The 72,089-nt window shown below is 39.8% G+C and overlaps 2 protein-coding genes across 2 annotated transcripts; one reads left to right on the top strand and one right to left on the bottom strand.

Moving 5' to 3' along the window:
* The first annotated feature begins 46,647 nt into the window (after positions 1-46,647).
* Positions 46,648-52,277, top strand: LOC110612581 (pollen-specific leucine-rich repeat extensin-like protein 1). Its single transcript, XM_043956314.1, has 4 exons — positions 46,648-47,921; positions 47,970-48,083; positions 51,360-52,092; positions 52,201-52,277. The coding sequence occupies exons 1-4, from the start codon at positions 46,713-46,715 to the stop codon at positions 52,275-52,277; spliced, it is 2,133 nt and encodes a 710-aa protein (XP_043812249.1). The 5' UTR covers positions 46,648-46,712.
* A 9,458-nt stretch (positions 52,278-61,735) lies between these two features.
* On the bottom strand, positions 61,736-64,606 carry LOC110614088 (dnaJ protein homolog). The gene is made up of 6 exons (XM_021755563.2): positions 64,153-64,606; positions 63,510-63,675; positions 63,276-63,414; positions 62,890-63,166; positions 62,591-62,789; positions 61,736-62,200 (listed from the first exon to the last, which is right to left on the bottom strand). The coding sequence occupies exons 1-6, from the start codon at positions 64,300-64,302 to the stop codon at positions 61,878-61,880; spliced, it is 1,254 nt and encodes a 417-aa protein (XP_021611255.1). The 5' UTR covers positions 64,303-64,606; the 3' UTR covers positions 61,736-61,877.
* Positions 64,607-72,089: the final 7,483 nt, after the last annotated feature.

Genomic DNA, 72,089 nt, shown 5'->3' with positions numbered 1-72,089 from the left:
ATGGCTTTGATCTCTCTGTTGGACACTTCAGCTTGTCCATTAGTCTGAGGATGATAGGCTGTGGATGTTCTATGCACAACATTGTGCTTCTTGAGAAGGTTTCCAACTACCTTGTTGCAAAAGTGGGTGCCTCTGTCGCTGATGATCGCCTTGGGAACTCCATGCCTAGCAAAAATGTTAGTTTTCACAAAATCAACTACTGCCCTTGCATCATCTGTCTTAGTTGCTTTGGCCTCCACCCATTTGGACACATAATCCACTGCAAGAATGATGTAAGTGTATCCAAAAGAAGGTGGGAAGGGGCCCATGAAATCTATGCCCCATACATCAAATACCTCACAAACCATGATGGGGTTTTGTGGCATTTGGCTTTTGTTGCCAAGATTTCTTGTTTGTTGGCATCTACCACATGTCCTGCAAAACAAATTAGCATCTCGAAAAAGAGTAGGCCAAAAGAATCCACATTCAAGTATTTTATGGGCTGTCTTTCATGGTTCGAAATGGCCACCAAAACTGTATGAGTGACAAAATGTGAGTACTGAAGCGATTTCTTGATCTGGAATGCATCTCCTTATCATTTGATCAGAACAATGTCTCCACATGTATGGTTCATCCCAAACATAGTACTTCGCATCATTCTTTATTTTGTCTCTTGTGTGCTTGGGCATGTCAGAAGGTAGATTACCTGTAGCAAGGTAGTTTACAATATTTGCATACCACGGCTCATCATCCTGGGAGTAGCAGATCTGCTCATAGAGGTCATTCTTACTCTCTTCAGACTTCAAAATTTGCTGTGAAGAGGATTACGTTTGTTCATGGACTGTCTGCACTGGAGCTGGAAGCAAAAGGTGTTGCGGAAGTGGTTCAAGAGGCGCCGATTGAGGTGTTGAGGAGTTTGGCGGCCTAAAGTTGGTGGGGCTCGGCGGCCGAAGGATGGTGAAGTTCGGCGGCCTAAGGATGCCTCTTTGCGGAAGCTGAAAGGTCTTCTGCGATTGGTTCTGCAGTCCTTTCTGAAGTGGTACGATTTCCACCTGTTCTTCCTGCAGTGGTCTGCAGCTCAGCTGTTGAATGCTGTAGACGGTTTCTATCAATTCCGGCTCTTCATTTTTCAGATCAGATTCCCTGCAGAGATCATTGTTTAGCACATCATCATGATTCTCATTAAAAATCTCTTGACTCAAACAATCAATCATGTCTAAACCATAAACAGGGGACAAATCATGGGGGAATTTCATAGCATCATAGACATTAAATTTAATCACTTCCCCTTCAAATTCCATGGACAAGGTGCCATCATGCACATCTATTTTGGTCTTGGCAGTGCTCAAGAAAGGACGTCCAAGAAGGATGTCTGAAGAAGTGCTACAGCAGTCTTCCTTAGTATCAATCACGTAAAAGTCTGCTGGGAAGACAAGCTCATCTACTTGCACTAGAACATCTTCGAGCACTCCTTTTGGGTATACCACGGATCTGTCAGCTAGTTGAATCACAACTGTAGTGTCTTTCAGTGCACCTGCATTCAAAGAATTGTAAATGGAAAGGGGCATAACATTTATGGATGCACCAAGATCACACATAGCCTTCTTAATCCCAACATTCCCTATCTTACAAGAAATTGCAAACATGCCCTTGTCTTTGCACTTGGTTGGGAGTTCTCTTTTAATGACAGCAGTAACAACTTCACCTACACTTACCTTTTTCCTCTCTGCAAGCTTCCTTCTGTTGGTACATAGTTCTTTCAGAAACTTTGCGTACCTGGGAATCTGCTTAACAGCATCTAGCAGAGGTATGTTGATCTGCACCTTCCTGAAGGTGTCAAGGATTTCCCTTTCGTCTTTTTCTTTCTGTGCTTTTTTAAATCTCTTCGGGAAAGGGGGTGAAATCTAAAGACGTACCTGGTGGTCATCCTTTTGCGCAGATGGTGTTTCAATTTGCACAGAAGGATGGCTGGCTGGCTCAGATGGAGGTGGCGCAGGGATGGTTTCAGCTGAAACCTCCGGTTCTTGTGCATGAGTGGTTTCTAGCTCATCCATCTTGGCATCTTGGAGCTCTTTCCCACTTCTCAACTTAATAGCATTCACATTCTCTCTAGGATTGTCTTCTGTTTGAGAAGGTAACTTACCTTGAGTGCCAGATATGTTCATTGCAGATGTCAATTCCCCGATCTGCAGTTGCAGCACTTGTATCATCTTTGTCAACTCCCCAATGGCATGGTCTGAACTTGTAGGTGCTGGTTGGGCTTGATTCCTTTGGCCGATCTGATTGTTTGTCCTGGCGTAGCTGAAATTGGGATGGTCTCTCCAACCTGGGTTAGATGTGATAGAATAGGGATCACATCTTACCTGGTTATTGTATCCTCTAATTGCATTAACATGCTGGTCCTCTTCTTGAAGTGTAGGGCATTGATTAGTTGGGTGTCCCACATAGGCACATATACCACATGATAGAGGTTGCAGAGGCTGTTGAGCTTGCTGAACTCGTTGAGCTTGGCTAAGGGCAAGCTTTTCCACAAGACAAGTTAGTTTTGAAATTTTAGAATCAATGTCGGGTGTACTTATCTCATGGATCCCTCTTTGCATTTGCTTTTCTTCCCCATATTGCCTAGATGAGGCTGCAAGAGTGGAGATCAATTCCCTCATCTCTCTAGGCGTCTTGTCTTTAATGGATCCTCCACAGGCTACATCAATGAATCTCCTTTCTGATAATGACAATCCTCCGTAGAAGAATTGTATAAGGGACCTGTCTGACATATCATGTTGTGGACACCCTGTACAAAGTCTTTCAAACCTTTCCCAATAGTCATATAAATCTTCAGTTGGTTTCTGTCTTATGCTAGTGATTTCTCTTATTATGCCAATTGACTTAGATGTTGGGAAGTATTTGTTCAAAAAGGTTTGAACCATATCTTCCCAATAAGTTATAGATCCAGGTGGCAAATAAAATAACCAGTCTTTAGCATGGTCCTCAAGAGAGAAAGGAAAAGCTCTTAATCTAACATGATCTTCAGTAATTCCTTGAGGTCTCATGGATGAACAAATAATGGTAAATTCTTTGCTTGTGTGGGTTTTCATTTTCTAATCCTCTAAATTTAGGGAGAATATGAATCAAACCTGTTTTGAGCTCAAAAGGAACGGTCAGAGGTGGATAGTTGATGCACAGAGGTGCTTGATCACCTATTGGGGCTGCCCATTCTCCCATGGTTCTTCCTCTTTGCTCTGGGGCTCTTACAGCTGGATTTTCTTGAGGTATTTCCTCACGGACAGCATGTTCAGCATTGGCAGCAGGTGGTGCCACGTTTTCAGCCATTTCAGATGGTTCAGGATGCGTTGGAGTGGTTTCAGGAGGCGGATCTGCGATTTGAAGGTTGCTTTGCGCGGATCCGGATTCCGCAGTCCCCAAATGTGTACCTGTTTGCTTGCCTAGTCTCCTGATTGTTCGCTCAATTTCTGGATTGTAAGGTTAGATTTCCTCGCGTCCAGATCTGGTCATAAAAGAAAAATAAACAAGTTAGATCAAGTCCCCGGCAACGGCGCCAATTTTTGACAGAGCGGTTGTCAAGACTTGTCAAAAATAATCAATTCAGTTATCAACAATATTAAAATTGTAGACAGTGGTGAAAGGATCGTATCCACAGGGAATTGATACTTATTTACGTTCCTTGAGTAGACCAAATTAAAAAGATCAGAAAAGAAAAGAAAGTGCAAGTGCATGTAAAGTAAAAATGGGGGTTTTGAGATTGATTTGATTAAACTAATGAAAAGAGCAATTAAAAAGAAAGCAGATGGTAACTTAAGGGTAAAACAATGATGGTAAAAACTCTAGTTGAAGATTCAGATTCACTTTAGTTGATAGGATTTATCATTGACTCATATGTTCCTTTGTTGATTCAATAAAATGGCCATGGAGATTGAAGAAGCTTCTCACATCCATTGTCTCTCCTTAAGATTAAATCAATTAGGGAAAGTCCTCCAATTAATTACTAATTAACAATTGCCAAAGAACGTCTTTGAGCCTTAGGCCTTTTACAATAGTCAATCGCATAAAGAAATAGAGAGAACCAATTCTAGTCACCCACATGCATGGAGACAACACCAGATCATGCAATTTCCTTGGTTGTGCACCAAGTGTTCTTATGTTTAAACAATTCAAGCAATTACGGACCTAAAATCATTCAAACCAACAATATATCACTTTGCAACAAAAATCAATGGAGATCTTAAATAACAAAGCACTAATGTCCTTAAGCATGAAATCACAAGAATACTGAATAACAAAAGATAAACAATGTAGTCCAAGTCTCTCAATCCACAATACAACTAAAGCTTCACTTGTTCTTCAACTAGAATGAAAAGGTTTCATCCACTCATGGCTGAAACAAAAACCATAAAGAAAGGTAGAAGAAGAGAAGAAGAAGCCGAAGGTGGTGGAGGCGCGGCCTTGCTTGATCCGGATGGAGAAGGAGACGAAGAGTCTGAAAAGGTCTCTAAATTCGTGGCTGCCAAAGAGAGTACCTTTTTATAGAGATTAGGTGCTGCCCTAGGCCTTCCTTGCTTCCTAATTAGTGCAGAGGCTGCCCAAGATGCTGCCCATGCTCAACTTGCTGCCCAGGTTGTTGCAGAAGAGGAAAGAATCGGAGTGCATGCACTTCAGAAGGAAGGTGCGCGCAGATGGCTTTCAGAATAGGAAAGGAGCGTACCTTGTGCTTGAAAAGGAAGGAAGAGCAATCCAATGCTGCCAATAGAGGAAGGGGGCGTGCTCATATCTTTAGAAGGAAGGTTGCGCGCGGCTTGGTCTTGATCAGGAAGGAGAGGCGTGCGGATTTGAGCTGCAGAAGGAAGGTGATGCGCAAATTGTTTCTGAATAGGCAGTATGTGTTGTCCAAACTTTCTGTTTAGATGGTGCCTCTTTTGAATCTTGAATCTGGACTGAATAAAGGGCAAGTGCATTCAGATTTCCTTCCTGAATAGAGAGTGGTGTGCGGATCATGTTGCAGAAGGCAAGTAGTGCGCAGTCATTGAATGCAGAAGGGAAAGTGGATCTGCCAAGTCTTTCCTTTTTAGGTGGAGCCTTCGTTTGAATTTTAAACGCTGAACGCAGAAGAAGCAAGTGTGCCTTCATAAGATCTTGCTGCCTAAATTGGAAGATATGACTGCCGCAGTATGTGCACATCTTTGAACAAGGAAAGAAAGATCTGCGATTCGAATAAATAATCTTCTGGCTGAACTTTCCTTATTTGCTTTTGCTTCTGCACTTTCCTCATTTGAAGACTTTCCTTTTCTGAAGACTTGCCTTATTTGAAAATTTTCCTTATTTGGCACTTTCCATATATGAAAATTTTCCTTATTTTCTTTTGCTTCTGCACTTTCCTCATTTGAAGACTTTCCTTTTCTGAAGACTTGTCTTTTTTGAAAACTTTCCTTATTTGGCACTTTCCTTATTTGAAACTTTCCATATATGAAAACTTTGCTTTTCTGGAACTTTCCATATTTGGTACTTTTTGGCAGTTTTAAGAGCATTTTCTCCAGATTGTCTTTTCACACCTAGTTTCTGCAAAACATTATTAAAACCACAAAATTAGGCAAAAAAGGTGCAAATAAACATCATTAATATCATGATAAAGTGGGCTAAAATATGCTCTGTCACATATCATGGCATTCATGATGCATGGATCATGCTCGAAAGTTCATTTGCTTTAAAATAAAAGAGTTGTGTTCTACTCACCTCTGGCAGACGCTGACCAACTCTGCAACAACTAACAATGCTGGCCTCCTCGGTCCCTCGGGTCCGATCCTACATAGGTGGACTCGAATGAAGTGCCAAACACACTCTAAACAACTCATAAACAACTCCCCAAAAACCCCCTAAAACATCCTCAAAACATGCATAGAAAACACCCAAGAAATGGCTGGACAGGGCACTTTCGGCGGCACTTTCGGCGGCCGAAGGTCCCTTCCAGAGCTGAAAGCAATGCAGGTTCGGGGGCACTTTCGGCGGCCGAAAGTCCTTCCAGAGCCGAAAGTCTGGCACCTTCGGCGGCAGGTTCGGCGGCCGAAGCCTCTCACAGATCCGAAAGTCCTACCCTTTGGGGGCACGTTCGGCGGCCTAAGCTGCCTCCCATGCAGGTTCGGCGGCCAAACATGGGTTCGGCGGTCGAACCTGGTTCCCTCCGAACGTCAGGTCTGAATCCGTCACAAGCAAAACCAACCCCAAAACCAACCAAAACCTCACATGCTCTCTCCCAAACATACATACTCACTCCCACATGCATATAGGGGCATAAACTATCTTAAACCCCTAACATAACATCATATAAACAAACATTGGGCATAAAACCCACATAAACCCTAACATGCATATCTACCCATACTCAAGCATTAAAACTTCTTAAACTTACTTAAAACTTTATTAAACACAAAGGAAAGCAAGGATCTACACTTACCTCTTGAAGATCGAGGGTTGGTGCGACTGAAACTTGGAGATGTGGAGAAATCGAGCTCCGGGGTCTCCAAGCTCCAAATCCTTGATCCAAGCTTAAAACTCTTCAAAACAAAGACACAACTCATGAAAACTTGAGAGATTTGAAGAAAAAGCATGAAAACGACCAAAGGAGGACATGAACACACCTGAGCTCGAGAATAGGGAGAAAACTCACCCATTTTCAGTCTGAGGGCCATTTATAGGTGGCCGGTCAACCACCTTCAGCGGCCAAAGTTGCCTCCAAAACTATCCCATGTTCGGCGGCCGAACTTGAGGTTCGGCGGCCGAACCTGGTTTCTGCCTTCAAAGCTTTCAGAAGCCTAAAGCACTCTCGAAACAGCCCCATGTTCGGCGGCCGAACTTGAGGTTCGGCGGCCGAACCTAGGTTCCTCCTTCTTGGCCTTTTCTTTTTAAAACTCAATTTCTTTTCCATTTAAAACCATAAAATCAGTGAAAACATTTTAGAAAACACATTTTACCCCTCTAGAAGACTCTAGTATCTTTAGAATTCTAGATTCCAACGGAGATTCCGCCAAAAGGTAGGGATTCCGATGCCGGAACCTAGCCGGGTATTACATCAGTAGTGGACATGTATTGTAAAATAATGTAAAGTCATGTAATGGTTATTGATAGAATTGTGCTTGGCCCTAGAGTTGGTTGATCCCTTTTGTACATGATCTGTATATTATTATGTTTTATAATAATATATGTTGCGGACCAAGCTTAATATATGCAATGATGACCCAACTAGAGCATTTGATGAGGGCTCTAGTATGGGGTTTTATGTTTACAGAGATAGTGTGCATGCACAGGTTAAGCTTGGTAGATGTAAAGTTTCAAATTTTTATGGAAATTGTTAATCATGTATGGGATTTACTATGTTTACAGAATGCATAGTAGGCTTGCTACGGGTCCTGGCGGCCTTAAGCCGATCTGGATCCTAGCGCCGGTAACGGTCCGGTCTCCTGGTTGTTACAATACTAGCGGCTACCCTACTAGCAAACATGGTAAAAATTTTGTATGGATAATAGATTGAGGTGCATTAACTAATATGTGTAGTGTATCTCTATTTCATACTATTTCTACAATACCAAATAAAAGTACCATAACCCTACCCGATGGAACATCCAAACATGTTCACTACTCTGGAAATAAAACTCTCATCTAAAATAATTCTGTAAAATACCTTGTATGTTTTCCATTTTAAACACAACTGACTTTCAGTCAATAGCCTTTCTAAATTATCTAAGCTAACAGTAAAATTTTCTTCTGAAACCTACTTTGTACAGGAACTAGTGATTGAAGAGGTGCTGGCTAACAGCAAGAGGGACTCCATATTCTAGTAAATAAAACTCTTTCTAGCTGGTATAGTTGCCAACTCTAGCACTAATTGTATCAAATTAAACCCTATGTATGAAAGGAATGAAGTTTTTCTTTATACTCTTGTCAAAATTCCTATGAACTATAGCATTCAGACTTGGTCATACATTACATGTAAAATTAATTAGTATCTCAGCCATTCAACTAGAAAATAAGGAGAATCAAGTGTGTGAAATATATCCACTTGCAAAATAATAAAGGCTAAGTTTTCAGAAAAGCAAAATAACAACTGAAACTGTTTTTGAATTAATTCATATTTGTAATACCCGGCTAGGGTCTGGCAGAGGAATTCTACTTTTCGGTGGAATTTAGGGTGTCGGAATCCGCTAGAAGGGTAAGAATTTTGTTTTCCTAAAGTATTTTAGTATGTTTTTATAGAAAATGTATGACCATGTATGGGATTTTACAGGTATTCAGAGAGTTTAACAGGCTTGCTACAGGTCCCGGCAACCTTAAGTCGACCCAGATCCTAGCGCCGGTGGCGGTCTGATTTTCGGGTCGTTACAGATTGGTATCAGAGCCCTAGGTTCATATGGTCGGACCTATAGAGAGTGTCGAGCTCATAGAGGTTAGAGGAGGTCAAGCACAATAGGAATCATGTCCACTAGGATAGGATGTTGAGTCCTGTCTATTTGACGCTGTGAAATGCCATGATGTATGCATGTGCATTGTTCATATGTGCTGTTTATATACTGATGTATGCTGTTATGTGTTGTTTTCCAGAGTAAGATGAGAGGAACTCGTCGATCTGCACGATTGACTGGAGTCCCACCAGAAAGTGAGGGTTCAGATGCTCGTCCTCCTACGTTGCCAAGGGCGATGTCGCAGAGATCAAGCAGGAAGGGTACGTCAAGGGACCCTAGAAGGTCTTTTAATGAGAGCAGAAAAGGAACAGTTAGAGGAGGGAGGTCAGAGGAAGTGAGGGAGGCTATGGATGTGGATCAGCCAAGAGAGGAAAGCATGGGTATGGGCAGGTCGGAAGAGGGTATGGGAGAATCTCAGGGAGGCGCTCAAGCCTCGGGGTCTGGTTATCCACCCCATTATCCACCCTTTTCACAGGGCCCAGGGTATCCGATGGGGGGTACGTCGGATTACTCTAGTTTTGCCCCATATCCTACTTACATGCCTTATATGCCTTATCCTCCTTTTTACCCACCATATTTCAGGTATCCACCCTCACCTTACCAGCCAAGTACAGCATACCCAGAGCCAAGTGATACAGTACCTCTTCCACCACCTGAACCAGTAGTCCCTGTTGTCCAGATACCTCAACCTAGCTCAGCTGAGGGAAGTAAAGTGAAGATGACAGAGTACCTGAAATTGGATGCTCCTAAATTCAATACGGGAGATGATCCATTTGAGTACCTCAGAACGGTTAAGATGATAACCGATGAGTTGGGAGCTGATGCTAGCAGAGCCATTGAAATGGCGGGATTCACATTGAAGTGTAAGAAAGCTCGAGAGTGGTTCAAGAATTATGTGGACCCCAGGTTGGAAAGCATGTCATGGGGAGAGTTCGCCAATGAGTTTGCTGGGTGGGCTTTTCCTAACAGTTCCAGGGAGATGAAAGTCATAGAATTTAAACAGTTAAGGCAGACGGAAGAGATGAGTGTTGATGAATTTACAAATAAGTTCCTGGATCTGCTACAGTATGTGGGTCAGGCTTATGACACCGATCAGAAGAAGGCAAGGAGACATACTATGAGACTGCATCCCAGGTATTCCTCCTTGATTCTTCCAGCAGAAAAAGAGAGTTTTCACTCTATAATAGATGCCGCCAGGAAAATGGAGGCAAGTGCCATCATTCAGGGGACAGTTAAACAGTCTAAGACACAGTCTTCAGGATCCAAGCTCGATCCCTCTTCTCAGGGTACAGGAGCTGCGGGCAGCAAGAGATGGGGAAAGGCAAAAGTTAAAAAGAACAAGGTCTGGAGCAAGATTAAGTCTGGTCTGGGATTTGGTAGTGGCTCAAGCTCTAGCGTAGACAGTCCAGTATATGGGAGATGTGGGAGATCACACAGAGGAGCTTGTCTGTTGGGATCTATAGCTTGTTATAACTGTGGACAGGAAGGGCATTTTGCACGGTAATGTCCTTAGGCGACCTTTATGGCACCATCCCAGCAGATGACTTCTGGCAGTGTGGTCCAGTCGGCTGCTTCAGCCGTGCTGCAGAGTGGTGGTAGAGGTAGAGGGAGAGGGTCAGCCCCTTCTTCAGCAGCAGGTTCCTGAGGTGGAGGTCCGGTAGCCCCAGCACGGATCTTCACTATGACTCAAGAGGAGGCAAACAATCGAACACAGTGGTATCAGGTAACCTCATTATTGGGTGTTCTGATGTGTATGTTTTGATGGACCCCGGTGCTTCTCACTCTTTTATTGCTTCGAGAGCCGTAGAGAGGGTGGGTCTGATAGTCTCTGAGTTGGAGTGTCCTCTCTGGGTCAGTGGACCCAAATGTAATCCATCAGTGACAGAGTCAGTCTGTCGTTTTAGTCCAGTGTTAATCGAGGGTAGATGCCTTCCAGCTGACCTGGTGGTTCTAGATTTGACAGACTTTGATGTCATTCTAGGGATGGATTGGCTATCTACATATGGTGCTACCTTGGACTGCAGAGACAAGGTAGTTTGTCTCAGAGACCAGGATGGGTCAAAGTGTGTCTTCAGAGGAGATAAGAGGGGTACTCCTAGAGGTTTGATTTCAGCCCTTCAGGCTCGTCGTTTGCTTCAAAGGAGTTGTCAGGGGTTTCTAGCTCATATGAGGGAGCTAGATAGTCAGGTTAGGGAACCAGCCTCAATACCAGTAGTCCGAGAATTTCCAGACGTCTTCCCAGACGAGCTTCCAGGACTACCACCTGATAGGAAGATAGAGTTTGAAATAGAATTGTTGCCTAGTACCAGACCTATCTCTATTCCTCCCTACAGGATGGCGCCAACAGAGTTAAAAGAGTTGAAAGAGCAGTTGCAGGAATTGGTAGATAAGGGTTTCATCCGCCCGAGTACCTCACCTTGGGGTACTCCAGTGCTGTTTGTCAGAAAGAAGGATGGCTCCCTCAGACTTTGTATCGACTATAGGCAGTTGAACAAGGTCACTACCAAGAATAAGTATCCCCTGCCTAGGATCGATGATCTATTTGACCAGCTAGATGGAGCAGGTTGTTTCTCTAAAATAGATCTGAGGTCCGGGTATCATCAGTTGAGAGTCAGAGAGGCAGATGTACCAAAGACAGCTTTCAGGACCAGATATGGGCATTATGAGTTCTTAGTAATGCCGTTCGGGTTGACTAACGCCCCTGCAGCATTCATGGACCTCATGAACAGAGTGTTCAGCGAGTATCTGGATCACTTTGTTATTGTTTTCATCGATGATATCTTAGTGTATTCCAGAGATGCAGAGGAGCATGCCCAGCATCTGAGGATAGTTCTGCAGACACTGAGAGAGCATGGCTTGTATGCCAAGTTCTCTAAGTGTGAGTTTTGGTTAAGGAGCATTACATTCTTGGGGCATGTAGTATCAGCAGAAGGGATTGAGGTAGACCCCAAGAAAATAGAGGCTGTAGCTAACTGGCCCAGACCCACATCAGTGACAGAGATCAAAAGCTTTTTGGGACTGGCAGGCTACTACAGGAGGTTCGTTCAGGACTTCTCAAAGATAGCTGTTCCTATGACCAAACTGACAAAGAAGAATCAGCGGTTCGAGTGGTCGGATCAATGTGAAGAGGGCTTTGACGAGCTAAAGAGAAGATTAATGTCAGCACCGGTGTTAGCTCTGCCCGTCAGTAATGAGGGCTTCACAGTGTTCTGTGATGCGTCTAGAGTGGGATTGGGTTGTGTTTTGATGCAGAATGACAGGGTAATTACTTATGCTTCGAGACAACTGAAGAAGCACGAGTTGAATTACCCCACCCATGACCTAGAGATGGCGGCAGTTATCTTTGCACTCAAGATGTGGAGGCATTACCTTTATGGGGTTAAATGCGAGATCTTTACCGATCATAAGAGTTTACAGTACATCTTCAGCCAGAGAGAGCTGAATCTGAGGTAGAGAAGATGGGTAGAATTGCTCAGTGACTATGATTGTAAAATCCAGTATCATCCGGGTAAGGCGAATGTTGTGGCAGACGCCCTAAGCCGGAAACCACTTGGCAGTTTGTCCCATATAGCAGCAGAAAGAAGACCAGTGATGATGGAGTTTTATAAGCTCATCGACAAAGGGCTACAGTTTGAATTGTCTGGTACAGGTGCATTGATAGCACAGATGCGAGTGACACCAGTGTTTCTGGAGCAGATGGCTCAGAAACAGCTTGAGGACCCTGAGTTAGTTAAAATTGCCAGGACTGTTCAGTCAGGCAACAGTGCAGAGTTCAGATTTTATAGCAAAGGAATCCTCCACTATGGAAATCGACTATGTGTACTAGATGACATCAATCTGAAAGAAGACATTATGAGGGAGGCTCATAATGCAAAGTACAGTGTTCACCTTGGAGCCACCAAGATGTATCAGGATCTTAAGAAGATGTATTGGTGTCCAGCTATGAAGAAAGAAGTGACACAGTTTGTGTTCGCCTGTGAGGTTTGCCAGCGGGTGAAACTAGAACATCAGAAGCCGGCTGGAATGCTTAACCCACTGCCGATTCCAGAGTGGAAATGGGAGAACATAGCTATGGATTTTGTAGTGGGCTTACCGGCAGCGTCCAACAGGTTAGACTCCATATGGGTGATCGTGGACAGACTGACGAAATCTGCTCATTTCATCCCAGTCAGGAGTACGTACTCTGTGGATAAGTTGGCACAGGTTTATTTGGAGGAGATAGTAAGGTTACATGGGGTTCCAGTATCTATAGTGTCAGATAGAGGACCTCAGTTCACCTCCAGGTTTTGGCGGAGTTTGCAGAATGCTATGGGCACTCGGTTGGATTTCAGCACTGCTTTCCATCCACAGACTGATGGACAGTCAGATAGGACCATCCAGACCATAGAGGACATGCTCAGAATGTGTATGTTAGATTTTGGCGTTCTTGGAGGCAGCATCTACCTTTGGTGGAGTTTGCCTACAATAACAGCCATCATGCTAGCATAGGGATGGCTCCTTATGAAGCGTTGTATGGGAGAAAGTGTAGATCACCTATTTGCTAGGAAGAAGTGGGAGAGAAGGCTCTCGCAAGGCCAGAGTTAGTGGAGATTACCAGCAGAGTGGTGCCCATGATCAGAAAGAGACTCAGAACTGCTCAGAGCAGACAGAAAAGCTATGCAGATATCCGTTGGAAGTAGATAGAGTTTCAGGAGGGGGATATAGTATTGCTGAAGGTGTCTCCAATGAAGGGCGTAGTTCGTTGACAGAGCATAATTTAGCCCATATTATCATGATATTCTTGATGTTTATTTATACCTTTTCTACCTAATTTTGTGGTTTTAATCATGTTTTGCAGATATTAGGTGTAAAGAGACAATCTGGAGAAAATGCTCTTAAAACTGCCAAAAAGTGCCAAATATGGAAAGTTCCAGAAAAGGAAAGTTTTCATATATGGAAAGTTCCAAATAAGGAAAGTTTTCATATATGGAAAGTGCCAAATAAGGAAATAGTCAGACAGCACAGTCAGCAAACTGTCCGAAATTCGAACTGTAGAATCTTTCCTGCCTTATTTAGAGCATGAAGCCAAAAAGGAAAGTTTTCAAATAAGGCAAGTTTTCAAAAAAGGAAAGTCTTCAAATGAGGAAAGTGCAGAGACAAAATCAAATAAGGAAAGCTCAGTCAGGAAATTATTTGAATTTCGAATCGCAGATCTTTCTTTCCTTATTCAAAGATGTGCACGTACTGCAGGAATCAAATCTTCCAATTTAGGCAGTAAGATCTCATGAAGGCACACTTGCCTCCTCTGCGTTCAGCATTCAAAATTCAAACGAAGGCTCCACCTAAAAAGGAAAGACTGGACAGATATCTTTCCACTTCTGCACATTAATGACTGCATTCTCCTGCCTCTTTTGCAATCCATGCGCGCGCCACCTCTTCTGGAAGCATTATCCGCGCGTCCTTCCCCTTCTGAAAGCCTTGGTACGTGCATATTTCCTTATGAACATCAAGCCACGACTTTTCTTCCTCTATTGGCAGCCTTGGATCGCTCTTCCTTCCTTTTCAAGCACAAGGTACGCTCCTTTCCTATTCTGAAAGCCATCCACGCGCAATTGCCTTCTGAAGAGCTTGCAGTCCGATTCTTTCCTCTTCTGCAACAATATGGGCAGCCTCTACACTAATTAGGAAGCAAGGTCAGCATCTAAACTTATTTAGGAAGCATAATCTACGCCTCCTTCCCTTTCTGAGACCAAACCGCGCGCACCAACTTCCTTCAGCAGTGCATTTTCGCGCAGCCTTCCTTCTGAAGCCGAAAAGCGCGATTCTTTCCTTTTCAGACACATCTTGGGCAGAAAATACCTCTTGGGCAGTAAGTATGACCTAGGGCAACACTTTTCAACTATAAAAAGCCACATAAGAAGCCTCTACAGGGTCCGGAAGCTCCCCTTGGGAGACACCTACGAAATTCACATCTCTTCTTCTACATTTCTTCTTTTATTTTATTTTTAGTTTTTGTTTCAGCCTTGAGAGGCTGAAACCTTTCATTCTAGTTGAAGAATAAGTGAAGCTTTAGTTGTATTGTGGATTGAGAGACTTGGACTACATTGTTTATCTTTTTCTTATTCAATATTCTTGTGATTTCATGCTTAAAGGACATTATCGCTTTGTTATTTAAGATCTCCATTGATTTTTATTGCAAGGTAATATATTGTTGGTTTGAATGATTTTAAGTCCGAAATTGCTTGATTTGTTCAACCATAGGAACACTTGGTGCATCACCAAGGAAATCGCATGATCTAGTGTTGTCTCCATGCATGTGGGTGACTAGAATTGGTTCTCTCTATATCTTTATGCAATTGACTATTGTAAAAGGCCTAAGGCTCAAAGACGTTCTTTGGCAATTGTTAATTAGTAATTAATTGGAGGACTTTCCCTAATTGATTTAATCTTAAAGAGAGACAATGGATGTGAGAAGCTTCTTCAATCTCCATGGCCAATTTATTGAATCAACAAAGGAACATATGAGTCAATGATCAATCCCATCAACTAAAGTGAATCTGAATCTTCAACTAGAGCTTTTCTCATATTTGTTTCTCTTTATTTTATTATTCGCTTTATTTTATTGCTTTCATCTTTAGTTGAATTCTATCAATCTTAAAACCCCCCTTTTTAATTTTCTTGCTCTTTGTTTTTATTTTACTTTTTGTTTGTTTTTTTGGTCTTGATAAGGAAAGCAGATAAGTATCAATTCCCTGTGGATACGATCCTTTCACCACTGTCTACAGTTTTATTATTGTTGGCAATTGAATTGATTATTTTGACCGGCTTCGACAACCGCTCTGTCAAAATTGGCGCCGTTGCCGGGGAATTGATCTAACTTGTTTATTTTTTTTTCAGGACCTGATCTGTACTGCGAAAGACACCCTATCGCAAGATCTGAACATAAAAAAAAAAAAAAGAAATTCACCAAAGGCACAGACACCATCGCAGATCTGAATCATGGATGAGGTAAGTATGTCCAATATTGATCCTCGATTGTCATATCTAATCTCTCTTTTGGAAAATTATGTCATAGGTCAATCCCAACAACTTGAGTGATCTCGGCCATGTGGGATGTGTGCACAAATAGGACACCTAACTAATCAATGTCCTATGCTTTATGAGAATTACCAACAAGTAGATGCATTTGGAGGATACTATGGACAGCCAAGACATGATCCCTACCTTGACACATACAATACAGGTTGGGGAGACTATCCAAACTATGACTATGCTAGGGCTGACCACTACCAGGACTACCAAAGAGATTTGCAATACAATCCATGTAGGGAAGACCATCCGAATTATGGCTATCCAGCCCAACCAACACCTACAAGTTCACAAACTGCCATGGGTGAGTTGGCAAAGATGATGCAAATGATGCAACAGCAGATAGATCAATTGAAGGCAGCCATATTAAGGAGAGAGGAAGAGCTTCAAGATGTGTGAGATGATGATGAAAGTTCACAAGTGCAAGAACAAAGTGCTGAAGAGAAACAACCAGAAAACTGTTTGTCCAAACAAACGGATCAAACAGAACTTGTTGTTGATTTAGATATCATTAATTGTTTGAGTAAAGATGTTTTTCATGTAAATCAAGATGATATACTAAATGATGATCTTTGCAGGAAAGAGAGCCAGAAAGAGCCAGAACTGGAAGAAACTGACTGTTGCATCCAACAGGTAAACTGCAGCCATGCGCAGAATGAACAGGATCAGATCGTACCACTTCAGCTTGGTGCGCAGATCAGCCTTGCGCAGACTAAAACCACCACCTTTCAGCTGCCGAACTTCACCACCTTTTGGAAGCCGAACTTCACCACCATTCGGCCATCGAACCTCTCACTTCAACTTCCAATGCAGAACAGTCCTCTTCCACCTCCCTTTCAGGTAAGTCCTGCACAGAAGGAGCAAACTGAATCCAATTCAGCCATTCCTCCATCGCAGAAAGCCCATGCACACAATGAACAAGAGGAAATCCAAGATCCAAAACCAAAGGAGCATGTAGATCTATCCCTGCCCAAACCGCCGGATAAGGTAGAGTTTATTTTGCCTGAATTCAGTACTAAATTGCAGCTACCCATGGAGAAATATGAACTGGAGTTCAAAGTGCTGCCCAATCATCTCAAAAATGCAAACATAAGGGCAAGAGGCACACCTCATCTGAAAGAAGAGATGCTAATCATGTTACTTCATGAGTACATGAAAGAAATAAGATGGGTCATGACAAAAACAAAAGGCGTGCTACACTATTCACTTAATTCTGTTGGGACCCTTTTTCCTCCCCCAATTACTTGAGGCAACTTGCCAAGTGGATCGCACCATACAACACCACACCAGGGGAGTACTCAGTTTCCTTTGTTCTTTTATGTTTTCTATACATTGAGGACAATGCATGATTTAGGTGTGGGGGTGCGGATCTCTGAAATTTATTTTTAATTTTTTTGCTTTAGACACATTTTTCCTTTCAGTTTGCATTTTCCTTTCAGTTTTTTTGCTTTCAGTTTGCGTTTTCTTTTCAGTTTTCCTTTCAGTTTGTGTTTGATCATCCACAATCTTCTTTTTGATTTGCTTTACTCAAACTGATGAACTATGTTGGATGAGCTTTCTTTCCATGACCCCATTGATGTGATAACTCTTTAAACCTGTGTTGAATCAATTGCAATGAGATATATTCATGTTTGGGAATTGCCTTTGAATTGAATCTTTGAGCTTGCCATGGTGAAAAATATATTGATGACACTCATTAGAGAGAATGAATTGATTGATGTGTGAATGAACTTAATGTGACTTGTTTTAGCAATTGGTGTTGATTTGCCCAAATCATTGAGAAAAAGAAATTCAGAAAAGGCCTAGACTTCATGAGCACAAATTGAAAACTATTCCAATGGTCAAAAGACTATGAACAGAGCTAGTAGCCACTTGGACAGGTGACCAACTGAGTAACTGGGGGTGGGTATCACCAATATGTACCTTCACGTCAAAAGGTTGGTGACTTTTTCAAGCAAGTTTAAAGTGCAAAAAGGCTGAATAAAGTACTTCAAGGTAAGGGCAAGTCACTCTGAAAGCTAGAATAAGCCTTTAATTGAACAAATGAAATGTGCATGTATGATCTCTCTCTTGAGGAAAACCAATCCTAGCCATGGTAAGTAAAGGGAAATGAGGAAAGAGGTAAGTAACCTTGATGCATATATTCTTTATTGCAATGCTTCAAAATAGGGGTTTAGAGTAAGAGCTTAAGTGGAAATAAGGATCAAAGTAAAGAGAGCTTGTTTGACTATGTTTGTTTGCTTGAGGACAAGCAAAAGGTTAGGTGTGGGGGTATTTGACAGAGCATAATTTAGCCCATATTATCATGATATTCTTGATGTTTATTTATACCTTTTCTACCTAATTTTGTGGTTTTAATCATGTTTTGCAGATATTAGGTGTAAAGAGACAATCTGGAGAAAATGCTCTTAAAACTGCCAAAAAGTGCCAAATATGGAAAGTTCCAGAAAAGGAAAGTTTTCATATATGGAAAGTTCCAAATAAGGAAAGTTTTCATATATGGAAAGTGCCAAATAAGGAAATAGTCAGACAGCACAGTCAGCAAACTGTCCGAAATTCGAACTGCAGAATCTTTCCTGCCTTATTTAGAGCATGAAGCCAAAAAGGAAAGTTTTCAAATAAGGCAAGTTTTCAAAAAAGGAAAGTCTTCAAATGAGGAAAGTGCAGAGACAAAATCAAATAAGGAAAGCTCAGTCAGGAAATTATTTGAATTTCGAATCGCAGATCTTTCTTTCCTTATTCAAAGATGTGCACGTACTGCAGGAATCAAATCTTCCAATTTAGGCAGTAAGATCTCATGAAGGCACACTTGCCTCCTCTGCGTTCAGCATTCAAAATTCAAACGAAGGCTCCACCTAAAAAGGAAAGACTGGACAGATATCTTTCCACTTCTGCACATTAATGACTGCATTCTCCTGCCTCTTTTGCAATCCATGCGCGCGCCACCTCTTCTGGAAGCATTATCCGCGCGTCCTTCCCCTTCTGAAAGCCTTGGTACGTGCATATTTCCTTATGAACATCAAGCCACGACTTTTCTTCCTCTATTGGCAGCCTTGGATCGCTCTTCCTTCCTTTTCAAGCACAAGGTACGCTCCTTTCCTATTCTGAAAGCCATCCACGCGCAATTGCCTTCTGAAGAGCTTGCAGTCCGATTCTTTCCTCTTCTGCAACAATATGGGCAGCCTCTACACTAATTAGGAAGCAAGGTCAGCATCTAAACTTATTTAGGAAGCATAATTTGCGCCTCCTTCCCTTTCTGAGACCAAACCGCGCGCACCAACTTCCTTCAGCAGTGCATTTTCGCGCAGCCTTCCTTCTGAAGCCGAAAAGCGCGATTCTTTCCTTTTCAGACACATCTTGGGCAGAAAATACCTCTTGGGCAGTAAGTATGACCTAGGGCAACACTTTTCAACTATAAAAAGCCACATAAGAAGCCTCTACAGGGTCCGGAAGCTCCCCTTGGGAGACACCTACGAAATTCACATCTCTTCTTCTACATTTCTTCTTTTATTTTATTTTTAGTTTTTGTTTCAGCCTTGAGAGGCTGAAACCTTTCATTCTAGTTGAAGAATAAGTGAAGCTTTAGTTGTATTGTGGATTGAGAGACTTGGACTACATTGTTTATCTTTTTCTTATTCAATATTCTTGTGATTTCATGCTTAAAGGACATTATCGCTTTGTTATTTAAGATCTCCATTGATTTTTATTGCAAGGTAATATATTGTTGGTTTGAATGATTTTAAGTCCGAAATTGCTTGATTTGTTCAACCATAGGAACACTTGGTGCATCACCAAGGAAATCGCATGATCTAGTGTTGTCTCCATGCATGTGGGTGACTAGAATTGGTTCTCTCTATATCTTTATGCAATTGACTATTGTAAAAGGCCTAAGGCTCAAAGACGTTCTTTGGCAATTGTTAATTAGTAATTAATTGGAGGACTTTCCCTAATTGATTTAATCTTAAAGAGAGACAATGGATGTGAGAAGCTTCTTCAATCTCCATGGCCAATTTATTGAATCAACAAAGGAACATATGAGTCAATGATCAATCCCATCAACTAAAGTGAATCTGAATCTTCAACTAGAGCTTTTCTCATATTTGTTTCTCTTTATTTTATTATTCGCTTTATTTTATTGCTTTCATCTTTAGTTGAATTCTATCAATCTTAAAAACCCCCCTTTTTAATTTTCTTGCTCTTTGTTTTTATTTTACTTTTTGTTTGTTTTTTTGGTCTTGATAAGGAAAGCAAATAAGTATCAATTCCATGTGGATACGATCCTTTCACCACTGTCTACAGTTTTATTATTGTTGGCAATTGAATTGATTATTTTGACCGGCTTCGACAACCGCTCTGTCATTCGTTTTGGGAAAAAAGGTAAGCTAGCCCCACGATACATGGGACCCTTTGAGATCTTACAGAAGATCGAAAATGTGTCGTATAAGCTAGATTTACCTGCTTCTATGGAAAGGATTCACCCGGTGTTCCATGTTTCTATGCTACGGAAGTTTGTGTCAGATCCGAGTAAGGTTCTTAGTGAGCCTGATATAGAGATTCTTGGAGATCTCACTTATGTAGAGCAGCCAGTGCGGATCCTAGACACGCAGATCAGACAGCTGAGAAACAAGGAAATTCCAATGGTGAAAGTCCTTTGGAACCACCACAACCTAGAAGAGTGCACCTGGGAGACACGGGAGTCTATGCTCCAGCAATATCCCTATCTGTTTTGAGGTTAGGTTTCCTCCTTTTATGTGTTTACTTGTTTGAGGAACATTCGGGGACGAATGTTCTTAAGGGGGGAGAATGTAATACCCGGCTAGGGTCTGGCATCGGAATTCTACTTTTCGGTGGAATTTAGGGTGTCGGAATCCGCTAGAAGGGTAAGAATTTTGTTTTTCTAAAGTATTTTAGTATGTTTTTACAGAAAATGTATGACCATGTATGGGATTTTACAGGTATTCAGAGAGTTTAACAGGCTTGCTATGGGTCCCGGCGACCTTAAGTCGATCCAGATCCTAGCGCCGGTGGCGGTCCGATTTTCGGGTCGTTACAATATTGATTTATGGGGCTCGTATTTAACTCATTCAATTTCAAATGCAAAATACATTTTGACTATAGTAGATGATTTTCAAGAGTCACTTTGTAATACCCGGCTAGACTCCAGTATCGGAATTCCTACCGTCCGGTGGAATTTCGGATGTCGGAGACCTCTAGAAGGGTAAAACCATGTTTTCATGAAATGTTTTAATGTTTTTAATGATTTTAAGTAAAGAGGAAATGAGTTTTTGAATGAAAACACCCTTGGAGGAAACTCAGGTTCGGCCGCCGAAACTCAAAGTTCGGCCGCCGAACATGCATGCACTTCGGGAGTGCTTTAGGCCCCCGAAGGCATAAGTGAGGAAAGTCCAGGTTCGGCCGCCGAACCTCAAGTTCGGCCGCCGAACATGGCATGCATGCGGAGGCACTTTCGGCCCCCGAACGTGGCCTGGCCAGCCACTATAAAAGGGTCCCTTAGCCGAAAACGGGCGAGCTTTTTCCCCATTTTCGGCCAAGGTGAGTCCTTCCGCCATTCCTCACCATCCTTGAGTTCTTTCCTTCAAATCTTTCATGATTTTCACAAGTTTTCGCTTTGTTTTGAAGATTTTCGAGTTTAAAGCAAGTTTTGGAGCTTTGAGGTTCAAGAACTCAAAATCTCCCACCTCCGAGTTTAAGACGTCTCTCCCTCGATCTTCAAGAGGTAAGAGCCGATCTTAAGCTCATTTCATGATTAAAGTAAGTTTTATGCAAGATCTATGGGGTAGAATGCATGTTTAGCTCATAGTTAGGTTTTTGAGTTAATGTTAAGTTTTGAGCAATGTATGTTGGATTTGTGTGTGTTGTAGTTGGGGTTTAAGTTAGTTTGAAGCCCCTAGGAGCCAATGTATGTATATTTGCATGATTTGGATGAGTTATATGCATGTTGAAAGATTTGGGAGGCAAATGTGCATAAAGGAGCCAAGTTTCTGCCCTTTGGCAGAAACCAGGTTCGGCAGCCGAAGGAACTTTCGGCCGCCGAACATGGCTGGGGAGGCAGGCCTTTCGTCTGCCGAAGTCGCCCCCGAAAAGAGACTTTCGTCTCTGTCTGGGACTTTCGGCCGCCGAAGGTGCCGCCGAACCTGTCTGGGTTTCGGCTCTGGAGGGACTTTCGGCCGCCGAACCTGCCGCCGAAAGTGCCCTGTCCAGCCTTTCTTTGTATGTTTTGCATGGATGTTTTGAGATGTTTTAGGGGGTTTTTGGGGGATGTTTTTAGAGTTAAGTTCTAGTTGTTTGGTCCCTCATTTGAGTCCACCTGTGTAGGTTCGGACCCGAGGAACCGAGGACCCCAGCAGTGAGTTCAGCTGCTTCTGAGTCAGTAGAGCTTCAGCAAGAGGTGAGTAGAATAAACCTTTATGTTTTAAAGCAAATGAATTATACAGTTGAGCATGTTCATGCATCATGAATGCCATGTGATGAATTAGGTTGTCTGCATTAGAAATCACGAATATGTTGCATTGCATTTATGATGTTGATGTGGATTGGTTATTGGATGATCCTTTAGTCCTCATATGGTATGATGATGTTACGGCATGATATGGTATGGAAGTCCAGGTTGTACCCATTCTACGTCCCTGGCACTATGTAAGAGAAAGTCCAGGTTGTACCCATTCTACGTCCCTGGCACATTGGTATGTATGATATGTTATGTTAAGAGAAAGACCGGTTGTACCCATTCTACGTCCCGGCACTTTGGAATGTAGAGGACTATTGGTGACAATACCATCCGAGATGTGATTAGTTGTGCTGTGTTGCATTACATGATGGCATGAGATTTAAATGATGTTTTCTATTATTCTGCTCACTGGGCTCTTGTAGCTCACCCCTTTCCCTAATCCCCCAGGATTGCAGGTACGGGCTAGACAGAGAAGTCAAGAAGAGTAAAGAAGTTTTATGTATGTAATAGTTAGAATGTGGACATGACAAATTGTATAACGATGTATAGATTTAAAATGTAATGATATTGAGGTTTAGAAGTGTGCTTGACCATAGTTATTGTAATCCCTTTTTGATACATGATCTTAACGTTTATTGATGTCCATGTTTAGCCAACTCAACTCTTGTTATGCCACCCATTGGGGGCTTTGATGAGATCCCACAGAGGGGTCAAGTTTATAATTATGTATATGTTTAGTGCATGCACAGGTTGAGTTTGGTGTATGAGAAATGAATGAAAGAAAAGTTTTAAATTTTTATGTATGTTCTTGATCATGTATGGGATTAAACAGGTTTCCAGGATGTATGTTTGGCTTGCTACGGGTCCCGGCGGCCTTAAGTCGACCCGGATCCTAGCGCCGATAGCGGTCCGATTTTCGGGTCGTTATAGAATGGTATCAGAGCCCTAGGTTCATATGGTCGGACCTAGAGTGTCGGGCTCATAGATGTTATAGAAGGTCAAGCACAATAGGAAGATCGTGTCCACTAGGATAGGATGTGGAGTCCTGTCTTGCATGATGATGTGAAATGCCATGATAATATGCATGTGCAATAATGATATGTGATGTATGTGATGAGGGTTCATGTGTTCCCACATGAACCATATGATGCTAATGTTTATGTGATGTGTACTGTTTTCCAGAAAACAGGATGAGAGGAACTCGTCGATCTGCACGATTGACTGGAGTGCCACCTGAGGATGAGGGCATGAGTGCCCGTCCTCCTACATTGCCTAGGGCAATGTCAAGCAGGTCCAACAGGGACAGAACAGTAAGAGACCCTAGAAGGTCTCTGGATCTGGGTAGGAGCAGATCAGTGAGGGGAACAGTTCAGGGAGGAATGTCAGAAGGCATGGGGGATGATATGGATGTAGAGCAGAGGAGGGATGGCAGTTTGGGAGTCAGTATGTCAGAAGAAGGAATGGGAGAGTCCCAAGGAGGCACTCAGGCCTCGGGATTTGTTCAGCCACCCCACTACCCACACTTCTCACAAAATCCCGGGTATTCGATGGGAGGTACATCGGATTACCCTAGCTTCACCCCTTATCCCACACAGATGCCATACCCGCCCTACTATCCACCATACCCACAGTATCCAATGTATCCACCCCCACCTTACTATCCAAATCCAGCAAACCCTACCTCAGAAAATGTTGCACCACCTACAGAACCAGCAGCCCCAGCTACCCAACCTTCTAGACCTAACTCAGCCAGTGGGAGTAAGGTCAAGATGACCGACTACATGAAGTTGGGTGCTCCCCAGTATGAAAAAGGGGATGACCCGTTTGTGTATCTTGAGAGGGTTAAGGTGATCACAGATGAGATTGGGGCTGATGACAGTAGAGCCATCCAGATGGCTGGGTTCACTCTTAAGTGCAAGAAGGCACGGGAGTGGTTCAAGAATTATGTGAACCCCAGAGTAGACAGCATGTCTTGGGAAGAGTTTGCAAACGAGTTTGCAGGATGGGCTTTCCCAGATAGTTCAAGGGAGCTGAAGATGATAGAGTTTGAACAGTTGAGGCAGACTGATGAGATGAGTGTAGAGGAGTTCACAGACAGATTCTTGGAGCTGTTGCCATTTGCAGGGCAAAACCTTGACACGGATCAGAAAAGATCAAGGAGGTATATCATGAAACTCCACTCTAGATATTCCTCCTTGATCCAGTCAGCAGATAGGGAGAGCTTCCATGCCATAGTGATATGGCCCGGAAAATGGAGGCCAGTGCCATCGTTCAGGGAACAGTTAAGCAGTCAGTGCAGCAGCTTCAGGTAGCAAAAAGTGGAGTAACACCACTAGGAAGCCCAAGAAGAACAAGTTTTGGAACAAGGTCAAGTCTAGTCTGGGACTAGGGAGTGGCTCAAGCTCTGGCGCGGATAATGCAGTTTGTGCTAAGTGTGGTAGGCTACACAGGGGAGTTTGTCGGGCTGGGACAGCAGCCTGCTTCAGATGCGGGCAAGAGGGACACATGGCTCGGGAGTGTCCTAGGACAGCTTTTGGAGCACAGTCTCAGCAGACAGCTTCTGGTAGTGTGGCCCAGCCAGCAGCTCCAGCCATGACGCAGGCCAGTGGCAGAGGCAGAGGGAGAGGGGCAGCCTCTTCTTCAGCAGGTTTCAGAGATGAAGGTCCATCAGCTCCAGCACGGATCTTCACAATGACTCAGCAGGAGGCAGATGCATCTAACACCGAGGTGGCAGGTAATTTAGTCATTGGTTGTTCAGATGTGTATGCCTTGATGGACCCTGGTGCATCTCATTCTTTTATTGCTCCAAGAGCCGTCCAGAGGTTGGGGTTGATGATCTCTGAGTTAGAGTGTCCTCTCTGGGTCAGTGGACCCAAGTGTGATCCATCAGTGGCAGAGTCAGTCTGCCAGTGTAGTCCTGTGTTTGTTGAGGGAAGATGCTTGTCCGCCGACCTGGTGGTTCTAGATTTGACAGATTTTGACGTCATTCTAGGGATGGACTGGCTATCTACCCATGGTGCTACCTTGGACTGCAGGGACAAGGTAGTCAGGTTCAGAGTTCAGGATGGGTCAGAGGTTGTCTTCAGGGGAGACAGGAGGGGTACACCTAGAGGTCTGATATCAGCTCTTCAGGCTCGTAGGTTGCTTAGGAAGGGATGTCAGGGGTATTTGGCTCATGTGAGAGAGCTTAGCAGTCAGGTTAGAGAGCCCGCCTCGGTGCCAGTGGTTAGGGAGTTCTTAGATGTGTTCCCAGACGAGCTGCCAGGTTTACCACCTGCTAGGGAGATAGAGTTCGAGATAGAACTGATGCCTGGAACCCGACCGATCTCTATCCCTCCCTACAGGATGGCTCCAGCCGAGTTGAAAGAACTGAAGGAACAGTTGCAAGAGTTGGTAGAAAAGGGCTTCATCCGACCGAGCACTTCGCCTTGGGGTGCACCAGTTTTGTTCGTAAGAAAGAAGGATGGATCCCTTAGGCTTTGTATCGACTACAGGCAGTTGAACAAAGTCACTACCAAGAATAAGTACCCGTTGCCTAGGATCGACGATCTATTTGACCAGCTAGCCGGAGCAGGTTGTTTCTCCAAAATAGATCTGAGATCTGGGTACCATCAGCTGAGGATCAGAGATGAGGATGTGCCAAAGACGGCTTTCAGGACCAGATATGGGCATTTTGAGTTCCTTGTAATGCCGTTCGGGTTAACCAACGCCCCTGCAGCATTCATGGATCTCATGAACAGAGTGTTTAGCCAGTACCTGGATCACTTCGTTATTATCTTCATAGATGATATCTTAGTGTATTCCAGAAATGCAGAGGAGCATGCCCATCATCTGCGGTTGGTCTTGCAGACCTTGAGGGAACATGGCTTGTATGCCAAGTTCTCTAAGTGTGAGTTCTGGCTGAGGAGCATTTCGTTCTTGGGGCATGTAGTGTCAGAGAATGGGATAGAGGTGGACCCCAAGAAGACAGAAACTGTGGCTAACTGGCCTAGACCCACTTCAGTGATGGAGATCAGGAGTTTCTTGGGTTTGGCAGGTTACTACAGGAGGTTCGTTCAGGACTTCTCGAAAATAGCAGCTCCTCTGACCAGACTAACTAGGAAGAATCAGAAGTTTCTGTGGACCGACCAGTGCGAAGAGAGTTTTGAAGAGCTTAAGAAGAGGTTGACTTCAGCACCAGTGTTAGCTCTGCCATCTAGTGATGAGGACTTTACAGTCTTTTGTGATGCGTCCTGTGTGGGACTGGGTTGTGTGCTGATGCAGAATGAGAGGGTGATTGCTTATGCTTCTAGGCAGCTGAAGAAGCATGAGTTGAATTACCCCACGCATGACCTAGAGATGGCAGCAGTAATCTTTGCACTCAAGATGTGGAGGCACTACCTCTATGGGGTAAAATGTGAGATCTTCACAGATCATAAAAGCCTGCAGTACATCCTGAGTCAAAGAGATTTGAACTTGAGACAGAGGAGATGGGTAGAGCTGCTAAGTGACTATGATTGCAAGATTCAGTATCATCCGGGTAAGGCGAATGTCGTGGCAGACGCCCTAAGCCGGAAGTCACTAGGCAGTCTATCCCACATCACGGCAGAGAGGAGACCAGTGGTGAAGGAGTTTTACAAGCTCATTGATGAAGGTCTACAGTTGGAGTTGTCTGGTATAGGTGCTTTAGTTGCTCAGATGAAAGTGACACCCGTGTTTCTGGAGCAGGTGGCTCAGAAACAGCATGAGGACCCAGAGTTAGTGAAGATTGCCAGGACTGTTCAGTCAGGCAAGGACAGTGAGTTCAGATTTGACAGTAAGGGGATCCTCCGCTATGGGAGTCGATTGTGTGTACCAGATGACATAGGGCTAAAAGGAGACATTATGAGAGAGGCTCATAATGCAAAATACAGCATTCACCCCGGAACCACCAAAATGTATCAGGATCTGAAGAAAGTTTATTGGTGGCCAGCGATGAAGAAAGAAGTGGCACAGTTTGTGTCAGCCTGCGAAGTGTGTCAGAGGGTGAAGCTGGAACATCAGAAGCCGGCTGGAATGCTTAACCCGCTACCTATTCCAGAATGGAAATGGGAGAATATAGCTATGGACTTCGTAGTGGGGTTACCGGCAGCGTCCAACAGATTGGACTCCATATGGGTGATTGTGGACAGACTCACCAAATCTGCTCACTTCATCCCTGTTCGGAGTGGCTATTCTGTGGACAAGTTGGCGCAGGTGTATGTGGACGAGATCGTCAGGCTGCATGGGGTTCCTGTTTCAATAGTGTCTGATAGAGGGCCCCAGTTCACCTCCAGGTTTTGGCGGAGTCTGCAGAATGCCATGGGTACTAAGTTGGATTTCAGCACTGCCTTCCACCCCCAGACTGATGGACAGTCAGAAAGGACCATCCAGACTATCGAGGATATGCTTAGAATGTGTGTGCTGGACTTTGGCGGTTCTTGGAGGCAGCATCTACCTTTGGTGGAGTTTGCCTACAATAACAGCCATCATGCTAGTATCGGGATGGCTCCATATGAAGCTTTATATGGAAGGAAGTGCAGATCACCTGTTTGCTGGGAGGAAGTTGGAGAGAAGGCCTTGGCAGGGCCTGAGTTAGTAGAGATTACCAGCAGAGTGGTACCCATAATCAGAGAGAGAATCAAGACTGCTGCGAGCAGACAGAAGAGTTATACAGACATCCGCAGAAGACAGGTAGAGTTTCAGGAAGGGGATCTGGTATTGCTCAAGGTGTCTCCAATGAAGGGAGTGGTTCGTTTTGGGAAGAAAGGTAAACTAGCCCCACGATACATCGGACCCTTTGAAGTCTTGCAAAAGATTGGGAATGTGTCGTACAAGCTGGATTTACCTGCTTCAATGGAAAGAATCCATCTGGTTTTCCATGTTTCCATGTTAAGAAAGTTTGTGTCGGATCCGAGCAAGGTTCTTAGTGAGCCTGATGTGGAGGTCCAAGAGGATCTCACCTATGTTGAGCAGCCAGTGCGGATCATAGACACCCAGATCAGAAAGCTAAGAAACAAGGAAATCCCGATGGTGAAAGTCCTATGGAACCACCACAATATGGAAGAGTGCACCTGGGAGACACGGGAGTCCATGCTCCAGCAATACCCTTATCTTTTCTAAGGTTAGTTCTTGGTGAGTTCTTTGTGTTTTGTATGTATGTTATGTGTATGCCATGCTATGTGCTAGTTGAGGAACATTCGGGGACGAATGTTCTTAAGGGGGGGAGAATGTAATACCCGGCTAGACTCCGGTATCGGAATTCCTACCGTCCGGTGGAATTTCGGATGTCGGAGACCTCTAGAAGGGTAAAACCATGTTTTCATGAAATGTTTTAATGTTTTTAATGATTTTAAGTACAGAGGAAATGAGTTTTTGAATGAAAACACCCTTGGAGGAAACTCAGGTTCGGCCGCCGAAACTCAAAGTTCGGCCGCCGAACATGCATGCACTTCGGGAGTGCTTTAGGCCCCCGAAGGCATAAGTGAGGAAAGTCCAGGTTCGGCCGCCGAACATGGCATGCATGCGGAGGCACTTTCGGCCCCCGAACGTGGACTGGCCAGCCACTATAAAAGGGTCCCTTAGCCGAAAATGGGCGAGCTTTTTCCCCATTTTTGGCCAAGGTGAGTCCTTCCGCCATTCCTCACCATCCTTGAGTTCTTTCCTTCAAATCTTTCATGATTTTCACAAGTTTTCGCTTTGTTTTGAAGATTTTCGAGTTTATAGCAAGTTTTGGAGCTTTGAGGTTCAAGAACTCAAAATCTCCCACCTCCGAGTTTAGGACGTCTCTCCCTCGATCTTCAAGAGGTAAGAGCCGATCTTAAGCTCATTTCATGATTAAAGTAAGTTTTATGCAAGATCTATGGGGTAGAATGCATGTTTAGCTCATAGTTAGGTTTTTGAGTTAATGTTAAGTTTTGAGCAATGTATGTTGGATTTGTGTGTGTTGTAGTTGGGGTTTAAGTTAGTTTGAAGCCCCTAGGAGCCAATGTATGTATATTTGCATGATTTGGATGAGTTATATGCATGTTGAAAGATTTGGGAGGCAAATGTGCATAAAGGAGCCAAGTTTCTGCCCTTTGGCAGAAACCAGGTTCGGCAGCCGAAGGAACTTTCGGCCGCCGAACATGGCTGGGGAGGCAGGCCTTTCGGCTGCCGAAGTCGCCCCCGAAAAGAGACTTTCGTCTCTGTCTGGGACTTTCGGCCACCGAAGGTGCCGCCGAACCTGTCTGGATTTCGGCTCTGGAGGGACTTTCGGCCGCCGAACCTGCCGCCGAAAGTGCCCTGTCCAGCCTTTCTTTGTATGTTTTGCATGGATGTTTTGAGATGTTTTAGGGGGTTTTGGGGGGATGTTTTTAGAGTTAAGTTCTAGTTGTTTGGTCCCTCATTTGAGTCCACCTGTGTAGGTTCGGACCCGAGGAACCGAGGACCCCAGCATTGAGTTCAGCTGCTTTTGAGTCAGTAGAGCTTCAGCAAGAGGTGAATAGAATAAACCTTTATGTTTTAAAGCAAATGAATTATACAGTTGAGCATGTTCATGCATCATGAATGCCATGTGATGAATTAGGTTGTCTGCATTAGAAATCACGAATATGTTGCATTGCATTTATGATGTTGATGTGGATTGGTTATTGGATGATCCTTTAGTCCTCATATGAATAGAATAAACCTTTATGTTTTAAAGCAAATGAATTATACAGTTGAGCATGTTCATGCATCATGAATGCCATGTGATGAATTAGGTTGTCTGCATTAGAAATCACGAATATGTTGCATTGCATTTATGATGTTGATGTGGATTGGTTATTGGATGATCCTTTAGTCCTCATATGGTATGATGATGTTACGGCATGATATGGTATGGAAGTCCAGGTTGTACCCATTCTACGTCCCTGGCACTATGTAAGAGAAAGTCCAGGTTGTACCCATTCTACGTCCCTGGCACATTGGTATGTATGATATGTTATGTTAAGAGAAAGACCGGTTGTACCCATTCTACGTCCCGGCACTTTGGAATGTAGAGGACTATTGGTGACAATATCATCCGAGATGTGATTAGTTGTGCTGTGTTGCATTACATGATGGCATGAGATTTAAATGATGTTTTATATTATTCTGCTCACTGGGCTCTTGTAGCTCACCCCTTTCCCTAATCCCCCAGGATTGCAGGTACGGGCTAGACAGAGAAGTCAAGAAGAGTAAAGAAGTTTTATGTATGTAATAGTTAGAATGTGGACATGACAAATTGTATAATGATGTATAGATTTAAAATGTAATGATATTGAGGTTTAGAAGTGTGCTTGACCATAGTTATTGTAATCCCTTTTTGATACATGATCTTAACGTTTATTGATGTCCATGTTTAGCCAACTCAACTCTTGTTATGCCACCCATTGGGGGCTTTGATGAGATCCCACAGAGGGGTCAAGTTTATAATTATGTATATGTTTAGTGCATGCACAGGTTGAGTTTGGTGTATGAGAAATGAATGAAAGAAAAGTTTTAAATTTTTATGTATGTTCTTGATCATGTATGGGATTAAACAGGTTTCCAGGATGTATGTTTGGCTTGCTACGGGTCCCGGCGGCCTTAAGTCGACCCGGATCCTAGCACCGGTAGCGGTCCGATTTTCGGGTCGTTACACACTTGGACATATCTTTTGCATGATAAATTTAATATGTATAACATACTTCATGATTTTATCAACATGATACAAAATCAGTTTCACAAAAATATCAAGGTAATAAAGTCGGATAATGGAATAGAGTTCATAAATAAATAATGTGAAACTCTTTTTAAATCAAAAGGAATCTTACATCAAAGAATATGTTCATACACTTCACAGCAAAATGGCATCGTGGAGAGAAAACATAAACATTTATTTCAGGTGGCCAGGGTTATAATATTTGAATCTAAGCTTCCAAAATTTTTTTGGGCAAAAAGTATATTAAAAACCACTTTTATTATAAACATATTTTCAGTTCTGTTTTTTATTAGAAAACACCTTATGAAATTCTTTTTGGGTGGACGCCGACCTACAAACATTTAAAGGTCTTTAGTTGTCTATGTTTTGCCACAAATACAAGCCAAAAAGATAAGTTTAAACAAAGAGTTTTTAAATGTGTTTTCATTGGGTATGCCTCAGGTTTCAAAGCATACAAATTATATGATTTATATCATAAGAAAATAATAATATCAAGTGATGTGCTTTTTCATGAAACATGTTTTCCTTTTGCAAGTGGGGACACTTCAACACTTGATACTACAGTGCCATTACCTATCCTTGACATTTCTAACCTGCACCGACCTCATACCGACCTGAATTCATCATCTATTTTGGACAATTCTGACCTGCACCAACCTTATTCTAACCTGAATAACAATTCATCACTTACCCTTGACAATTTTGACCTGTACAGACCTTATTCTGACTTGAATATCAATCGATCACCCATCCTTTACATTTTTTACCTACACTGAACTCCCCATTTCAGTCTGAATGATGACTTCCTCATTCCTTAGCCACCTCCGGATACAAAAATAGCCTGGAAATTGAACTTGTTCTTCAAATAAATTCAGAAGAACTAAGGAAAAGTGCTAGAGTTACTTATAAACCAAGATGGTTAAATGACTATATGGTGAATAATTCTTCACATGTTGAATCCTCAGCCAACACTTCAACAAAAGCTGGTCCGAGCCAAGGTAACACCCAAGACTTGTCAAACTTATCTCTCACTTATAGTCCTTCACACACATTGTTTATGGAAAATGTATCTGCTATCCATACACCTATTTTCTACCATTAAGCTAGGGGGGACAGTAACTGGGTTCATGCCATGCAATAAGATATAGAGGTACTAGAACGAAATCAGACATGGATACTCACCACACTACCCAAAGCAAAAAAGGCAGCTTTATTAAAATGATTTTATAAAGTAAAGCACAAACAAGATGGGAGCATAGATAAGTATAAAGCTAGACTCGTTGCCAAAGGCTATAATCAACTGGTTAGAATTGATTATCACGAAAGTTTTTGCTAGTGGCAAAAATGGTAACTATTAGACTTTTCCTAGCCATTGCCAAAAATTTGAGTGGCTGGTTTATCAGTTAGATGTAAACAATGCATATTTACATGGGTACTTAGATGGAGTCTACATGTGTCCACCATAGGGATATACAAAAGGCAAAGAGGGACAAGTGTGCAAGTTAATTAAAAGTCTCTATAGGTTGATGCAAGCGGATAGGCAGTGGAACAAGGAACTTACCGTAAAATTACAAGACTATGGGTTTAAATAGTCCTTATCTTATCATTGTTTATTTATAAAACAAGTAGAAAATAAATTTAGAGCTCTAATTTTCTATGTTGATGATCTATTGATTATAGATTCAAATGAACAACAGATTCTACATGCTAAACATTTCCTTCACTAACAATTCACAATTAGAGACCTAGGATATGCCAAATTTTTCCTAGGGATAGAGATCAGCCGGTCTCAAAAAGGAACGTTTTTAAATAAATGGAAGTACATTTTGGACATTCTCTAAGACACTGATCTGACTAACTCGAAAGCAGTATCCTATTTACTATCAAAAAGCATCAAACTAGATAATGAGATAAGGGAGCTCATTGAACACCCAGAATAATACAAAAGACTCGTGGAAAGTTTGTTATACCTTAGTTTTACTAGATCTGATGTTACTTTTGCCACGCAGCAGCTCAATCAGTTCATGCAATCTCCCAGAAAGCCTCACTAGGATGCAGCAATTGAGGTTTTTCATTATTTAAAGGGGTGTCCATCAAAAAGTCTATTCTTTTATGCTTCTAAAGGCACTAAACTCAAAGCTTTCTACGACTCTGATTGGGCTTCCTATCCTGTATCACGAAAATCCATCACAGACTACTATATATTTCTCAGATCATCCTTAATTTCCTAAAAAGTAAAGAAACAATACACAGTTAGCATATCTTCTGCTGAAGCATAATACAGAAGCATGGCAACAATAGTATGTGAATTGAAATGAATAAATTACCTTTTTCAAGATTTTGATCTACAAATATATCTTCCTATTCATCTCTTCTGTGATAATCAAGCGATCGAGCACATTGCCATGAATCCTTTTTTTCATGGACTAACAAAACACCTTGAAATTGTCTACCATGTGGTCCGGAAACAACTCATAAAAGGATTCATTTCTACCTTACATGTCTTTTCCCGACACCAGCTTGTTGACCTCCTTACTAAGCCTTCAACCTCTACTTTCTTTCATGAGCATCTGTTCAAGATGGGCCTTCAAGATATACCTTCATCTTGAGGGGGAGCCTGATAGTACTTAACAGACCAGGTTGGTCAGATGACCATTTTCTTCCAGATGTCCAGGTCGGACGACCACTCCAGCAGAGTAGCTGATAACTTCCCAATAGACCAGGTCAGACAACCTCTCCAGTAGACAAGTTCGAATTACTTCTCCAGTAGACCAGGTTAAACAACCTCTCTAGTAGACCAGGTCGGACAACCACTCAAGGTCGGATGACCATTCTAGATGTCCAAGTTCAAGTCGGATGACTTCTCCTATAGACTAGGTCGAACGACTATTTCAGAAGACGTACCAGCTAACAGAAGAGGTCGGACGATCATTCCAAAAGATGTGCCAGCTGCACAAAATAATGGAAGAATTTTTTCTCTCTCTTAGCTTACATTTTTTTTTGTTTTAATGATAGCTATACATAATGAGCTGTACATAATGATGTGTACCCTTCTCGAATAGTCAATAAAATTGTATATATACCATTCTTATCAAATAAAATAAAATGCGAGCAAGTATAGTCTCAGCCTCTTTATTCCTATCAAGTTTTTTTTGTTACAAATCTAAATACAATGAATCTCAACATAGAGTTCTTTGTTCTCCAATTGATGCAACTCTCGGTCGAACCCTCACTACTACTTAATTAATTAATTAATTAGCAGCTAAGCAATTTCATAACCTAAGCTTTTCTTAATCAACTGACCTCATAAAATAAGCCCGTAGCCTTCCTTTCTTTATAGTTCGAAAAAGTGACTTCACAACCTTAATCTAAATACTTAAAATTCCATGGTATCGGAGACATGCAACTTGTATGTGCTGATATAGGAGACCTTGAAAGACTTCTTACTAAGATGGTCATGCAGAGGGTCATAGAAGTTGAATTCTCAGCAAAAATTTTGAAGCTGTTGATTTTGAGGGGCATGTGAAGGTAAAGAGTTAGATGGTATGGGATGTTGTTACTCACACATGATATGATTTTGGCATAAAACAATCTCAATTTGATTTTGATCTAGAAAGAGTTAGTTATGAGATTATATGAATCTAATTCCTTATCCTGGTGATCTATCGGGTCCTAAAATTCCAGAAATTGTTACCTTGGGAGACTATGATTAAATGTGAAATCATTTTGGGATTAAACAAATGAGTTTAGGTTTAATGTTCTACATATATATTGGGCATATGTGAGAGTAACTAGGGAAGTGGTGAGAAGAGGGTTGTGATTAAATGGAGGAGTTATTGCCTGCAAAATAGGGTGTAATACCCGGCTAGACTCCGACATCGGAATTCCTATTTTTCGGTGGAATCTCGGATGCCGGAAACCTCTAGAAGGGTAAAATCATGTTTTCATAAATGTTTTTACTTGTTTTTAAGGTTTGGAGCAAGATAGAATTGAGTTTTAGAAAGAAAATGCCTTGGAAGGAAAATCCAGGTTCAGCCGCCGAACATGGTGCATGTTAGGGGGCACCTTTGGCGCCCGAAGGTGGTCTGGCCAGCCACCTATAAATGGCGCTCCCGTCCGAAAATGGGCGAGATTTTTCCCCCATTTTCGTGTAAAAGGTGAGCCCATGTCCTTCCATGGTGAGTTTTGAGGTTTTTATACAATCATGCAAAGTTTTCACTAAGTTTTATATTGATTTTTGAAGTTTTTGAGCAAAAGAGCAAAGTTGGAAGCTTGGAGACTCAAAGAGCTAGATCTCTCCCATCTCCGAGTTTGGATCGTCTCTCCTCTCAATCTTCAAGAGGTAAGAGTAGATCCTCTCCTCTTTTTATGCTTTGAGTGAGTTTTGAAAGGTTTTATGGGGTTTTATGCATGATTAGGGTAAGTTGAAAAAGGGTAGGTTTTATGTGAAAAGTATGATGATGTGTTGTTATGAAGTTGTAATACCCGGCTAGAGTCCGGCGTCGGAATTCTACTTTCCGGTGGCGTTCGGGATGTCGGAAGTCTCTAGAAGGGTTTGATTTATGTTTTTCTAAACTGTTTTGGGATATTGCATAGTTTTAAAGCATAAGGAACTGAGTTTTTGAGTGAAATGAACCAAGGCAGAAAAGCCAAGTTCGGCCGCCGAAGTTGAGGTTCGGCCGCCGAACATGCATGGCTTTCGGTTTCACGTGTGGCCGCCGAAGGTGGTCTGGCCAGCCACCTATAAATGGCCCTCAGTCGGTTGAAGCGGTAAGAGCACCGTTTCTTTCACTTGCTGAGGTGAAACTCTGTCCTTTGTGAGTATTCTTTCATGTTTTCATTAAATCGTGCAAAGATTTGATTAGTTTTTATGGTATTTGAAGGTTTTAAGCTAAAAACTCAAAGTTGTGAAGTTTGGAGAGTGTGAAGGGAAGTTGCTCCAAACCTCCACGTTAGGATCCTTCATCTACTTGTTTTCACAAGGTAAGTGAAAATCATGAGCTTGTTTTTATGTTTTCTGAAGGTTTTATGGGGTTTGTGGAGAGAGTTGCATGAATAGGGTTATTTGTGAGGTTTTGATGATTTTGTACATAAAGCTTGTTACTGTGTTGTTTGTGTTGTGTGTTTGGGGTGTTTAGGTAGTTTTTGACCCTTTTGAGCATATACATGAGTGTATGCAAGTGAAGGAAGTGAGGTGGTTGAGCTTGAGAGGAGTTTGGTGCATTTGGAGAGAGGCAGGGCAAGTTTTTGCCCTGCTAATGAACTCAGGTTGGGCAGCCAAAGGTACATTCGGCCGCCGAACCCCTGAGGAGAAGAAAAGAGGTGACTTCGGCTGCCCAAACTTGCCCCCGAGCTTTTGGACTTTCGGCTCTGGAGGGAAGTTCGGCCGCCGAAGGTGCCGCCGAAGCTTAGAGACTTTCATCTCTGGAGTGCCTTTTGGCCTCCGAAACTTGCCCCCGAAAGGGTTCGGCTGCCGAAAGTAGAGATTCGGCCGCCGAAGGTGCTTGAGTTTCGTCTCTGGAGAGGACTTTCGGCCGCCGAACCTACCGCCGAAATCACAGAAAATGTATGATCATGTTTGAGATGTACAGGTACACAGAGAGTATAGCAGGCTTGCTACGAGTTCTGGCGGCCTTAAGCCGACCTGAATCCTAGCACCGGTGACGGTCCATTTTGGGGTCGTTACAGAAGTGCTATGTTGGGGGTGTAGGATAGTTTGAGACCCCTATATGCTTGTATGCTTGTTTGTGCATGCTTGGGAGTGTTGTAGAGTAACTGAATGCTTGTTGAGAGGCTTAGGAGGCTGGATGTGTGAGTTTGACCCGAGTTCTGCCTTCTTGGAGAACTCAGGTTCGGCCGCCGAAGCAAGGTTCGGCCGCCGAACCCCTTATGGAGGCTATTTTGGCTGCCTAAACTCGCTCCCGAAAGTTTGGACTTTCGGCTCTGGAGAGGAGTTTCGGCCGCCGAACATGCCGCCGAAGGTGGGTGACTTTTGGCTCTGGAAGGTCCTTCAGCCCCCGAACCTCGCCCCCGAAAGTTTAGTGATAGAGCATATTTTAGCCCATATTATCATGATCTTATTGATGTTTATTTGCACCTATTCTACCTAATTTTGTGGCTTTAATCATGTTTTACAAATATTAGGTGTAAAGAAACAATTTGGAGAAAATGCTCTTAAAAATGCCAAAAAGTGCCAAAAATAGAAAAGCCACCTTCGGAAGCCGAAAGTCACCCACTTTCGGAAGCACTTTCGGAAGCCGAAAGTCTAGTCCAGAGGCGAAAGTCACCCACCTTCGGAGCCATCTTCGGCCGCCGAACCTTCACTCCAAAGCCGAAAGTCCAGCCTCCGAAACTCAACTTAGGCGGCCGAAAGTGCCCCCGAATAGCCTCCTCCCTATTCAATGAGCCAAATCTTGAAGATCACATGTTTCTTACTTTATGCCATGCACATTCAAAATTCAAATCAAGGCTCCACCTTCCTCTTTAGTGCATGAATAATGTGAAGAAGGCTTCTTGAACACACCTTGAGCAATTAAAAGACCAAAAAGCCCTTCTTTTGCCTTCACATACACATATTAGACCAAGGGCACTTTGGGCAACCAAGAAACCCTAGGTAGCCTCTCAAGTCCTATTTAAAGGCTTCATGAAGACAAGAAGAGGCAAGATTGTTCCACACAACCTCTCCAAGGGCAGCCGGCCTTCCAAGGGCTCCTCCATCTTTGGTTCTTCATCTTCTTGCTTTCTTTTCTTTTATTTTCTATTTTGGTTCAGCCATGAGTGGCTGAAACCCTAATTCTAGTTGAAGTTTGGTTGAAACTAAGGTTGTTTAAAGGGTTGTGAGATCTGAACATAAAGTGTTTGCTTTTGATTAGTTCAATATTCATGCAATTGTGCTTAATTCTAAGATTGCTTTGTTGTTTTGATCAAATTGGCCACTTGATTCTTGATTACAAGGTTAATTGATTGTTAGTTAGGATATTTGTTAGTCCGTAATTGCAGGAAATATTCTGACCTAAGAACGCTTGGTGTAAAAACCAAGGAATTGCATGATCTAGCAACATCTCATGCGTTTGAGTAGCTAGGGTTGGATCTCTCTCATTCTTTATGCAATTGACAATTGTTTTGATGCCTATGACCCAAGGACGTTCCTTGGCAATTTGTTAATTAGTAATTGATTAGAGGACGTTCCCTAATTGATTTAATCATAAGGAGAGACATGGTGGTGAGAAGCGTCTTCCACCCCCATAACTAATCTATTGAATGAATCAAGAAAACCTAAGTTTCAATGATCAACCCAAACAACCAAAGTGGATCCATATCTTCAACTAGACTTTTCTCATATTGATTCTTTCTTTTATTTTGATCACTTGCTGTTTTATTTGCTTTCCATAGTTGTTAGTCAAAACAATCTCAAACCCCCCCCCCTTTTTACTTTTATTGCACTTTGCTTTCAATAACTTGCTTTCAATTGTGTTTTCAATTAGTTCTCTTGGTCTTGATTGTGAAAAATAAATAGGTAATCAATTCTCTGTGGATACTATCCTTCACCACTATCTACAGTTGTAAATTGTTGATAACCAAGAAGGTTATTTTTGACCGGCTTCGACAACCGCACTGTCAAAAATTGGCGCCGTTGCCGGGGAATTGATTTCACTTGTTTATTTTTCTTTTCATGACCAGATCTGAGCATAGGGACACTCTGCCCTTTGACCCAGAAATTGAACGCACCATCAGGAGGCTAGGAAAGCAAGCCTCAATCGCAGAGCCTCTGCCCAACATTCGGCCGCCGAACCACCCCAACATTCGGCCGCCGAACCTTCCTTTCTCCAGCAACCGAACACCTCACCAAATGGCACAGTCACCATCACATATTTAAATCATGGATGAGGTAAGTACATATAATCTCCCTTCTCAAATTCCTAACCTAACCTCTATTGTGGAAAGCTATGTCATAGCTCTACAGGCTCGACGACTTCAGCTATCTCAGCCATGTAAAATCTATGCACATGTGGGACACCTAACTTCCCAATGTCCTACACTTTATGAAGATGACCAATAAGTACATGCATTTGGAGGATACTACGAACAGCCAGAATATGATCCCTACCATAATACATATAATTCAGATTGGGGAGACTATTCAGACTTCAGTTATGCAGAGGATAACAACTGCCAAGATTATCAAGTATATCAAGCCCAACCAGAATCTCCAAGTTCCAACCAACACCTTGAGAAGATGGTGGAGGCATTGGCAATTTCTGTGCAAAACCTCCAACAACAGGTGGGACAACTAATGTGATATGAGGAAGAGTTTCAAGATGATGAGGATGATGATGAAAGTTGGCAAGTACAAGAACAAGTTGCTGAAGAGACACAATACGAATACTGTTTGTCCAAACAAACTGATCAAACAGAACCTATTGATAGTTTAGATGTCATTGATTGTTTGAACAAAGATGTTTTTTACATAAATCAAGATGATATACTAAACAATGATCCTTGCAGGGAAGAGAACCAGAAAGAGCTAGAATTGAAAGAAACTGACTGTTGCATCCAACAGGTGAACTGCAGCCAAGCACAGACTGAAGAAAGCTCTGTCGCACCTCTTCAAGAGAATTCGCAGATGAGCCTTGCAAAACCTGAGACCATCTCTAGCGCAACACTTCAGCTTCCAACGCAAGAGAGCCCTTCCAGTCCTCTCCTTCAGTCAAACCATGCGCAAAACAAGGAAGAGCCGATCACACCTATTCAGAGTAATCTTGCACAGTCAGAAGGAACTCCAACCGAACCACTTCAGCTTAAACCACAGGACGATCATCCCTTTCAGGTAAGTCTTGCGCAAAAGGAGCAAACTGAAACCATTTCAGCCATAGATCCAATGCAAACAGCCCATGCTCACAAGGAACAAGTGGAAGTTCAAGAGCCCAAACCAAAGGACCATGTGGATCAATGCCTTCCCAAACCTCTAGATAAGGTAGAATTTGTTTTGCCTGATTTCAGTACTAAATTGCAGCTAGCCATAAAGAAACATGAATTGGAGTTCAAAGTGCTTCCCAATCATCTCAAAAATGCAACCATAAGGGCTAGAGGCACACCTCATCTGAAAGAGGAGAGACTAATCATGTTACTTCATGAGTACATGGAAAAAGTAGGATGAGCTATGACCAAATCAAAAGGAGTGCTACACTTTCTACTCAATACAGTTGGGACTCTTTTCCCTTCCCCAATTACTTGAGCCTTGATCAAGAGGATCGCATCATGCACACCACACCCAGGGGAGTACTCAGTTTCCTTTGTTCTTTTATGTTTCTTATACATTGAGGACAATGCATGATTTAAGTGTGGGGGTGCATATCTCTGAATTTTTACTTTTAAGTTTATTTTTGCTTTAATCTTTAGTTGCTTGCATTAGGCAAAATTTTTTTCATTTTTGTTATTTATGCTTTCAATAAAACACACACAACCACAACCTTCTTCTTCTTTTTTGTTTTGCTCTACTCAAACTGATGAACTATGTTGGATGAGTTTTTCTTTCCATGACCCCATTGATGTGATAACTCTTTAAACTTATGTTGAATCAATTGCAGTGAGTTGTATTCATGTTTGAGAGTTGCCTTTTGAATTGAATCTTTGAGTTTGCCATGGTGAAAAATATATTGATGACCCTCAATTGATGAGAATAAATTGAAAGTTGTGTGAATGAACTTAACATGACTTAATTTAGCAATTGGTGTTGATTTGCCCAAATCATTGAGAGAAAGAAAATTCAGCAAAGGCAAAGAATCTCAAAAGCACAAATCAAAAATGTTCCAATGGTCAAAAGACTATGAACAGAGCTAGTAGCCACTTGGATAGGTGACGAACTGAGTAACTGGGGGTGGGTATCACAAATATGTACCTTCACGTCAAAAGGTTGGTGACTTGTTCAAGCAAAATTAAAAGTGCAAAAGCCTGAATAAAGTACTTCAAGGTAAGGGCAAGTCAATCCAAGAGCTAGAAAAAGTCTTATCTAAACAAATCAATGTGCATGTATGGTCTCTCTTGAGGAAAACAAATCCTAGCCATGGTAAGCAAAGGGAAACAAGGAAAGAAGGTAAGTAATCTTCATGCATATATTCTTGATAGAGCATATTTTAGTCCATATTTTCATGATCTTATTGATGTTTATTTGCACCTATTCTATCTAATTTTGTGGTTTTAATCATGTTTTGCAAATATTAGGTGTGAAGAAACAATTTGAAGAAAATGCTCTTAAAAGTGCCAAAGAATGCCAAAAAACAGCCACTTTTGGAAGCACCTTCGAAAGCACTTTCGGAAGTCGAAAGTACTTTCGGAAGTCGAAAGTCACCCACCTTTGGAAGCACTTTCGGAAGCACTTTCAGAGGCCGAAAGTCACCCACTTTCGGGGGCACTTTCGGCGGCCTAAAGTCAAGTCCAGAGACGAAAGTCACCCACCTTCGGGGGCACCTTCGGCCGCCGAACCTTGAGTCCAGAGCCGAAATTCCAACCTCCGAAACTCATTTTAGGCAGCCGAAAATGCCTCCCAATGCACTCTTTCCTCATTCAAGAAGCCATATCTCAAGTTGCCATATTTAAGGAGCCAAACAAGGGAAGTATTTTGAGATCCAAATCTTCAAGATTCACATTCAAATATTGGATTTCAAGATCAAAGCTTATTAAGGAAGCCAAATCCAAAGATCACATGTTTCCCACTTAGTATCATGCACATTCAAAATTCAAAAGGAGGCTCCACCTTCCTTATTAGTGCATGGGCAGCCTCTTAACTCTTTAGGCAACATCTTGAAGACCTTGGGCAGCAATTAAAAAGACCAAAGAGCCCCCACTTACCCCCCATCACATGCATCTCGTTTTTGCCTTCACCCATGCACAAAGAAGGCATATATGGGACCAAGGGCACTTTGGACAGCCTCTAAAAGACTCATGGACTGCCACCAAACCCTAAGGAGCCTCTCAAGATCTATTTAAAGGCTTCAAGAAGACAAGAAAGGCAGATTTGGTTCCACCACTTCTCCAAAAATTCGGCAAGGCTCCAAGGCCTCTCTTCCTCTCTTAGTTCTTCATCTTTTCTTCTTCTCTTCTTCTATTTTCTGTTTTGGTTCAGCCATGAGTGACTGAAACCCTTCTTTCTAGTTGAAGTTTGATTGAAACTAAGGTTGTTAAAAGGTTGTGAGATCTGAACATAAAGTGTTTGCTTTTGATTTATTCAATATTCATGCAATTGTGCTTAATTCTAAAGATTGCTTTGTTGTTTTGATCAAATTGGCCACTTGATTCTTAATTGCAAAGTTAATTGATTGTTGATTAGGATATTTGTTAGTCCGTAATTGCTAGAAATATTCTGATCTAAGAACACTTGGTGTAAAAACTAAGGAATTGTATGATCTAGCAACATCTCATGCGTTTGAGTAGCTAGGGTTTGGATCTTTCTTGTTCTTCATGCAATTGGCAATTGTTTTGATGCCTTTGGCCCAAGGACGTTCCTTGGCAATTTGTTGATTAGTAATTAGTTAGAGGACGTTCCCTAATCAGTTTGTTCATAAGGAAAGACATGGTGGTGAGAAGCGTCTTCCACCCCCATAACCAACCTATTGAATCAATCAAGATAACCATGTTTCAATGATCAACTAAAACAACCAAAGTGGATCCATATCTTCAACTAGACTTTTCTCATATTGATTTCCTCTTTTATTTTAATTACTTGCTGTTTTAATTGCTTTCAATAGTTGTTAGACAAATCAATCTCAAAACTCCCCTTTTTACTTTCCTTGCACTTGTTTCTATTTCTCTTTGATTACTTGCTTTCACTTATGCTTTCAATTAGTTCTATTGGTCTTGATTGAGATAAATAAATAGGTAATCAATTCTCTGTGGATACGATCCTTCACCACTATCTGCAGTTGTAAATTGTAGGTAACCAAGAAGGTTATTTTTTACTGGCTTTGACAACCGCACTGTCAATTCTTCACTGCAATGATTCAAAATAGGTGTCTAGAGTAAGAGCTTAAGTGGAAATAAGGATCTAGAGCAAAGAAAACTTATTTGGCTATGTTTATTTGCTTGAGGACAAGCAAAAGGCTAAGTGTGGGGGTATTTGATAGAGCATATTTTAGCCCATATTATCATGATCTTATTGATGTTTATTTGCACCTACTCTACCTAATTTTGTGAATTTAATCATGTTTTACAGATATTAGGTGTAAAGAAATAATTTGGAGAAAATGCTCTTAAAAATGCCAAAAAGTGCCAAAAACAGAAAAGCCACCTTCGGAAGTCGAAAGTGAAGTTCGGAAGCCAAAACTCCACCACCTTCGGAAGCACCTTCGGAAACCGAAAGTCACCCACTTTCAGAAGCACTTTCGGAAGCCGAAAGTCTAGTCCAGAGGCGAAAGTCACCCACCTTCGGAGCCACCTTCGGCCGCCGAACCTTCATTCCAGAGCCGAAAGTTCAGCCTCTGAAACTCAACTTAGGCGGCCGAAAGTGCCCTCGAACAGCCTCCTCCCTATTCAATGAGCCAAATCTTGAAGATCACATGTTTTCCACTTTATGCCATGCACTTTCAAAATTCAAATCAAGGCTCCACCTTCCTCTTTAGTGCATGAATAATGTGAAGAAGGCTTCTTGAACACACCTTGAGCAATTAAAAGACCAAAAAGCCCTTCTCTTGCCTTCACATATACATATTGGACCAAGGGCACTTTGGGCAACCAAGAAACCCTAGGTAGCCTCTCAAGTCCTATTTAAAGGCTTCATGAAGACAAGAAGAGGCAAGATTATTCCACACAACCTCTCCAAGGGCAGCCGGCCTTCCAAGGGCTCCTCCATCTTTGGTTCTTCATCTTCTTGCTTTCTTTTCTTTTATTTTCTGTTTTGGTTCAGCCATGAGTGGCTGAAACTCTAATTCTAGTTGAAGTTTGGTTGAAACTAAGGTTGTTTAAAGGGTTGTGAGATCTAAACATAAAGTGTTTGCTTTTGATTAGTTCAATATTCATGCAATTGTGCTTAATTCTAAGATTGCTTTGTTGTTTTGATCAAATTGGCCACTTGATTCTTGATTGCAAGGTTAATTGATTGTTAGTTAGGATATTTGTTAGTCCATAATTGCTGGAAATATTCTGACCTAAGAACACTTGGTGTAAAAACCAAGGAATTGCATGATCTAGCAACATCTCATGCGTTTGAGTAGCTAGGGTTGGATCTCTCTCATTCTTTATGCAATTGATAATTTTTTTGATGCCTATGGCCCAAGGATGTTCCTTGGCAATTTGGTAATTAGTAATTGATTAGAGGACGTTCCCCAATTGATTTAATCATAAGGAGAGACATGGTGGTGAGAAGCGTCTTCTACCCCCATAACTAATCTATTGAATGAATCAAGAAAACCTAAGTTTCAATGATCAACCCAAACAACCAAAGTGGATCCATATCTTCAACTCGACTTTTCTCATATTGATTCTTTCTTTTATTTTGATCACTTGCTGTTTTATTTGCTTTCCATAGTTGTTAGTCAAAACAATCTCAAAACCCCCCTTTTTACTTTTATTGCACTTTGCTTTCAATAACTTGCTTTCAATTGTGTTTTCAATTAGTTCTCTTGGTTTTGATTGTGAAAAATAAATAGGTAAATCAATTCTCTGTGGATACGATCCTTCACCACTATCTACAGTTGTAAATTGTTGATAACTAAGAAGGTTATTTTTGACCGGCTTCGACAACCGCACTGTCATTTAGACTTTCGGATTTGGAAGGGACTTTCGGCCGCCGAAAGTGCATGAGTTTCGGATCTGGAGAGGGGTTCGGCCGCCGAAAGTCCCCTGTCCAGCCCTTTCTTGGGTGTTTTGTATGCATGTTTTCATGATGTTTTAGGGGGTTTTTGGGGAAATGTTTATAGTCATGTTAGTCTATGTTTGGTCCCTCATTTGAGTCCACATGTGTAGGTTCAGACCCGAGGAACCCAGAAGCTCAGCAGTGAGACAGCTGCTTTCGAGTCTATTCAGAGTCAGCCTGAGGTGAGTAGAATGTAACCTTATGCTTTCAATTAAATAAATTTTAAACATGTTCATGCATCATAAATACTATGATATGTACTAGGTTGTTTGCATTAGACTTCACGAAGGTGTTGCATTGCATAATATGATGATATTGTGGATGGATATTGGATGACCCATTAGTCCTCAGTATGATGCGATGATGATATGGTATGATGTGAGAATCCGGTTGACCCATTCTACGTCCCGGTATGAGTTAAGAGAAAATCCGGTTGACCCATTCTACGTCCCGGCATATTGGAATGTTATGATATGTTGTGTTTAAGAGAAAGTCCGATTGACCCATTCTACGTCCCGGAACGTTGGAATGTAGAGGGCTAATGGTGACAAGTCCATCCTTGATGTGATTTGATTGTGATGTGATGCATTTCACTATAGCATATTTTTTTAAATATAATGTTTTACTATTCTACTCACTGGGCTCTAGTAGCTCACCCCCTTCCCTTAACCCTCAGGTTTGCAGGTACGGGATAGATCAGGAGGTCAGCAAGAGTAAAGTCAGTGTATGTAATAGCTAGTTGTGGACATGATAAATAATGTAATGTAATGTAATGTAAGATGGTACAGTAATGTTTTGAGGATAGAATTGTGCTTGGCCCTAGTTTATGGTCAATCCCCTTTTTGTACATGATCTTAAATGTTTAATAATATTTTTATGAGTTATAAACCTAGCTTCACTAAAGCATTTGATGAGGGCTTTAGTAGGGGTTTTATGTTTATGTTTATGATGTATGATCAGATCAAGCAGGGTGAATGAAAAGTATAAAATTTTTATGACAATGTATGATCATGTATGGAATTGTAACAGGTATACAGGATGAATGTTAGGCTTGCTACGGGTCCCGGCGACCTTAAGTCGATCTGAATCCTAGCGCCAGTAGCGGTCCGATTTCGGGTCGTTACATAGGGGTGGTCTGAGGGCGTTCTCTATGGTTGAATGACGGTGATTGAGGGAGATGAGGTTGCTAGTTTAGGCTAGCTTCAAAAAATTGGGGTGGGGCTCTATCACCATGGGAATGAAGGTATGAGATTGAGTGAGGTTGAGAGAGATGGGTCTCGATAGGGAATTGGGAATTTCATTAAACATGGTTATCTTATATGGTTGCATTGGATCACACCTTTTATTAATTAAAAATGTCATGTGGTTTGTCAAGTGAATAGAGATACACTCACCAATTTTTGGATATAATTGTAAAGAAAATTCATAATCGTACAATTTTTTTTAATTAAATTGCAAAACAAGTAAAATTTTAATTTTTTTAGTCGATAGGCTTTAATAAAATATAAATATATTTAAAGTTCATTTTGATAATAATATTAAGAAAATATTTAAAACTTAAACTGAACCTTAACAAAAGTTTATCCTTTTATTAATATGAAAAAAATCATAAATGAAAAATAAAATAATATAAGATGATAAAATATTAATTTAGCAACGCAATTTAATAGTATAAATTTAACTTACGAAAATAAGTATTAATAATAAGATCTAACATCCTTAACAATTAGCAAGTAAAAATGTTAAACCAAAATCAATAAACTTTTTTTAAAATATTAAATTTATAATTATTTATTTATTCTTAAGTTTATGGGCAATGCAATTTACCTTTATGAAAAAAAAAAAAAAAAAAAAAAAAAAAAAAAAAACAGTTCTTTATATGAAAACAGAGAGAAAATTAAGGTACAGCTATTCATCCTCTAAAATTGAAAACAAGTTAATGAAAGGAAGATCGCAATGTACGCTTTTTTTTTTCTTTTTTTCCTCTAAAATTAGAATGGCTAGCCAAATACTGCGGTGTATGAAAATTCACCACAAATTTTTTGGGTGTCTCTACCTACTGACCTGTTTCCACGGTCTCTCATTCGTTATGGAAACTCCATTCTTTCGATACCCATATAAGTATTGCTTGTTTTCATCGTCTTCCATAAGCAACTAATTAGCCTGGGTGTTTCAAGGCAAAACAAAATGGATAATCTTACCACAGCCTCGGGCTGTTTTCTCCTCTTCACCATATTCTCCATCATCATCTCTTCCTTCTTGTCCTTCTCCCTTGCCTTGACTGATTCTGAAGCATCTTTCATCGCTCATCGCCAGCTCCTTGCGCTCCAGGAGAACGAAGAGCTTCCCAGCCAATTCGAATATGAGGTTAATGTTAAAATAACCTTTGCAAACCAAAGGTTAAAGAAAGCATATATTGCCCTCCAGGCATGGAAAAAGGCTATATATTCTGATCCATTTAACACAACCCGCAATTGGAATGGTGCAAATGTGTGTAATTATACTGGTGTTTTCTGTGCACCTTCTCTTGATGACCCAAAATTGAGTGTTGTTGCTGGTATTGATCTTAATTCAGCTGATATTGCCGGCTACCTTCCACCAGAATTGGGGCTTATGACGGATGTTGCACTATTCCACATTAACTCTAACAGGTTTTGTGGAATTATACCTGAAAGCTTTTGCAAACTTAAACTTATGCATGAGTTTGATGTTAGCAATAATCGATTTGTTGGTTCTTTCCCGAAGGTTGTCTTATCTTGGCCTGTACTTAAGTATCTAGACATTAGATTTAATAATTTCGAAGGTTGTTTGCCTGATGAACTTTTTGCTAAGGATCTTGATGCGTTGTTCTTGAATAACAATAGATTCGGATGCAAGATTCCTGAAACTATGGGGAACTCTACTGTTTCTACTGTTGTGTTTGCATATAATAGTTTCACAGGCTGCGTTCCTCAGAGTATAGGCAATATGGCCAATTTGAATGAGATCATTTTCCTAAGCAATAATCTTAGTGGTTGCTTAACACCGGAGATTGGGAAGCTTAAAAATTTAACGGTGTTTGATGTAAGCTTTAATCAATTGATTGGGAACTTACCGTCTACCTTTGCAGACCTGAAGCACATTGAGGAATTGAATGTAGGAAACAATAAGCTAACTGGATCTATGCCTGAGAACATTTGTAAGTTGCCAAAGTTAAGGAATCTTACATTCTCATGTAATTATTTCAAAGAAGAGGCTCAAGTATGCTTGTCCCTTCCAAAGAAGGACATTGTAGTTGATGATGTTAGCAATTGCATATCTAATAGACCACATCAAAAGTCGTCAAAGGAATGTTTCCCAATAGTGAGCAAGCATGTGGATTGCACCAAGCACAAGTGTGGTGGAGGAGGAGGTGGTGTTGGTGGTGGCTCTTCAACCCCTCATCCCAAGTCACCACATCCTAAGCTATCAACACCTTCAGTGCCAAAGCCACAGCATACCCCCTCTACTGCTTCAAAACCTTCACCAACCCCATCTCCTCCTCAACCCACAAAAACACCATCACCTCCGGTGGTAGAAGTCCCTGCCCTTCAAACACCACCAGCACCAGCACCTGGGCCAATGGTTGGACCATCTGACCCACATTCTCTTGCAAGTGGTGGACATGAAAAACCACCGCCACCGAAACCTGAGGCACCCCAACCCTCAAAACCTGAGACTCCCGAACCATCAGAATCTGAGTCACTTGGAGCATCATCACCACCACAACCAACATCAGAAACACCATCTCCACAGCCAGAAATGAAATCACCAACACCACCACAATCAACATCAGAAACACCATCTCCGCCGGTCGACTCACCACCACCACCGAAACCTGAGGCACCCCAATCCTCAAAACCTGAGGCTCCCGAACCATCAGAATCTGACTCACTTGGAGCATCATCACCACCACAACCAACATCAGAAACACCATCTCCACAGCCAGAAATGAAATCACCAACACCACCACAATCAACATCAGAAACACCATCTCCGCCGGTCGACTCACCACCACCACCGAAACCTGAGGCACCCCAACCTTCAAAACCTGAGGCTCCCGAACCATCAGAATCTGACTCACTTGGAGCATCACCACCACAACAATCAACACCGAAACCTGAGGCACCCCAACCCTCAAAACCTGAGACTCCGGAACCATCAGAATCTGACTCACTTGGAGCATCATCACCACCACAACCAACATCAGAAACACCATCTCCACAGCCAGAAATGAAATCACCAACACCACCACAATCAACATCAGAAACACCATCTTCCCCGGTCGACTCACCACCACCACCAAAACCTGAGGCACCCCAACCTTCAAAACCTGAGGCTCCCGAACCATCAGAATCTGACTCACTTCGAGCATCACCACCACCACAATCAACACCGAAACCTGAGGCACCCCAACCTTCAAAACCTGAGGCACCCCAACCTTCAAAACCTGAGGCTCCCGAACCATCAGAATCTGAGTCACTTGGAGTATCATCACCACCACAATCAACATCAGAAACACCATCTCCCCCGGTCGACTCACCACCACCACCGAAACCTGAGGCACCCCAACCTTCAAAACCTGAGGCTCCCGAACCATCAGAATCTGATTCACTTGGAGCATCATCACCACCACAATCAACACCGAAACCTGAGGCACCCCAACCCTCAAAACCTGAGGCTCCCGAACCATCAAAATCTGAGTCACTTGGAGCATCATCACCACCACAATCAACATCAGAAACACCATCTCCGTCGGTCGACTCACCACCACCACCGAAACCTGAGGCACCCCAACCCTCAAAACCTGAGGCTCCTGAACCATCAGAATCTGACTCACTTGGAGCATCATCACCACCACAATCAACACCGAAACCTGAGGCACCCCAACCCTCAAAACCTGAGGCTCCCGGACCATCAGAGTCACTTGAAGCATCATCACCACCACAATCAACATTAGAAACACCATCTCCACAGCCAGAAATGAAATCACCAACACCACCAGAATCAACATCAGAAACACCATCTCTACCGGTCGACTCACCACCACCACCGAAACCTGAAGCACCCCAACCCTCAAAACCTGAGGCTCCCGAACCATCAGAATCTGACTCACTTGGAGCATCATCACCACCACAATCAACACCGAAACCTGAGGCACCCCAACCCTCAAAACCTGAGGCTCCCGAGCCATCAGAATCTGAGTCACTTGGAGCATCACCACCACAATCAACATCAGAAACACCATCTCCGCCGGTCGACTCACCACCACCACCGAAACCTGAGGCACCCCAACCCTCAAAACCTGAGGCTCCCGAACCATCAGAATCTGACTCACTTGGAGCATCATCACCACCACAATCAACACCAAAACCTGAGGCACCCCAACCCTCAAAACCTGAGACTCCCGAACCATCAGAATCTGAATCACTTGGAGCATCATCACCACCACAATCAACATCAGAAACACCATCTCCACAGCCAGAAATGAAATCACCAACACCACCACAATCAACATCAAAAACACCATGTCCGCCGGTCGACTCACCACCACCACCGAAACCTGAGGTACCCCAACCCTCAAAACCTGAGGCTCCCGAACCATCAGAATCTGACTCACTTGGAGCATCACCACCACAATCAACATCAGAAACACCATCTCCACAGCCAGAAATGAAATCACCAACACCACCACAATCAACATCAAAAACACCATGTCCGCCGGTCGACTCACCACCACCACCGAAACCTGAGGCACCCCAACCCTCAAAACCTGAGGCTCCCGAACCATCAGAATCTGACTCACTTGGAGCATCACCACCACAATCAACATCAGAAACACCATCTCCACAGCCAGAAATGAAATCACCAACACCACCACAATCAACATCAAAAACACCATGTCCGCCGGTCGACTCACCACCACCACCGAAACCTGAGGCACCCCAACCCTCAAAACCTGAGGCTCCCGAACCATCAGAATCTGACTCACTTGGAGCATCACCACCACAATCAACATCAGAAACACCATCTCCACAGCCAGAAATGAAATCACCAACACCACCACAATCAACATCAAAAACACCATGTCCGCCGGTCGACTCACCACCACCACCGAAACCTGAGGCACCCCAACCCTCAAAACCTGAGGCTCCCGAACCATCAGAATCTGACTCACTTGGAGCATCACCACCACCACAATCAACACCGAAACCTGAGGGACCCCAACCTTCAAAACCTGAGGCTCCCCAACCATCAGAATCTGAGTCACTTGGCGCATCATCACCACCACAATCAACATCAGAAACACCATCTCCACAGCCAGAAATGAAATCACCAACACCACCAGAATCAACATCAGAAACACCATCTCCGTCGGTCGACTCACCACCACCACCGAAACCTGAGGCACCCCAACCCTCAAAACCTGAGGCTTCCGAACCATCTGAATCTGACTCACTTGGAGCATCATCACCACCACAATCAACACCGAAACCTGAGGCACCCCAACCCTCAAAATCTGAGGCTCCCCAACCATCAGAATCTGAGGCTCCCGAACCATCAGAATCTGAGTCACTTGGAGCATCATCACCATCACAATCAACATCAGAAACACCATCTCCACAGCCAGAAATGAAATCACCAACACCACCAGAATCAACATCAGAAACACCATCTCCGTCGGTCGACTCACCACCACCACCGAAACCTGAGGCACCCCAACCCTCAAAACCTGAGGCTCCCGAACCATCAGAATCTGACTCACTTGGAGCATCATCACCACCACAATCAACATCAGAAACACCATCTCCACAGCCAGAAATGGAATCACCAACACCACCACAATCAACATCAGAAACACCATCTCCGTCAGTCCACTCACCACCACCACCTATTGAGTCACCACCACCACCTGTTGAGTCTCCACCTCCGCCAGTACAGTCACCACCACCCCCGGTTGAGTCTCCACCTCCGCCAGTACAGTCACCACCACCCCCGGTTGAGTCTCCACCTCCTCCAGTCCACTCACCTCCACCACCTGTTGAGTCTCCACCTCCTCCAGAACACTCACCGCCACCACCTGTTGAGTCTCCACCTCCGCCAGTCCACTCACCACCCCCACCTGTTGAGTCTCCACCACCACCCGTTGAGTCTCCACCTCCGCCAGTCCACTCACCCCCACCACCTGTTGAGTCTCCACCTCCGCCAGTACAATCACCACCACCCCCGGTTGAGTCTCCACCTCCTCCAGTCCACTCACCTCCACCACCTGTTGAGTCTCCACCTCCGCCAGTCCACTCACCACCACCACCTGTTGAGTCTCCACCTCCGCCAGTATCCTCACCACCACCACCGGTTGAGTCTCCACCTCCGCCAGTATCCTCACCACCACCACCTGTTGAGTCTCCACCTCCTCCAGTCCACTCTCCACCACCACCTGTTGAGTCTCCACCTCCTCCAGTCCACTCACCACCACCACCTGTTGAGTCCCCACCTCCACCTGTCCAATCTCCTCCACCACCACCAGTTGAGTCCTCACCTCCACCTATCCCCTCTCCATCTCCACCTATTAGCTCACCACCACCAACTGCATCTCCTCCTCCTATTGAACTACCTACTGCATCTCCTCCTCCTATTGAATTACCTACACCACCAGCAACCGAAATTGTTCTACCACCAAACATTGGTTTCCAATATTCATCCCCACCTCCACCTTTGTTCCCAGGCTATTAATTGATACATCCTTAATTTCTTCATTCTAAAAATTTATATACGTATATGTACAACCACAATGTTGGTTGGTTGATATTCTTGAACAATAAATGTAACTTTTAACATTCGCCGCAATCTTTATGGGATGGATTCATGTGTATTATTCGAATGGAAATTGTATACATTTGCTCTTGTTTTTTGAGGAAATTGTACTATTCTATTCTTGGATAATATCAATTTGAAATTCTAATATCAAAAGCAATTTTTCCTCATAAATTACTTAACTTTAGTGGGGATTCGATTATCTTATCTGATTTTAATATAAATAACAGGAGCTTCAAATGCATTTTCAAGGCCCTCACACATGAAATATATAATCTTAGATAATGGTTGGTCCTGCATTTGGAAAGCATTTGCACCACCCTGCCTATTATGAGCAACAAAATTATATTTTTCAAGTTGTTTACAATAAATAGGGGTTTGATTTCAGTCATTGTACAGGTCTTAGTTCAAAATTGGAATTGAAACTAAATTTTTATGTTTTCTGATTTTTAAGTATCTAATTTGGAATAAAATTGGGATAGTTTTGATTCAGCTTTGTCCTTTGATTCTATTGTAATTTTAATTTTAACTCTAACTCGCACATAACATTTTAATATTCTTACATTCATTTTAAAATAATAAATAATTTTAAAATTTTAGCATTAAAATAACACTATAAAAAATGTGATATAAAAAAAATATGAAATAGCGACTAAAATTTTAATAGCTAAATGGCAAAAATTGGTCACTATTTATAAATAGCGATGAATTGGCAACTACAAAAAAGTTGTAGATGTTTGACATGTCGCTAATTATTTAGTGAACAAAACTATTTTGGTCGCTATTTAGCAATCAATTAGTGACTAAATATTGATCGCTAATCGAGCACCTAACAAAGTAGACAACTAAAAATTTGATCACTAAATTCATCACAACTAGATCGTTGACTAGTGAGCGCAAATTAATCGCTATTTGATTGCAAATTAGTAGCTATTTTGATCTCTGTGTCGTTGTTAATTGGTAGTAAAATGAAAAAAAAAATCAGTTGTCATTTACAATTTGATCGCCGATATGGACATTTAGTCGCAATATTATAGTTGATTAGTCACTAATGTCTTCATTTGAAGCTAATTTGTCTCTTTTTTTATTGTATTCTTAAACCTGTAATAATAATATATACACATATATTTTAATCTACAATTCTGCAACCTAAAATATCAAAACTCACTAATATAATCTAACATTAAAAATCATAAATACGAAAAATACATAATTGTTTGAAACTATGTCAAGATGTTCAAGTATTAAAGCAGTTTAAAAAGTATCATATGATTTTGGTCCTCCACAAGTTTATGTAAACTATTATACTTCTCTTCCATTCTAGTGATTGGAACGATGACACGTTTGTTGATGTGTCCTTGATTCTATCTGAGAAAAGACAGAAAACGCAACACTGCCTAACCCATAAACTCGGCTTTCTTACTGCCCTCTTGCTGTTTCAATGAACAACTCATTAACATTAACAATTCTTCCACCTTCTTCGACATTTGATCTCACGTGCTGGCTTGTATGCTGTTCTTTTAACTTCATATAATTTTCTTGTAAAATCATACAATAGATCAATTTGAATATTAAAGTAAGTAAATATGCTAATATCTGCAAGACACGACAATCATAATACATGCAAAATACCATAATTATAATACCTTTAAGACATCATAATAGCAAAATCTCAAAGTGCAGTGTAGATTTATTAAGTAGCAGGACTATCTTTTAACAAGCATCAAATGAATATTTACCTAAAACGTCAATATAAAATAATTAGATTGAAGGATCATCATCTAAATCCTAAGAGTAGCAACTCAAGTCTAATTGCGCAGACTAAATCACAAAGTACATTATTTTATATCTCTAAAAATCTTAAGAGTAGCAATTCAAGTCTAATTGTGCAGATCAAATCACAAAGTGCATTATTTTATATCTCTAAAATGCAAGTTCAAGTACTAATCAAATGTGTATAATCCAAAATTGATCATATAATCCAAGTACTATTATCGAACTGAGCAACAATATCATTAAATGCACAAAACAAAATAAAAAAAACTCTACATATGAAAGAATCAACAAATATCGAGTAATTAATCCCCACACATTTCGGTCATCGTCTGAGACTAACTAGGAGGAAAATGAACATAAAAACTTTCCCGGTGATTTTATTTACTTGTAGGGGCAGTTAAAACCGTCTCTACAAGTGATAGGGACATCTGTTTCACAATTGTTTTATAAAAATAAACGATAACTTGGAAAAACTCAAATAAAGACAAGGCCACATAAGTTGAATATGCAAAACTAACTTTAGAAAGTTAAATTGCCGACAATCATACATATTATTGATATCCATACAATACACATTACAATATCTAAATTTACAGTTATTTTGAAACTATGCAAAACTAAAAGTAATCGAATTCTAATTCCATGGAATGAAAAAAAAATTAACATCAAATTCAAATAATCCTAGTATAGTTGCTTTGTAAAGGACCATGGCTAAGAATGACAAACGATCAAGGAATGCATAACCTTTGCTGAGTTAAACAATCTTGAATAACCTGTTAAGTAACCAAAAAAAAATAATATTAAATTTAGAGCAAGTAAGCATCTATTTTTATTAATTTAAATTCCACTAGCTGCTTGGTCCAATTAACAAGAAATGCAATATAGAAATACAAAATGGGGGATGAAGAAAACTCAACTAAATAAAAATAGTTAACCAAATAGAGCAATATTTTGGCTTCTAAGCAAATCTATAATATAGGTTGTCTGAAGACACTAATCAAAATTAGAGACTGAACCAAATACAATATAAAATGAAATTGATTCTTATAGTGCAGATGATAAAACAAAATAATAAAATTAATTGAAAACGATATTAGTAGCATAAATAGGAAAAAAGAGAAGGGAAGAAAAGCCAAAACCTAAATCAGTTGTGTGTAAAGGATTAAAATATGAATTAATAATTTTTAATCCATAGATTGATATTTGTACCAAAACCTAAATAAATTGGTAACATGAATAATAAACTAAAATAAAAATAGTGATATTAAAGTGTCCCTGTTAGGATTCATTAGAGACAAATTAAATGAAAAGAAAAGAAAAGACAAAAAAAAAGATACCTGAAAGACATAAGCAATCTGCATAACAAAATCAGGATGCATCCCCTCTCAATGGACACCAAAATCGCCATGGTAGCAGCACATTAGTACAGAGAAAATAATTTAATTAAAAATTTATAAGAAAAAAAAAAAGCACAAACCTCATTCAACAATTAGGGTTTAGATTATTTACCTCTTTATCAAACTCCGTTGAGACTGTTGCTTTCGTTCTCCTTCACCATTTTCTGATCATTTTCTATCCTCTCGCTCTCCAAAATCTCACCCTCTCACCTGATGGTCACTGCCTGTAAAATAAAGGAAGCTATCACTGAGCTGAGATAGAGTATTTATTCAGGTGGTGTGTCATTTAAGATATATTGATGTTTCCTTTTACCACAAGCCAAGTTGTTCCTAAGACTCTTCAGGGGGAGTGACTAGGTGGCCACCAGCATGGGCTGAGCCCAATTGGCTACCGTAGACCTACGGAGATCTTTGTTCCTTCACTCTTTGTAGACCGTTCCCTTCTTTACAATGAAGGTGAGAATTATTGTAACGATTGCGTTGATAATAATGTATAATTATTATTTTGCTCTTGGAATAAAATAAGTAGCCCGTTCATGAATTCTCATATTCAATTCTTATCTCTTATGCCTACTGTGAGGCTTCTGATTGAATACTGCCTGCTGGTTTCATTGTTTGCTTAGATGACCTTTATTCGCTTATATGACCTTAACTAATCAAGGTATTCATGTGGTATCGGGTGATTCTTAAGGTTGACTTGGCTTGAAGGTATTCAAGTCAAGTGTCACGCGGTCTCAAATGAGTGTCGAAATGTGGGCTCGTGATAGTTGGTGTTGAACGATCTACGAGTAATGTGGAAGCATGACGAAACTAGTCATAAGCATTGATGCACTTGAGAGAAGGGTGGATGATCTTACCCCATTGTCTAATACATTTGCCACCTAAGAGGGGATGGTACGAGAGATTGTTTCTGTTTACCAGCGCACGGTGGTATGACAACTTATGTGATTTTATACTTTCGATAATGACAATTTATGTGATTTTATATAGTTTGGCAGCGGTAAAAGATGGCATATAATTTCCTTTGGACTATTTATTTGCTAAATAACTTTGGAAAAATATTTTTCAATGTTATATAACTTATTTTTATTATTTAATTTTAATTTAAAAATAAAATTTATTAAAAAATTTATTTATAGATTTTAATAAATATCTCACAATATGAAAATGACTTCTTTATCCATATTTAACGAGGATCAAAAAGATTTCGCTAATATAAAATATCATTTTTACCCTTAATAATTAATATAATGTGGCCGAAATGAGTTTGGATTGTGATTGGTCTAAATCTGTAAGGGAGATAACTTGAGGTGACAGTGGATGCCCACGATAACCACTTTAACACTCAAACTCAAGTGAGTGACTTAGAAGAGTAGAGAAAGTATAATGAAATGTTTAGAGATTTAGTGTTTAAGAATAGCGTTCCTTGATCTTTGTATACCTTTTATCTTTATGCCGTAAGAAATAGAGATTGATATGACATTTTTTTGATAATCCGACAATAATGTGGCCGTCTGTTTGATACGAGACATCCCTAACTATCTCGTGATCTCAGGCGTAACTTTGTATCAAAACTTATTTTGGGCGAGCCTTCTGGCAATGACCGGGATGTTAAGGTGTTCAGATCTTCTCTTTCTCATATGGATATAGTTTTCTACATGTTTGATCCTTGTCATGTGTCCCTGTCTAGTGATAACAATTCATGACTCATTTTGTTATTGTTATGTAGCATCAATAATATTAGAAGAAAATTTTACCTCTAATTTACACTTTTTTTTAATTAAATTTTTTTAACTATATATTTTCTTTTTATAATCAATAATAAATTAAGTATTATTTTCTAAGACAGAATAAGATTGATTTACATCTAAAATAAGATTGATTTACACTATATCAATTATAAACTAACTGAATTAAAATCAAATCATTTTATCTTAATTTTAATTTGATTCAATTGAATTAGAATTAAAATTATCTTATTTTATTATATGTAAATTCCCTATAATAAGATTAATTCATGATCAAAATCATCTATGTCCAATATATATAATTAAATTTAATTAAGATCATAATAATTTCATATTCATTATATGCGAACTATATGAATTATGTGAATTATGATCAATTCATTCTCCAGAAATCATAAAATGAGTATATTGTTAAGATGAATTCATTTTATATCAATTAGAAAGGGAGTCAATTGAGTTAAAATCGATTCATCTCATTTACATTATATCTAATTAAATTGAATTAAAATCAAAAAAAAACTTTATATCTACAATTCATAATTAAATTAAATTAAACTCAAATTATCTTATATTCTCTATCTATGAGAATATGAATTAATATCAATTTATACAATGTCAACTGTAAAACAGGTCTATTGAATTAAAATCGATTCACTTCATATCAACTATAAAATAAGTTAATTGAATTAATATCAAGAGCATCTTATATCTATTATATGTGAGTCAATTAAAATCAATTTATTTTATTTACATTGTGTAATTAAATTAAATTAAGATCAAAGTCATCGGTATATGTTATATTTTAACTGAATTAATATAAAAATATGTTCATCACATGTAAAAAAATTTAATTAAAATTAAAATAATTTTATGCATACTATACATGAATAATATGAATTAAAATCAGCTTACTTTATGTTAAATCTAAAGTGAGTCAAATAAATTAAGATTAAAATTATCTTATATTTATTATATATGAGTCAATTAAATAAAGATCGAAATAATCTTACGTACAATATATTTAATTCAAATACTTATATTTATTATATGTGAGTCAATTAAATAAAAATCGAAACAATATTATTTACACCATATTTAATTTATTTGAATTAAAATAAAAAAAATTGTCTACTATATATAAATAAATATAATTAAAATTTAAATAATTTTATGTCCGCGAGTAATATGAATTAAGTTTAATTCATATTATATTAACTATAAAATGAGTCAATTGAATCGAGATTAAATAAATTATAAAATGAATTAAATTCAATTCAATTAAATTGAACTAAAATCACTATAATCTTATGTGCATCATGATATATGATTTAATTAAATTAAGATTAATTATCTATATGCAATTAAATTTAATTAAGATTGAAATAAACTTTATCACAATATTATTTTTCTATTTCTCTATAAATCAACATAATTATCTTAAGAAATTGAGGAGCATTTTTCAAACAATTCAAAATACATTTATAAATAAATATGAACAAGAATTCAAATAGTAGAAAAATGTGGAAATAAAACAATAACATGATATTTAAAATAATAACATAATCTCACATATAAAATATATTACATAGAGTCAATTCAATTTAAGAATATATTATGTGATTATAAATTGATCATTATCTATATTATATAGTACATATCATATAATTTAATTTTAGTGTGAAATATAAATTAAGTCATAAATTTAAATTTCACATAGAGTAGTTTAATTGTATGTTATAGGACTAATTTAAAAATATGTGGCATAAAATAGTATGTAGTTTATAAAGTCAATCTAATTTAACAGCTTGTACTATGTAATAAATCTCTTATATATTGTATGATGTATATGATTTCTTGCAATTTTATCATAAATTTGAATTAAATTTGGACTTTAGATAAAACAATTTAATTAATCTAATCGATTGGTCTGATTCGAGCAAACAATTTGATTTGATTGACATTAGAGATATCAGTTTGATCGGCTGGTCTAATTTAAGTAGGATCAATCAGTCTAATTCAAGTAATCAGTCTGACCTGATCGATCGATCTGATTCAATCGAGTGGTCTCATCTGAATTTTATATCCATAAATTTCTTCATGATTTTTTTAACTAACTGATGTTGTTCACATCATAATTTTTTGGATATGGACTTACAAAATAAAAGAAAACACCGAGTGGGTTGCTTTGATAATCTCTCCGATACTTAAATCAGTATATGTGATTAGTAAATTATAAAATTTACTTATAGAGATAATACTGTACCTGATTGTGAAGGTTGTTAGCTCCCTATATATAGTGTATTAAATAGAGTTTGGATATGATATGCAATCTTAGATGAGATAAAATATAGAATTCTAAATAAGATATAATATAAAATCCTATCAAATAAGAATAATATTTTGAATTGATTTTTTAAAATCTAGATTTAATATATTTTAATATTGATTTATATCAGTAGTCCCTCTATATTGATTGAATTTTTAGGTTCGATAATGGATTATTTCCTTTGATGAACCTGTAACCTTGTGGAATTCTCTGATAAATCTCTTTAATGATTGTCTTGAATTTTTCTTTGACGAACTTGTCACATTGTGTTTTGATCTTGGAAGTCATAGTTTTTTGGCTACTTGTATTTGTAGTAATGATATTTTATGGGTGTATTTTAATCCAAATAAAATGACTAAATTTATCAATATGTTGATAAGAATCAATGGAAATCTTAGCTCGAAGATTAGCTATAGTTTAAATTCAAATACTTATCTGTATATGTAACCAACCTGTTGTAAATCCCTCTAATGCTTTTATAATGAATACAATATCTCTTCTCTCATAAACTCTATTTCCTTATATGGTATCAGAGCCCCACAAACTTTTAAAGTTTTTTTTTTAGGATCCAATCATGTCTTCTTCTGGTTCTTCTAGCATACCTCATCCGTCGTCTATAAAATTTCTTGTCTCTTTCAATGCATCTCAATTTCCTCTCAAACTCACCTCTCAAAATTACCCAACCTGGCGTGCTCAGATTCTTCTGCTTTTACACGGCCATAATCTTTTGGGGTTTGTTGTAACCTTCCGTTGATGCTTATTACTCTATTTCCTTATATATGTAACTAAAATATAAATGTTCCAATAGATAAACTTGTATGATTAAATAAATATTACCTGACTATGTTACCATCTACTTTGATGCCTTGATATTGATGAGTTATGGTACTACAATGTCATCATGAGAAGCCAAAAAGAACGCTCTTACATTGCCTAATGATGCTCTTATATTATCTATGTGGGCAATTAGATGCCTGAAAAAGTGTTCTTACGTCGCATAGAGGAGCAATAGGTCACTTGAATTCAAAAAAGAGCCTCTTAATATGTGGAGCGAATTATCCTCTTTTTTTATATGACATAACCTGTTAAAACTTTACAAAATTAATTCTTGTACAAGAGTACAAGATGTAAAAATATAAAAATTAAATTTACATGAGATGATTCATAATGATATGTAATCCTAAAGTTAATGTAGAGTCTAAATAAAAAAATAAATATAAAAGCGAAAAGTAATTATCATCTACCACAGATTGTTAATCACATAAAATTATTTAGTTGATATATATAAACATAAACATTTCGCAATAAGATAATTTATATATTTTCTTTTTTTTATATATATAATAAAAAATTTGTAAAATAAACCTAATAAAATATTAATATTCAAAAATCTTCATGCTTAATAAGAGATTAAATGATATTTAAAAATAATAAAATATTTATGTAAGTCATTTAGTATGGTAACATTCTATTATGCCGGTCACAAACTTCATTTGATAAAACATAATTGTTTAGCGATATAAAACATAATCATATAGCGATATAAAAATTTAAATTTTCAATATAAATATTAATATTATAATTATTATCAGCTCCAATTAAATAAAATTTAAATATAGTATGAAATTTTAAATAAAATATAATGTAGAATTATATTAAAGATAATATTTTAATATAAATAAAATTTTATTATAATTAAAATTTTAGCGCTTTATTAAAATTTATAAAGTATTTAATTAAATAATATATTTTAATATTAATCACTAATATAAATAAAAAAAATTAATTATATAGAAAAAAATTAAGATGATATGTGTAGATTAATTAGAATGTACATAAAAAAATAAACTCCCTTTAAAGCTTCTAACACTTAGAAAATTGTATTTTAAATTTTGCATATTATTTTAGAAAAATTTTCAAAAAAATAATATAATAAAAACATATTTTAACATTAAACCCTATTAATTTTGAATCGATTTGATTCATCCAGTATTTTCATTTTTTTTTTAAATATTTTTTTAAATAAATTATAAATGCTTGAACATTTAATATAAAAAATAAAAAATATTTTCCAAATTACTAAGAAATCCAATTAAAACTCAAAAAAAGAAGCCACCCAGAGACATGTAATTAACATTTAAGAAAATCCTGTCATTTTCTTTAAAATTTTCAAGATTATCATCACAAAACCACTTGGTTTACAAGTCCATTACATGTATTCATGTTTCAAGCTCCACAAGTAGCCCAACCTACAGCACTAAATTGAATTAAATCACTGCTGGGCACATTGAACCCTCTGTGCGCCGCTAGGCGTATCTTCATCCTCTTCATATGCCTCCTGTCGAGCCTGTTGCTGCTTCCTTCTCATCTCCTCCTCCATATTAACATCATGCAGTGTAGTCTCCTCACACACATCTAGCTCCATATCTGTCAACTGACTCGATGGCCTTGCAGGCAAAATCACCTCAAGCGCCTTAACCTGATCTGCGGCCAAATAATCAGGGAACTCCACATTGAAATGAATGTATAGCTTCCCCTTCATGAATGGCCTTTGGTACATGGGCATACCCTCGTCATTGATTCCCTTGTATGAGTCTGCATAATGCCACCCCCAACAATTAATGGCATCTTGCATTATAAACTCAATCTCGTATGGAAATGGATTCCACAATTCCAAAAGAATTCAAATAGATTCCATTATAGATATCATTTTTTTCTAAAAAAATGAAAATTTTATACATCAAAAAAGAAATATGATTTTTTATTCCAAACAAGAAATTTAAATGAGAAGAAATGAATTAAAATGAAATCTTTAATTCCAAAAAAGCAAACGCTTATGTCGAGATTTGTGCAGAATTACTTTAAGTATGTGATACATAAATCTAAATGCAAAATTATTATTAAACTCATTCTCATATGAAATAAAGCTTCTAAATAGCCACAACTAGGTTTAAATCAAATGAACTTGTTCATTTAAATATTTACCAGGTTTGACAACATCCCCGGGGTTTGATTTTATAAGAAGCTGTCTGCCATCCAGGTGTGTCAATACAAACTGAAACCCGCAAAGAGCTTCAGTGAGGGCCAGAGTGTGCTCCACAATAAGGTCATCGCCCTTTCTCTTGAATTTTGGATGTTCCTTTTGCTGAAGTACAAAAACTATATCTCCAGTGATTGTATCAGGCTACAAAACGAAACAACCAATCATTTCAATCCAATAATATTTCAATACAAGAAAAAATACCATCCCAAAACACACGTCTACAATCAAGTCAGCAACATACCGCTTCATCAGCTTCACCAGGGAATGTAATTTTCTGTCCATGATGCATGCCCTTCTCCACTATGACCTCCAACACCTTCTTCTCAGGAACAACCTTCTCCCCCTTGCATTGCGTGCATTTGTCCTTCTCACTAATAGACTCTCCAGTTCCCTTACATTCATTACAAGAATGCTGCATCTGCTGAATCATTGATGGGCCAAGCTGCCTCACTGAGATCTTCACACCAGTGCCCTGGCAACCAGGACATTTCATGGAAGCTCCAGACTTTGATCCCTTTCTGCCATCCCATCCATTCATTGTTCAATCCCACATCAGAAACATCATCAGAACAAAGAAAAAAGAACTGCCATATTATTTCAATACAAGAAGTGATCGAAATTGCTCACCCGTTACACTTGGAGCATATCACATTACGGGAGAGAGAGAGCTTCTTAGTTGTACCCAGATATAGATCCTCCAAAGAGACCTTCAATGGATGAACCACGTCCTCTCCTTGCCTCTGCCTCCTTCCCCGACTGCTGCCACCTATATTGTAGCCAGCACAAATTAGCCACCTACCCAAATTCTAGTGAAGCTAAATTATAGGCAGAACCATCATCATATCAAAAAACTGTACTTACCTCCAAATGGGCTCCCACCAAAGAAGGATTCAAAAATGTCAAAAGGGTTGTGGACACCACCACCACCACCCATTCCTTCCTTAAGTGCATCCTCACCATATTGATCATAGATCTCACGCTTCTCTGGATCACTCAAAACTTCATAAGCCTGGGCCAGCTCTTTGAACTGCAATAAAATCCCAACAACAGCTTCACATAACCATATCAAACAACACTGTAATATCAACCAATCATCATAACCATGAACCAATAACTGAAAACCTAACAATTCATGTTAATATCTTTCCCCTTTGAATAAAGAAAATTGCTAATTTGAGATCATGAAAATCATTGAAATTAAGAAAACAGAGATTCTACACAGTTCCAAAAAAATTCAAAGACAATTTTATCAAAGAAACCTCATACTATAAAATTCACCAATATTCCATCATTTCGCCCGTTAATTCTCTCCCCGTCAATTTTTTCAGCTATCAACAAATAAAAACATAAAGAGCTAAATCAATACTTGCAATTGCATAAAACACAATGATCACCATTCGTAGATGATATACCCAAAAAATAAATTTCAGTAAAAATCGACAAGAATGAGACAAAGGACGAAAAAAAAAATCCAAACGAGCTTTTAAATTAACAAAAAAATTACCTTCTCAGGATCGCCACCCTTGTCAGGATGGTTTTTGATTGCTGCTTTCCTGTAAGCCTTCTTCAAATCGTCCTGGCTAGCGTTCTTGGACACTCCCAGAATCTCATAATACCTGGTATTATCACTCTTCTTAGGTGCTCTCCCAAACATCTCGTCTCCTCTCTATACAAAATCGAACACACTGAAAAAAAAAACCACGAACCCAAAAATCAAAAACTTTGGATTTCGCTTCTTCACCTTGAGAAGGCTCTGGACACGCAAGGTAAAATTCAGAGAATGAATAGCGTAGAAGAATTGAGGGAGAGAGATATTTATATGAGGATGGGTGAAGTGTGCTGGAAAGATAATGGACGGTGGATATTGAATCCTGGTGTGATGGATTCAGAAGAGTCTAGAATTAGCATGTTCTGTATTGCTTGTGGCTTGTGGATTCGAGGGAGTCTTGGTCTTCTAGACGCTTCCTTCAAAGCGTACCCGAATCCCGCTTAAACCAGGCGAAAAGAAACGGTACTGGTTAACGCTTTCCTAATCAGCCGGACTTTTCCATTATTTAAAAAAAAAAAAAAAATACTTTGAGGTCCAATTAACTATTTAGTTTCTTTGAAAAAAATAATTTTTAAAAAAAATCCAAACCATTTATTACTTATATATTTATATCTTAATTTTAAAAATTTAAATAATAAAATTAATTTTTTATATTTATCTCAATTTTAATTATACATTGACTCGCGGTTTTCAAAACCAATAAAAAGTCACTGTTTCAGTTATCAATAATATTATTACTGCAAATAGTGGTGAAATGATCGAATGCATATGAAATTAAAAACTTATCTATCTTTTTTATCAAAACCAAGAGAATTAACTGAAAGCAAAATAAAAATAAAATGTAATAAAAGTAAAAAGAGGGTTTTGGGATTGATTGAATTGATCTAAATCTAAAAGTAATAAAAGAAAGCGAATAATAAAAGTAAAGAGATTTCAATAATAAGAAAGATCTAGTTGAAGAATTGGATCCACTTCAGTTGTTGGGATTGATCATTGACACTTAATTTCACTTGATAGATTCAATAGACTAGCTATGGAGATAGAAGACGTTTCTCACCACCATATCTCTCCTTAATCATAAACCAATTAGGGAATGTCCTCTAATTAATCATTAATCAACAAGTTGCCAAGGAACGTCCTTGGACCTTAGACATCAAAATAACTATCAATTGCATTAAGAAATAGAGAGATCTAATCCTAGCTACCCAAACGCATGGTGATATTGCTAGATTATGCAACTTCCTTAGTTTTTATACCAAGTGTTCTTGTATTTAAACAATCCAAGCAATTACGGACTCAAAATTATTCAAACTAACAATATATTACCTTGCAATCAAAAATCAAGTGGCCACATTAATCATAATAACAAAACAATAATAGAATCAAGCATGAAATTGCACAAATATTGAATAACCAAAAGATAAACAACTTATGTTCAAATCTCACAATCCATAAAACAACCAAAGTATCACCTAATCTTCAACTAGAATAAAAGGTTTCAACCACTCATAGTTGAAACAAAACAAGAAAATAAAAAAATGAAGAAGAAGAGATGGTGTCACTTGCAATCCCATATGTGTGTCCAAGGGAGAGTAGAAAAAGCATGGGGAGGCTTCTTATGTGTCTTTTTATAATTCAAAGTGTTGTCCTAGGTCCTTACTTGCTGCTCAAGTTGAATTCTTGGCTGCCCAAGTGCTGCCCATGCCGCTCATATCTTGCATTGATGAGGTGGAACCTCTCTTTTGAATTTTGAATTTTGAATGTGCAAGATTTGAGGTGGCATGTGTGACTTCATTGGCTTTTTTGATAAGCTGAATTTGAATTTTAAATTTGAATGTGCATCTTCTAGAGATTTGGCTTCTTCAATAAGGAAAAGAGTTCTTGAAGATCTTGAATTTCAAACTACTTCAAATTACTTTTCTTATTTAGCTCCTTTCAAGTTGCACTTGGCATATTTGCTCTCCTTTGCTCCATTTTAGGCAATTTTAGGGGCATTTTCATCAAATTGTCTCTTTACACCATTTTCTACAGAATAAGATCAAAATCACAAAATTAGACAGAGAAAGTGTAAATTAATATCAATAACATCATAATAATATGGTCTAAATTATTCTCTATCATACATTTAATTAATTTTAATAAAAAAATTTATAATTAATTTTAATAAAAAAATTTATAATAAATTTATTTAAAAAAATTTAAATATTTACGTTAATTTATATTTATATTTTAAATTTTAAATTTTATATAATAAAATTAAACTTTTATTAATTTATCTGAAAAAACTAAATTAAATATGAAAAAATTGATAGTAAATTATAATATAATTTTTAAAGTTTTATATTAATAAATATATGATCCTTTAATTTAAATTTTATATTAAAAATAAATTTACTTTATATTTATTATATGTAACATTAAATAAATATTTATTATAAATAAATTATATAAAATATTACATATAAATATTATATATTAAAATATTTCATTAAAAATTTATACTCACTATTATAAATTATTTATATACTTTTAGTATATAAAAAATTATTTTTTATATTAATAATATTAAATATATATATATATAATAGCTATGCTTGGTCCCTCATTTGAGTCCACCTGTGTAGGATCGGACCAGGGAGACCATAGAGGCTTGCAGTGAGGTGACTGCACCAGTTTAAGTCAAGCGTCAGCCAGAGGTGAGTAGAACTAAACAAATCTATTGTTTTAAAGTAATCAAACTTTTTAAACATGTTCACGCATCACGAATGCCATGTTATGTAATAGGTTGCTTGCATTAGAGTTCACGAATATGATGCATTGCATAAATTACTATTGATGTGGATGGATATTGGATGACCCACCAGCCCTCGATATGATATGATATGATACGGAAGTCCAGGTCGAGACTCATTCTATGCCCCTGGCAATACGAGGCCCATTCTACGCCCCTGGCATTTATGGATATGTTATGTTATGTTTAAGCGAAAGTCCTGAGGAGCTCCATCGAGAGCCGGGCACATTGGATATGTAGAGGGTTACTGGTGACAAGTCTATCTTGTTGTGAATTGTTTGTGTTGTGACACATTCCATATGAGCATATGTTTATTAAACTGTTTTTATGTTTCTGCTCACTAGGCTCTTGTAGCTTATTCATTTTCCCTAACCCCAGGTTTGCAGGAGCGCAGATAGCTTGGGAGAGTCGGCATAGCTTTTGGTACAGTTTTTGTGTAATAGAATAGTAGTGAACATGTAATATTTTATGGATTAGAATTGTGCTTCGCTCTAATGATAATATTGTAATCCCAGTTTTCATGATCTTTATATAAAAGTTTTATGTTTATGTTATGTTGAACCAAGTTGAGGCATGTATGTTGACCATACTGGAGCATTTGATGATGGCTCTAGTATGGGTTTTATATTTTCAGTTTATAATACATGCACAGGTTAAGCTTGGTTTCATGAAATGTTTAAGTTTTTATGTTGTTGTATGATCATGTATGGGATTTTATCAGGTACATAGGATGTATAGTAGGCTTGCTACGGGTTCTGGCGACCTTAAGTCAATCTGAATCTTAGTGCCGGTGGCGGTCCGGTTTTTGAGTCGTTACATCCATATTCGTCATAACATAACCTGCTCGAGGGCTAGTAGGTCATCCAATATCCATCCACAACAACAGTAAATTATGCAATGCATCATATTCGTGAATTCTAATGCAAACAACCTATCACATAATATGGCATTCGTGATGCATGAACATGCTCAAAAGTTTGATTACTTTAAAACAATAGATTAGTTTAGTTCTACTCACCTCTGGCTGACGCTTGCCTAATAATGACGCAGCTAGCTCACTGAAGGCCTCTATGGTCTCCCTGGTCCGATCCTACACAGGTGGACTCAAATGAGGGACCAAACATAACTCTAACAAGACTTTAAACAACTTCCCAAAAACCCCCTAAAACATAACAAAACATGCATAGGAATCAAGCAAAGGAAGGTTGGGCAGATGACTTTCTGCGGCAGGTTCGGCTGCCGAAGGTCCCCACAGATCCGAAATCAGACACTTTCGGGGGCAGGTTCGGCGACTGAAGGTCCTCCACAGATCCGAAAGTTAGGCACTTTCGGGGGCAGGTTCGGCGGCCGAAACTGTAACGACCCGAAAATCGGACCGCTACCGGCGCTAGGATCCGGGTCGACTTAAGAGGGTGGGATCTCACATTATGATTATGAGTATGTTCAGGTTGAGTTGGACGTATGCAAGAAAAGTTTGAAATTTTTATGTATTTTCTTGATCATGTATGGGATTAACAGGTTTTCAGGATGTATGTTTGGCTTGCTACGGGTCCCGGCGGCCTTAAGTCGACCCGGATCCTAGCGCCGATAGCGGTCCGATTTTCGGGTCGTTACAGAAACCCCTTTACAGATCCGAAAGTCCATGCTTTCGGGGGCAGGTTAGGCGGCCAAAAGGCTGCCTCCTATGCAGGTTCGACGGCCGAACCTTGCTTCGGCGGCCAAACCTGGGTTCTCCAGCTAGGCAGAACCCGATTCTGCCTTATACATTCAACCTCCAACACTCTCAAATCCTCACACCCAACTCCTCAAAACATGCATACTCCCTTATCAAGGATAAAGGACATAAAAACTAGTCTAAACCCCAACAAACAATAACCAAAACATCATAAGAGCAATATTCATAAACAACCCAACTCAAACCCTATAACATTAGATCTAACCAATTCATGCATTTTTAACCCTTAACCCTCTTTAAAACATACTTAAAACATAAGAAAAGATAAGAATCTACACTTACCTCTTGAAGATCTAAGGTAGATACCACCCAAGCTTGGAATTGAGGAGGAACGGTCTCCAAACTTTAAAATCTTGGATTTAAGTTCAAATCTTCAAAAACGAGGGAAAACTTATGAATATTTTGAAGGAAAAACAACAAAATCAACAATGGAAGGGTAAGAACTCACCTTTGTCCGAAAATGGAGAGAGGAACTCTCCCATTTTCGGACTGGAGGCCTCTTATAGGTGGCTGGTCAGACCACCTTCAGGGGTCAAAAGGAGAGCTCCCGCAGCAGCACCATGTTCGACGGCTGAACATAAGTTTCAGCGACCGAACCTGGGTTTTTCCCCTCTAAAGCTGTAATACCCGGCTAGACTCCGGTATCGGGATTCCTACCGTCCGGTGGAATCTCGGGTGTCGGAGACCTCTAGGAGGGTAAAACCATGCTTTTATAAAATGTTTTGATGTGTTTTATGTTTTTAAGCAAGGAAGAAAAAGAGTTTTTGCATGAAAACAACCTTGGAGGAAAACTCAGGTTCGGCCGTCGAACCTCAAGTTCGGCCGCCGAACATGCATGCACTTCAGGAGCGCTTTAGGCTCCCGAAAGCATAAGTGAGGGAAGTCCAGGTTCGGCCGCCGAACATGGCATGCATGCGGAGGCACGTTCGACCCCCGAATGTGGCCTGGCCAGCCACCTATAAAGGGGTCCCTTAGCCGAAACGGGTGAGCTTTTCTCCCCATTTTCGGCCAAGGTGAGCTCTCCGCCGTCCCTCGCCGATCTTGAGTTTCTTCCTTCCATTCTTCATGATTTTTATGAGTTTGCAACTTTGTTTTGAAGATTTTTTAGCATAAAGCAAGTTTTGGAGCTTTGAGGTTCAAGAAACTCAATCTCTCCCATCTCCGAGTTAGGGTCGTTTTCCTCTCGATCTTCAAGAGGTAAGGGCCGATCTTGAGCTCACTATATGTTTTAAACAAGTTTTAAGTTGATTCATGGGGTAGAAATGCATGCTTAGGTTAGTTGAGCTTTGTTAGGTTTTGGGTTGTGTTTATGTATAATGTAGGTTGCTGAGTTGCTTTTGATGTGTTGTAGTTAGGGTTTAGGATAGTTTGAAGCCCCTAGGAGCTTATGTATGTGTTTATGCTTGTTTTGGTTGAGTGGTATACATGTTTGCAAGTTTGGGAGGCATGGGAGCATGTGTGAGCCGAGTTTCTGCCCTTTTGGCAGAAACCAGGTTCGGCAGCCGAAGGACTTTCGGCCGCCGAACCTGCCTGGGAGGCAAGCCTTTCGGCTGCCGAAGCATGCCCCCGAAAATGGACTTTCGTCTCTGGAGGGCACTTTCGGCCTCCGAAAGTGCCGCCGAACCTGTCCGACTTTCGGCTCTAGAGGGACTTTCGGCCGCCGAACCTGCCACCGAAAGTGCCCTGTTCAGCCTTCCTTTGCATGTTTTGCATGATTGTTTTGAGGTGTTTTAGGGGGTTTTTGGGGAATGTTTTTAGAGTCATGTTCTAGTATGTTTGGTCCCTCATTTGAGTCCACCTGTGTAGGTTCGGACCCGAGGAACCGAGGACCCCAGCAGTGAGTCAGCTACTTCAGTCATTGTCAGAGCTAGCTGAGGTGAGTAGAATAAACCTTTACGTTTTAAGGCGAATAAAATATAAAGTTTTGAGCATGTTCATGCATCATGAATGCCATGTGATATCCTAGGTTGTTTTGCATTAGAATTCACGAATATGTTGCATTGCATAATTCTATGTTGATGTGGATGGCCGTTGGATGATCCTTAGTCCTCGATATGATGCGATGTGATATGATACGGTATGTTATGGTATGGAAGTCCGGTTGACCCATTCTACGTCCCGGCACATTAGATTGTTATGATATGTTATGTTAAGAGAAAGACCGGTTGACCCATTCTACGTCCCGACACTTTGGAATGTAGAGGACTATTGGTGACAATACCATCTTTGATGTGATTTGTTGTGATATGTTGCATTACATGAAAGCATGAGACTTTAATATATGATATAAATGTTTTATTATTCTGCTCATTGGGCTCTAGTAGCTCACTCCTTTCCCTAATCCCCCAGGTTTGCAGGTACAGGGTAGACCAGGAGGTCAGCAAGAGTAATGAAGTCATGGTCATGTAATAGTTAGTATGGACATGATAAATATTAATATGTTATGTTGAGTACAGTTATGTATAAGTTTAGTATGGAAATGTAATGTAATGAGATCTATTGAGGTTAATAGTTGTGCTTGACCCTAGTATGTTATTAATCCCTTTGAGTACATGATTTTAATGATGCTTATGTAACCAAACTCAATATATGTGATGTCACCCCATTGGGGCACTGGTGAGATTCCAAAGAGGAGTTAATGTTTATGATCATGTTATGTATAGTGCATGCACAGGTTGAGTTTGTTGAATGAATGAATTTAAAGAAAAGTTTAAATTTTTTATGTATGTTGTTGATCATGTATGGGATTAAACAAGTTTACAGGACGTATGTTAGGCTTGCTACGGGTCCCGGCGGCCTTATGCCGATTTGGATCCTAGCGCCGGTAGCGGTCCGATTTTCGGGTCGTTACAAAAGCATTTTTCTTCAAAACTCTTTTCTTTCTTTCTTAAAACCTTAAAATTTTCAAATTCATTTTATAAAAAACCTTACTTTACCCTTTTAAGAGGTTCTGACATCTGAGATTCCGGATTCCAACAGGGAATTCCGTCGAAAGGTTAGAATTTCGACGCTGGAGTCTAACCGGGTATTACAGAATGTGTATCTTGATCTCTGTATTTATTAACTTTTATAATGTAAGAAGATGAAGTTAGTTATAAAACCTTCTGGAAAGCCGACTGGCATCGGCTAGTGAATAAGAAATCCATGATTATAAGTATAACGGAAATCTACTGAATTGTATCTGCTCACGGTAACTTTCCATGAAGACTCATTGTACTCAATAGAGGGCAAGCCTTAACGAAGAATTGCGTGCTATGGTGTTCGGTCTTCCTATCCACAGGTGGAACTGCGTATCGACTTATGAGACCCTTGTCACGTAGCTCTGTTTTATTGTGACAACTCATAATTTACCTTAAACGATTGTTA

Source organism: Manihot esculenta, chromosome 4 (assembly GCF_001659605.2).
Source record: "Manihot esculenta cultivar AM560-2 chromosome 4, M.esculenta_v8, whole genome shotgun sequence".
In the NCBI taxonomy this organism is placed as follows: domain Eukaryota; kingdom Viridiplantae; phylum Streptophyta; class Magnoliopsida; order Malpighiales; family Euphorbiaceae; genus Manihot; species Manihot esculenta.
Note: the sequence above shows the minus strand (reverse complement) of the source record. Positions and strands in the feature narration are given on the sequence as shown.

Bases quoted from the DNA above. Each gene is read 5' to 3' on its own strand.
- LOC110612581 (XM_043956314.1), top strand. From the start codon at position 46,713: ATGGATAATCTTACCACAGCCTCGGGCTGTTTTCTCCTCTTCACCATA. The intron at 47,922-47,969 runs GTTGGTGGTGGC...CCACATCCTAAG, and splicing joins GTGGTGGAGGAGGAGGTGGT to CTATCAACACCTTCAGTGCC. The intron at 52,093-52,200 runs TCCCCTCTCCAT...CTACACCACCAG, and splicing joins TGAGTCCTCACCTCCACCTA to CAACCGAAATTGTTCTACCA.
- LOC110614088 (XM_021755563.2), bottom strand. From the start codon at position 64,302: ATGTTTGGGAGAGCACCTAAGAAGAGTGATAATACCAGGTATTATGAG. The intron at 63,676-64,152 runs GTAATTTTTTTG...ATTTTATTGCAG, and splicing joins AGGGTGGCGATCCTGAGAAG to TTCAAAGAGCTGGCCCAGGC. The intron at 62,201-62,590 runs GTAAATATTTAA...GGCATTATGCAG, and splicing joins CGGGGATGTTGTCAAACCTG to ACTCATACAAGGGAATCAAT.